The sequence below is a fragment of the Lithobates pipiens genome, unplaced genomic scaffold, assembly GCF_037356315.1.
Source record: "Lithobates pipiens isolate NorthernLeopardFrog02 unplaced genomic scaffold, aLitPip1_a1.2 Scaffold_16, whole genome shotgun sequence".
Classification (NCBI taxonomy): domain Eukaryota; kingdom Metazoa; phylum Chordata; class Amphibia; order Anura; family Ranidae; genus Lithobates; species Lithobates pipiens.
Genome location: NW_027507748.1, coordinates 293,587,825 through 293,659,913, shown reverse-complemented (window position 1 = coordinate 293,659,913; position 72,089 = coordinate 293,587,825).

Sequence of the window (72,089 nt, the reverse complement as noted above, 5' to 3'; positions counted from 1 at the left end):
ATATCATCAACAGCTGAGTAACTGTGAAGAGATAGGAGCTGGCAATTAGCCGACAGCTGAGTGGCCAGCTCTGAGAAGGAAGGGCTTGAGCCCAGCCCTGACAATTTTTTTTTAAGTGTAACTACGGGCACACATACACACCTCTGCTCCAACCATCCAACACCCGTGAAGTCTCTTTCTGGCATCAACATCTTCTCCTTGGCTGCCAGTCTTTGTCCACCTTGATTGGCCAGCTTAGGATGCGGTCACTTCCACACATGCACCTGATGATGTGTCCACATCATGCAGGTGTTCCGTCAGATATGATGACCCGTGAGAAATGGTAACGGAAGGTACGTTTCTGCCATTCTTCTACACCCCACACTCCTGCACAGTAAGGATACACCGAGAAGGGGGTAGGCGGACATCTTGTTACACCCACCGGAGTTTTGCATTTCACAGTTGTTTTTAACAGTAAACGGAGCATATATGCTGAACTACCGTATTTTAAAATCCATCAGGCTATTTGCATGTTGAATTATAAAAGCAGAGGTGTCCTGTCAGATTAAAAAATCTGTGAGATCAGCAGGTTTGCCGCTGCTTTTAAAATTCAACTCAAATCTAAACAGTCTATCGGTTTTCTAAATACTGTATTTCTCCCTATAAAGTATAAACTGTGTTCACTCCGGTGGGTGTAACAAGAGTCCGCTTGCCCCTTTCATACTGTATCCTTACTGTGGAGGAGTGTGTGGTATAGCAAGATGGCAGCGACGGAACATCACTTCCATTACCAATTCAGATGGGTCGCCTAATCTGACGGAACACAGGCACTAGAGTGAACACCCGAAGATGGTCCTTCCAGAAGGTAAACAGAAGAGTAGGAGGCTGGGGGCTGTAGCCTCACATGACCACCGCTTAAATTAAGTAAAAAGGGCTTTTGGATGGGTTTTTAATTTCTTTACATCAATCAGATAGACAGATCCCAGAGTGGAGCTTTAAAGAAGAACCCTTATCTTAAACATTACAACAGAAGCACCTCTAGAAATGTTTAACAATGGTAATTTACAAACAGATAATTACAGGTAACTGCAAGCTTTCTATCTTTTTTTTACATACCGTAGTTACATGGTTAATCTGGTTTTAAAAAGTCTATCTAGTTTAACCAATAAAAAGGGAAAACAAACAACAAAAACAAACAAACAACATTTTTTTTACAATCCTATATACACAATCCTATACTCACAGTTAATCCAGAGGAAGGCAAAAAAAAAAGCAAAGCATGATGCAATTTGTTCCAGCAGGGGAAAAAATTCCGGATTTTCCCTGGATCAACTTTACCTATTAATTTTAGTTATCCAGTTATATTATGTACATATAGGAAATAACCAAGGCCTTTTTTAAATCAGTCTACTGAGCTAGACAGTACCAGCTCTTGAGGGAGTCTTTTACTGCCTGGAACTCTGGGTCTGCTGGGTATGACAGTGCACATCATCCAAGGAAGAAAACATTTTTATTCCCCATATCTCATGAGATTTTGCAGGTTATACATGAGATTTCCATGGAAGGTACCGGTGATGTAGCCTTGTCAAGATGCAGGGCTACATCACCAGCGAGTCACTCAACCTGAAAGTTGAAATACAGTAATTGTAGGTAAAAGCAAACAATGTTTGTTCAGCTACTGAAGTAAGACAATTTAATATCAGCATGCAGAGCAAAGGGGGGGGATATCCACTTTAAATCTCACACTGCAGATAGACATATTAGAGTCTGAGATATAAGAGTCTGTAAGCACATACAGTAGGTTCCTAGGCACCCCCACATACCATATACCGTAGTACACTGCTATTTTTCAGAAATTCTTTTTCTAAATGTTCATATGATATTCTTAACTTTTTGAGATCAGGTCCACTTTAAAATGTATGTAAATGCTAACGATGAACTTCTTCTGGTTTGCTAAATATATTGATGAACGTGTTTTATGATATCTGTTTGACAAGTGCAGAAAATACCTGTTGATTTTGCCAGAAATCTTGAGAGCGGAAAACCTGATGTTCTCTCTGTTTGTGCACAAGGAGGGGTTATGGGGATGAGAAAGGAGAGGATATATGGAGAAGACGGTGTTCTTTGCAGTGCATTAGAAATTAAGTAGACAGGGCTGACAACACTTGCTATGGAATTCAGAGCTGAAAATACACTGTGTTGACATGTCAAAGAGAAAGATAGAAGCACACTATATTTCTAGTATATGAACAGTTATATCTCTGCATTTGCAGTTTGTGTTTAAAGAGATAAAACATACGTGTAATAGGTAAAATGCACATGCATTGCAGAGATGCACAAAATACGTTTTTTTTGTTTTTTTCAACCATCACATATGCATTAAAGTGGCTGTAAACCCTCTCATATACCCAGAGAAGTGAATAGGATCAGATGATACATAAGGATGAAACAAATCCTCCTACAAAAGTTGTACTTGTTTATCTGCAGTCTCCTTTCCTCTACATCCCTTCAAAAGCACAGTTGTGATAAAATCCTTCTTTATCTATAAGGAGTATAGAGGAGGAGGTGGAGAGCTACAGAAATCCCCCTGAGGAAGACATGTGACCCTTTGTCGATACGCATTGGAGAGGGGCATAGGACAGTGACAGCTCTGGGGATCATTGTGGAGCTGGAAACCCGTTGATTGCCCTAATGCCTTGTGTGTATGCAGTGAAGAAACCATATGGATTTTTGTGCCTGTAATAGTCTAGAAGCACCAGGAAAATGTGAGTACTCTAATAATCTGTGTTTTAATAAAGTGGATTTTAAAAGGGAATACGCATTATTAGTGTTTTTTCTTTGTATATATTACCTGGATGGTATCAGCCATTTCTGGAAGTCTTATAAGAGGAATTAGCAGCGAGGAGTTGGATTGCGCCCTCCATAGCCCAGGTGTAGCTAAAAAGCTTATGTTGACCATACTTCACGGTACAGGTTACATTGCAATAAGTGAGAATATTTGGGGGGGGGGGAGCACTTTTGGTGGGTACACATTTTTTGCTATACAAGCACAAGGGTGGAGAAGTGCAGCTTTTATACACTTTTATCTCATGTGTCGGGAAAACTTCTCAGAAGTGACTCATGCTGATAACAGAGGAGGTGCATTTTCGGACAACAGCTGTACTGATTAAATGAAAATCGTACCATCTGGTATCATACGAGAAACATTTCTGTGCTTGTCCCATTGGATAATATCGGATGAACTGTCGTGATCGGCTCTCGAAAGCTCTGTACTAATAATCCGATTATCTTTACGATCTTGTCAAAAGCTGTATTTTTCATCTGATTTTCATAGCGTGTGTGCGGGCCATTAGGCCAACTATATATGGAGCAAATTTCTTTTCATGGGTTGCAGGAAAGAAATTCACTTGATTCTCTCATCAACACAAACAATGCTGATAAAGGAATCCCTCCTATCGGTCCATTGTCTTCTTCCAGCGGGTGAGGGGGGAGGGTGGAGAATAAGACAGCGATTATTGTTAGTGGCTATAGCAGCCCCTAGCGATAATCACAGGTAAAACCCGGCATGCTGGTTGCATCCAAGCTGATTGATCAACTTGATACATTCAGCCTGCCCATACATGGTTCAAATACCAGCTGGTTTAGCAGAAAGAGATTTGAACCATGTATGGCCTGCCTTAGAGCTTTGGAGAGGGATAAGTAAACACCATAGATATACAGTATGTGCTTTGTTCAGATTTCATAACTGTGGTTTACAACCACTTTAAATCCTACAAGCAATTGCCACTTGCATGATACTGTAGGCCCCTCTAGGTACCTGCTCACTCAGTTACTAACCTGATCTTTTCATAGTTGTTCTGTGTAATGCTTCTTCCTCCTCTCCTTGTCTCCTTATTGGTCCCATTACACTCCAGAGCCAGGAAAGGAGGTAAGAAGTGGTACATAGTGATTAGAAAAAACGTGGTCACATTTTCCTCTATTGCAATGACTGTTTTCTAAGGTAACTAGGCAACATTTTATAAAACAAATTGTGGGTGTATAGCTTTCTACTCTATTATGGGACGGCAGTTGCCTGTTTGCAGAACAACCATTTGTTTCCCTAAATTTAGCATACCTGTCACTGGTAATGGTAACTTAATTACCTTCAGGGTCAATTCACACAAAATGAATGAGCTGAAAGGCACTTCAGTACTTGACAATCTAGGACTGCATTTTTTTTGCAGAGCAGTGCAATGTAGTGCATGTGCGTTTTGAAGTGCTCTTAAGCACACAAGCACATGTAAAAAAAAAAAATTTCTATGCAATATATAGATTTAGCACCCTAATATTTAGGCAGGGTTGCGATAAAATTAAAAAAATACCAAAAAATATAAAACTGCGCTAAAACTTATAGACTACAATAATAATATTGTGACATATTACATTCTAGTATCAAATACTAGACAGTGTGTACTATCAAAAATTGTGCAAAAAATCATCAAACTTAAAGCACATGAAAAGTCCAAGGGGAAGAGAAGCACAAAGGTATGAATTCAGTCCGTTGAAGTGACTCTTTACAAACACCCTTCAGATGTATAGCAGGTGCGCCCAGAGAGAAAGTTTTATCCACCACCTAATTCAGTGAGGCTTACCAGCTGCCAAGATCTCTTTTCAGGGAGATCATACAAGCATGAAACAAAGCGATCGTTCCTGGTCTCTCCAATGGGTTCTGCTGGCGTCTCCAACTCTTATGTCTCTTTCTTAAAGCGTCACCAGCTTGCAGTCAATCAAATTGACCTGTCTAACAGTATGCTTTAAAAACAAAGGTTTAGTCCGCACGCATTTGCAAACACATGCGTGAGCCACAGAGCCACGTCACGGGACCAGAAGGGGTTCTCCTCAAGGGCCACCAGCTTCCTCAGTACTCCATCTTCCACCTGACTCCATGCCAGCATGACTAAGGTCTTATCACCTCTTGATATGACCTCATATGAGAAATAATTCACTAGGCTAGTTGGGGAGGGCCACAAAGACAATGTGTTTCATCAACCCATGTGGTTTCAACAGAAGCCACCATAACACATCTTTCTAATGAAGACACATGGGTTGGTGAAACACGTAATATGCATGTTTTTTCTGCACTCATTCAGCATAATAATTAAATTAATAATGTCTTATTTACTCTTTCAAATTAACCCAGGCTATTGTGTCTATGCATGTTCATTTACAATGACTTTATGAAGAAATTTGTTATTTATATGTATATTATTGTAGGTTATACCTGGCTGGACACATGCATACACTGCATTTTGAAGGAATCTGCTCTATCTATCTAGATGAATGTTTGCTCTACCAAATCCACAAGGCTACCACTGATCCTGCATACATCAGCCCTAAGCACCTAATACCAACTTTACTGTTGCAGTTAGCTGGAAATTGATAGTGATGGATGAACATCTGATGTGACGGTGCATGGACGTACGCAAATGTTTGCGAACCACAGGTTCGGGCGGGTCCCATTCATTTTAATGGCAAGCGAACATGAAAAGCCTCCAGGTCATATTTGCAGCCACAAATGACTTACTAGCTGTGCACACATAGTCCCACAACATGGACACTGACATACCAGAAGTATTAAGTGAATCTGCGATCGACAAGCATTCTTTTTTTATCTGCAAAATGTCGTCAATTCAGGAGCGCATGAAGGCCATGGAGGAGAGGCAAGGCCAGGTTATGAAGGGGGTGCAGAGATGATCCTGCTATTGGAAAAGTTGCCATAATTTTTTTTTTATATTATATATAAATCGTTTATACAGTTATAATGTGTATTTTGTTTTTTGTAATATTGCTCAGTTTTAGTGTTAGGCCGCGTACACACGGGCGGACTGTTCGCCCAACTTTTCGACAGTTTCAGCGGACAGTCTGACGAACAAAGTTTTTCGGAATTTCCGTAAAACTGTCCGCTGAAACTTGGTTTGAGCGGACAGTCCGCCCGTGTGTAGGCTTGTTCGTCAAACTAAGTTCCGCGCATGCTCAGAAAGGATTTACACGGCGAAGGTTGCATTGCAGTGTATTGGACGTCGTATTTTTCGTCCCGTCGTACGTGCCGTTCACGTCATCGCGCAAGTTTCAGCGGACTGTTCGTTCGTCGTGTGTGGTCAAGTCCGTCCATGCTAATTTTGAGCGGACTGTCCGCTCAAACTGTTTGACGAACAAAGTTGGGCGAACAGTCCGCCCGTGTGTACGCGGCCTAATAGCTCGGCCTAAATCATCCAGAACTGACAATAGCCAGTAAATACATGGCAAATACATATAGGGTCCATTCACACGTCTGTAAAATGGGTCCGCATCCGTTCGACAATATAGCGGAAGGTTTACAGACCCATTGATTTTCAATTCCAGTCTGAAAAATTAGGCATTCACAGCCTGGAAAAAGAAGTAAGTGTCAGCCAGTACCAGCCCCAAAAATTAGCCAACAGGCGTTCACCTGACAGCAAAGAACTTTGTATTCTGTGGCTGGAGGTACATTAGGCATTCACAGGATAAATACGTTTCGGCCATTACAGGCCCCAAAAATTAGGCATTCAACAATAAAAGGCCTTTTATGCAGCTTTATTTACCTAAGACAGGGATCATGAATTGTTATGGGTGGTGGTGGATATTTGTGGCCTGTCATGAGGAATTTGAATCAAACATGGTCTACTGGTTCCTCCGAGATCCATGCCTCATTCATTTTTAGAAATGTGAGGTAGTCAACACTGTCGTGAGCTAGGTCACGATCCCCCCTGCTGCACTGAACGTCCTTTCGGACAGGACACTGGACTAGGGGCAAGCCAACAGTTCCATTGCAAATTGTGCAAGCTCTGGCCAGAGGTCAAGCTTGCCCACCCAGTAGTCCAGGGGTTCATCACTTCTCAGAGCGTCCACATCGGCCGTTAACCCAATGTAGTCGGACACCTGTCAGTCTAGGCGTTCACTGATGCTGGATCTGGATGACAGCTGTCGATGGGTCAGCTGAAAGAATGATCTCATATCAGAAGTGACCAACACATCTTCAAACCACCCTCTTCTTGCAGGCGCTGTTGAATTGGTACCCGCAACTGTGTCTCTGTGAATGGAAATCCCTCTGCCAGTGCACTTAAAAGCAGAATGCAGAATTTCTCTAAGCAAGGCCTGGAAGTGCTCCATTCTGACAGCCCTCTGTGATGGTGGTAACATTTCCAGCATTTTTTGTTTGTACCGGGGGTCTAAGTGCATTGCCACCCAGTACTGGTCCTTGCCCTTTATGCTTTTTATACGGGGGTCCCTCTTAAAACACTGCAGCATGAAGGCTGGAAGCAGTATGGTGGCCTGGCTCCTGCTCATCATCCAGGATAATGTCGTCCTCGTTCTCCTTCCCCCATCCATGGACAACAACAGGGATCCCAGAAAGGTTTAAAGCATGCTCTTCTTGCTCCTCCTCATCCGCCCCGGCACCATCCTCCTCAGACTCCTCTTCAGACTCCTGTTGTTGACTTGTCTCAGATGGAGTAGCCCCCCTGGGAATTCACTCAGCATTGCGACTTCCTCATCTTCCTGCTCCTGCTCCTCGACGGCTTGATCAATGACACAATGCAAAAAATTAAGAAGGTGTAAGGTACGATGGCACTGATGGCGTCATGGCTGCGACTGACCAGTTTGGTGATCTCATCAAATGGCCGCAGAAGTCTGCATGCGTCGCACATGAGCAGCCACTGGCGCGGTATAAAAAAACAAGCTCCCTAGAACCTGTCCTGCCACAGAGTTTGTACAGGTAGTCGTTAACTGCGCGTTTTTGCTGGAGCAGCCTATCAAGCATATACAAGGTTGAGTCCCATCGCGTCGGGCAGTCACAAATAAGACGTCTGACAGGCAGATTGTGTCGCAGCTGAATGTCATCAAGGGGAGTCATGGCCGTGTAAGATCTTCTGAAATGGGCCAAGATTTTCCTTGCCTGATGCAAGACATCCTGGACCCCAAGGTATTTGACAATGAATCGCTGCACAACCAAGTTCAAGACGTGTGCCATGCATGGCAAGTGTGTAATTTTGCCCTGTTTCAATGAGCTCAGCAGATTGGCACCATTGTCGCACACCACTTTACCAACTGTCAAATTGAGCGGTGTTAGCCACTGATCTGCCTGTGAACGCAAAGCTGAAAGGAGTGCAGGGCCAGTGTGGCTCTTGGCTTCCAGGCACAACAGACACAGCACAGCATGGCAACGTCTCACCTGACATGTCAAATAGGTTCTGGGATCTTGGGCGGTGCAGGAAGAGACGGTAGCAGCAGAAAAGGAAGAGTCAGCCGAGGAGGAGAGGGAGAATGGAGTAGGAGGAGGAGGAGAAGAGACAGGCCTGCATGCAATCCGTGGCGGTAAAACCAAATCTACATGGGTGCCATGGGTTACATGCTTGACGGCCCTCAGAAGGTTCACCCAGTGGGCAGTAAAAGTGATAAACCTTCCCTGCCCGTGTTTACTAGACCACGTGTCTGTGGTCAGATGTATCTTGGCACTGACACTGTGCCAGAGATACATTCAATTGCCACTGAACATGGCCATATAGCTCTGGGATGCCCTTCTGCAAGAAATATTTCCTTCCTGGGACCTTTGTGGTGTTCCAATGTCCACAAATTTTTGAAAGGCCTCTGAGTCCACCAGTTTATATGGCAGTAGTTGGCGGGCTATCAGTTCCGTCAAGCCAGCGGACAATTGTTGGCAAGAGGGTTATCGGGCGTCATCCTTTTTTTTACGCTCGAACATTTGGCCCACGGAAGCCTGCCCTTTTCCGGAAAATGTGAGGACAGCATGATGGAAGGTGGAGTGGAGGACAATTCTGAGGAGAGAGGAGACGGAGAAGTAGAGGCTGGACGGTGAGAGCCTGGAGTGTGGCTTTGTGGGTTCTGATGGCATTGCTCCCACTGGGCTTGATGATGGGAGTTCATGTGCCTTCTTAAGGCGGTCGTCCCTAGGTGAGTGTTGGGCTTACTGAGACTTATGTGTTGACTGCAAAAGCTGTAGATGGCAACACTATTGTCAGTAGCGGACACGTTAAAAAAAGCCAACACTGCAGAGCCATGTGCCAGCTTCCTGGGAACGCCAGATGTGACCGTACATGGTTGATGGCTCACTCCTGATACATTAGCAGTCTGGTTTGTCCCTCCTGTGTAATGTAAGTTCGGCCTGCTTCTCCTCCCTATCTGCTGGTCCATCTCTCCCTCTGAACTCCCCTCCTCTTCCTCTCTTGTGGGCACCCACGTGACGTCCATAGACACGTCATCATCGACGTCAGCAACAGCGGGGACCAACCTCCTTGGGCTGATCTGGGTACTGTCGTCAGACTGCTGAGTGGCGGTTGTTGCTACAGCCTCTCCCTGATCCAATGCCAAGAATGGCTGCACATCGGAAATGTCTTGTGATGGATTGGAAAATAATTCCTGTGACTTAAGCGGAGGGTATTTGGTGGTGGTGGTGTTGGTGGTAGTGTCTTTGGGGGTGCACACAGCAGAGAGTGAAGAGGGTGCAGATAGAGAGGATGAGGAGGGTGCAGAAGAGGAAGGCTGAGTGAGCCACTCAACTAAGTCTGGTGCGTCCTTTGACGTAATCGAACGCACCTTCTGCAACTTCCAACTTTGGCTCCGGTCTGGTTCTCCTGCCCTACCCCTACCACCCCTGCGGAAGGGCCTGCCTCTTCCTCTGCCTGTCATTTTTTTAATGACCCTGTGACAAAAGTCTCTAGAGAAGCGCAGTATAGTAATAGTACACCTATACCAGTCCTTAAAAGGACTTTTGTGGACCTATTAGTTAGCGATTTGTGTCACTACAGTCTGTCCCTGCTCCACACAGCAACCTCTCCCTACACTGACAAAAGATGGCTGAAGAACCCTTAGCAGTCACAATGCTGCATAATACAAATGCACTATAATATGCTTTCTATATTTGAAAGTATATTATAGTGTATTACACCCCTATATACTGCACACCAAACAATAGTACACCTATACTAGTCCTTAAAAGGACTTTTGTGGATCTAATAGCTAGCGATTTGTGTCACTACAGTCTGTCCCTGCTCCACACAGCAACCTCTCCCTGCACTGACAAAAGACAGACTATGAAATGGCACCCAGATCAGATCTGTTTATAAGGTAAGGGGTATGTCCATGTGCTGAAATCTCAATGCAAATCTCTGCAAGTCTCAATTGGCTGTCCTGTACCACATGATGGATGTGTCATGGGTGAAAGTTCTTCACAATTTAAAAGAATATGGCAGACGCAAATAGCGCCATATATTCGCCTGTTCGGCGAATAGCGAACGTGCTAAGTTCGCCGCAAACCAACGTGGGGCGAAACACAAGGCCATCTCTAGAAATTGATACAAAATATAAATAGTGAATGAGTGAAAATTTACACTTGGTGTAACAATACCAAAAACATACGTAGCGCTGTCCCCGTAAGGCTTGCTGAGTATTGACTTCATAGGCCTCTCTCTGGTTGCCTGCAGCTGGTTGCCAATGGTTCTCACTTGCTGAGGGTCCCCACTTTGTTGCTAAAGGTCCCCACCTTTGTTGCTCAGGGTTCCCACTTTGTTGCTCAGGGTTTCCCGCTTGGTTTCTGGGTTCTCCCTTGGTTGCTAGGGGTTCCTGCTTGGTTGCCTCTCATTTGGTTGTTACTCCAACTTGGTGGTTACTCAAAGATCAGTGCAGAGTATTTGGGTTTTTGGATGGGAGAAGGGATGAGTGGGATACTCAAACTGGAACTATTAACAATTAATAAGGACAACTCTCATTTGACCTCACTGGATTACTTGTGGAAGCAAACACACTGTTTTAACCCTACAGCCACATTTATGGAAGGGTTAAGTCTTCTTGCTCTCACTAGCAGCAGAGTTGATGCACTAAATTATCTTCAGGACACTCTCTAGCATCCCCTTTACTGACGCCCAGCCACTGACTCTTCTAACTGAAGGGGGCTGCCCTCACTCCTCAGTCCCCAAAGACACAGATCTGTACTCACAGTAGGCAGAATCAGACCCTTCCTGGTGTCTTTCCTCCAGTCAGCTCTGCAGGACCTCTGGGGTCAGCTTCTCTCTCTCTCTCTAGGCCCCTGTGTCAGCCATCCAGGGCCATACGAACTCCTTAACGGAGGAGAGGGCAGCCATCCTTCTCCCTCCTGGACTCAAATAACTTTGAGCACATGTATTCTGGCTTTATATAGAGTATCCCACAATGCAAGGTAGCACTTTCCTTCTGCCAATTGCCAGGGATGTAACAAAACCTGTGCACTCACTTGTCAGGTCCCCTCCCACTGTCAAATATGCCTCCCTATTGGACCAGTGGAGGACAGTCAGAACAAGCTGAGCTGCACCTACAGTAGGTACAATAAGAAGACCTAACCAATGGATCCTGCTCCCTGGTAGGCAGAGAGTTTTACCCGACTATCTTCCAAGTAAACAGAAAGATCAAAAACTATACTCTCTTCTAGCACCTACCTAGAAGGGTGCCACACATAATATGTTTAAAAATATTCAAAAAGTGCTAAAAAAAAGAAGCTTCACACATACCATTCTGATATTAGGTCCTTTGAAATAAAATTAAAAAGTGCTTTGAAAAACTATTTCCACCACAGTCGCAGTGAATAATGTCACAATAAATAAAATAGTTCTGAGGTGAGAGTTCTGGGAGCATAGAGTTTCCTGTGTTTAGATGAACATCTTTCTTTGCACCATTCCTTGTACGCATCTGATGCTATTGAACCAAGATTTTGGGACTGATTTTTGGGACTGTTCTTTGTGCCTATTTTTTATGCATTTATATATTTTTTTATGCACGTAGCACTTTTTAGTAACATTTGGGTTTTATAATAAATAAAATAGGTAGTCCTCCAATCTCTTGTACTGCGCTTCAGCACCATAAAACCACCCAAAACACCTTACCAGATAGTTGCACCTCAGGGTAAAGTAGGTCAAACCATGCTTACACTGGGCCCCTTGGCTTGAGTCACTTTTGGGCCCTACCTTCTATACATTACTGTATTTATCCGTGTATAACACGCACCCCAAGTATAGGAGGGAAGTTTAAGGAAATAACTTACATTTAAATGCCCATCAATGCAGCCTTATCAGTGTCCAGCTGCAGCTGTGTCCAGTGTCATTGCAGCCTTTTCAGTGTCATTTGCAGCCCTGTCATTTGAAGCCTTGTCATTGCAGTCTTGAAGTTTAAAAATGGAGCCACCAAGATACAGAGTCGTGTGTATCTCGGTGGCTCTCGGGTCCTCTCAGCAGTGTAATGACATATTCGGCGTCCCATCGCAGTTTGCTATGGAAGTGACATTCCGTTGCAGCCATCTTGGTCCACCCCACACTCATCCACAGTAAGGATACACTAGGAAGGGGTAAAGCGGACATGTTACACCCACCGGAGTTTTGCATTTTTCAAATTGCATCTTGAATTTTAATATGCAGTGGCAACCCTGGTCATCTCACAATCTGACAGAAGTTAGCTGATTTTAAAATTCAACATCTAAGTAGTCAGACGGAGTTGTAAGTACTGTATTTCACTATATACTAACTTTAATGTTATAAATATGTCTAAAATGCAAAACTCTGGTGGGTGTAACAACATTTCCACTTTACTCCTTCTTAGTGTATCCTTACTGTGGACGAGTGTGGGGTGTAGCAAGATAGTGGCGACGGAACGTCACTTCCGTAGCAAACTGCAATGGGTCACCGAATATTGAAAAAAAAAAAAAAGGAGAATGGTGGGACTTTGTATGAAGCATGTCACTATATTAAATGAACCACTCAATTTACATATTCTTCTATTTATTAATACAAGCCATACATACAATAGATAGATAGTACGTTATAAATTAATAAATAATTAAGCTAAAAAGTCATAATCATAATACATAATTGATTCAACAGAACACATAGTAATCTCATAAAAAATGATGTTGATTGTAAATTGGTAATTATAAATCCATTAAAAAACTGAATACATCATAGTATAGCATAAATAATTCATTATAATATGCATAGCACTCAACCTCAGTATGTAGACCTGAATTATAGTAGTAACAGCATGTAGACCTCAATGATAGATAGGTTCATAAAAAATGATAAATTCTAAATAATAAATAAAAACACTGTGACAACGCATCAAAGGTAAGCTCTACGCGTTTCGTGGTTATATACCACTCATCAGGAGCAGATGCAGAAAATGGGGGTATCTATAATGAGATAAAAAAGCCAAATAAATAAAAAGCAGATAAATGATATATAATATAATATGACTATATGAAAAGGGGGGAGCAAAAGGGACATATATGGTCCCAAGCATTCTCACCTATTTATAATATATAGGTACGTTTGTTTGTAGAGACTAAAACGAGGACCATTATAGAAACATGTTGTCCCCGGAAGCTGAGATGGAAAACCTTGAAATACACGGCAGATACCAGTAACCAGGAAAAAGAGAAACTATATATAGAGAATCCAGTGTACATCAGTGAGGTGTGTGATATTATATTGAGTGGTTCATTTAATATAGTGACATGCTTCATACAAAGTCCCACCATTCTCCTTTTTTTCTTTTTTTCAATATATCGGGGATGGAGGTGTATGTATATATTGTATACCACCTCATATAAAGTCCCAATGTCTGCTCCGGGTCACCAAATATGACGTTACAGCAGCTCTCGGCTCCTCTCGCAGTCCCGAGCGGAGCCGAGAGTAGCCAAGTGTACTTGGCTTGGCTCACAGTCACGCCCAGTCCCTATGTTATGTCCATCATACGGCGGGACTGGGCGTGACTGTGAGCAGAGCCGAGCCGAGTACACTCAGCTATGCATCTCGACGGGGCCTGCGGGGAATCCTATTGGGCGGGGCCTATGGGCTTGAGCTCAGTCAAGCCCAATAGTAAGTCCGGCCCTGGCACTGGCATTTGGGGGAATGGTGCGCTTTGTGAGCTGTATGCCTGGGGACCCTTGAGGTGGTGTTACCTTGGATTCGGGTCCTTGTCCCCCAGCACACACAGACTCTGGGAACCCTGTGTATGCCATATGGGAAATGGTGACTGGGATTGCTTAAAATGGGACAGTATTATTTATCCACAATATCTCCCAGGATATATGTAAAGACTATTCTTGGGAAGGATGGAAAGGACTAAATCAGGCAAGGAATAAATTTTGATCACTAGCTCTGGCTTTGTTCTCCTCTCATATCCTAGACCAATCTTCTTAAACCGCTCTATCAATAGCGTGACTGGCTTGACTCTGCAGCATCCTGCCACATAATGTCTCCTTGCTGATAGCTAGTCTAATATAGCAACAGCTGAGTCTGTTGCCTCCTTCTGTTTCATGGTAAGCAACTATTAATGACTTTTGTTAAACTTTTTTGAGCATTTTGGCAAGCAAAAGAAAAAAAATTTTTATTTTGCTTATCTTTAGGCATACTCCATTTATTATTTTGATATTACCCATTAGTTTAATTTGGATAAAAAACTCAAAGAACCCCCCTCCCTTTTTTTCTTTTTCTCATTTATTATAATTCAGGTTACCACACCAGTTTCAAAAATCTTTAAGGACTCCCTTTTTGCTAAACTTACAGCTATCTTTATGTGACACGTCTCATATCCAACCAATACAGGTATGACCTTTTGCCGTATATGGATCTCTCTTCTCTTAAAACAATAAACTCTTTGGAAGCCTCTTCAGGCTCCTTGTGAACTTTGCAACATATTGGACCTCTATGTTTGCTCAATTTATCTCCTGCAGTCACCTCTCGTTTTGGCGATTTTTGGGGACGGGCTCGCTTCCAACTCTGAGTGGGGTCTTCATTTCAGGGCATAGGTGAATTTGTTTAAGATTGACAGGTATTGTTTTATATTTATCATTGGTTGAACTTTTTGAGACAGGAGGGCTTTGGTGGGGATTTAGGAAGTGTTTTCTCAACATGACCAGCTCCATTAACTCTTGTTATATATTTTTTCTACAGCAAATTCTCTTACTTGTTTTTACAAATAAAATATTTCTCCTTCCATCAACCATTGGCTCCCCTGAAGAAGCCTAATAGTAGGCGAAACATGTCGGGAATTTAACATCTGAACCGCCAAGAATTTGGTTATTTAAATTAAACGATGGACGTTGTACATTGTCTGTATGAAAATTAATATCTGTTGTTTTCTAATTTTGTATTCATTGACCTTTCTTGGGCCATTTTTAGCATATTCAATAAAATATCCCTTTTAAATAAATTCCATGTTCCTTACTAATATCAGCACCGCAACAGTCCCATTTACCCTTTTCCGTTCCTTTTTAAAGACTATTCTTGGTTTGTTTGATTCTGAACTCAACATGTTAGTTGAGAGCTCATCACATTGGCCTCTAGGACTGGGTAGGAGTTTGTTGATGACTAGGCTGGGGGGGGGGGGGGAGGGGGATCAAACCGCTGCTTGTACATGTCCGCTGATGTAAGAGAAAGGAAAGGCTCCAAATCCAAGTGACTTAATATTTAAAAACAGGCAAAATATTACTTGACTAATGGATGTGCATAATTCTGAGGCTACCGTCCTAAAACCGTACACCCTTTTACTTCCTTACCAACCATTGACCAGACGACACAAATTTTTTGGAGTCGAATGGCCATAGCAGCCCTTTTTTATTACAACAAATAGAAACATACAAAATTCACATTAACAAATAACTTAATGCATATAATACATTCTTACATAACCATATAACCAAATACAAATCAGTTTATTAAACCTTTATTAAACCTTCCTGATCTAGAGGTCTTTGAAGGCAAATATATCCAACCAAATCGTTGTATCGGTACACACCATAAAGGCCCCATGCCGTGTATTACGCAAGCTCAGGGACAACCAGTTACTTCCTTCCAGATACAACCAACTACCACCATTGTTACCCTTTAAGGGGAAGGACACCCATAGCTCCATATAGGCCCGACCCCCCTAAAACCTCCATTATTTCCAGCACCGCCTTCAAAGACCCCATAGAGCTACCTCTGCTACGACAGTATAACAAACCCACAAAATACACCAAGAACCAAAAAACCACCTGTATCAACCACCCCAGGACCCCCATCTCAAACCAACACCACATCCATAAAATTAGGGAAAATGCCACCATAAACTCCTGCCATAGAGCACAAGATGTGGGGATGCCAGCATTGTATGCTCCTCCCTATACATTTCAACACAAAATGACACCACCAGGGGCCAAGCCAATATAAATACAATGGAGGGGCCTCCTTGTAACTTTACTTGTTCTGAGGTTTGTCTATGTCATGCACTTTTCAGTTTTACTTTTGGTAGTATAAGAGGAGTATATTATATATGTGTATATATATATATATATATATATATATATATATATATATATATATACATATACTCACTCCTCACTTGTCCCTTGTTATTTATGTACGGTAATTTATATGTGCCTACAGATAAGCTTTAATTAGGGCTGACTAGGGTTAACTAAAGGATTAACAATGTATCAAACAGGAATAAATAAATTATGGAATTAATAGGAACACTGTTAGCAAGCATAATTTTACACAGGGGCTGTTGCAGCTTCCTGAAGCCTAGAGTGAGACCCGGCTGTCAAAACAATAATGGCTAAATAACCATGGCAGTGTAGAGGAACTAGGGCATATGGTATATGCCCAAGACACTTCAAATAAGCTTTTTAACAAATTAAGTACATTGAGATGATAATCCTTAGGTGAAAATAGACATAAGATAATGCTTGCTAGTCATATGAATGGTCTTTCATACAATAAATAGTCTTTCATACAATAAATATATATACAGTAAAAATCGTTCTAGATACTAATGGCAGCTAGTAAGTAGTGAAATGATGAGTCCAGATACAGGTAATGTGCATTAATATTGAAATGATAGAGGAAATCTGTGCCTACAGAAATGTAGTCTTTTCTGACTAGCTTTTAAATAAAGTCAAAAGATTTGCAAAGCTGCAACATACCTATTACAAACAGGGTTGAAGTGCAGAACTTTTAGCATTCCCATGGGTTCCCCCAGAGTCCTGGGTCTCAGGCAGCTGCCCATTCTGCCCTTATTATAAACCTCAGCAAAAGCTTAGAATTTATTACTAGAATAGAGTCATTTTATCTCTTGGCATATCTATATATTTTACAAAGTAAACCAATGCATTGTGAAACAAAGAAAATGGTTGCTTGTTATGCAGGTTGCCTTGGGTGTTGAAAAATTTGTCTTGCAACCACATCTTGCATTTGTGAATTATTCATGGAAATTTCCACTCAGTCCCTTTTGAAAACAGATTGCCTATTCAATACAGCTTGAAAGTCTTTGGTGTTTGGGTTTTGATAAACAGGATAATAACGAATATGACTCTCAAAGTGACCACAAACTCACAGCTGTGTTTAGCTGCCTCTAAGCAAAAAATGGAGTAAAAAATTAGGTTTATAAGAGGAAAACATTTGTATTGACAACTTAGCCATATTAATTAAGACTTTATTTTTGGGGCACTTTAAATCCAGACTTTATTTTTGGTGCACTTCTTCATGCAATCGTTTTGTTATAATTCACCAGGAAATATTGACCACTAACTGTTGCAGCAGAAGTATTTCTTGTTGAGATGCGTCACCTGAGCCTGTTAGCTGTATGTTGGGTATTTGGTTTCTTTGATGCCCTCTTAGCTCTGCTGGATTCACTTTTATCTTGTAGGGTGCCCTGCAGACTCCTACTTCCTGTACCACCCAGACTTCAAAAGGAACTTCTATGGACAGAAGATATAATTAATATAAGGAAAAAAACAATGGAGGACTGCACAAGGCCGGGGGGCCCTCTTCCTGCATCATAGATATGGGTCCCTTCACAGGCAGGATAAGTGCACCCCCTAGGCATGGTATTTAAGGGATTTGGAGATTTTTATGGTTTTACTTTGAGCATATAAACAAAACAATCTGTGTTCCTGGTCGAATGGATTTAAAAAAAAAAAAACATATTTTTGCATTGGTACATGTCTCCCGGGGCAGTGCCCACCACCTCATGTTATTATTTTTTTTGCACCCCCTTTCGTATTAGCCCAGAAAATGTGCATAGATTTGAGAAATTCTGCACTCATTTATTTCAATGGGGTTCAAGTTTGCCAAACCCTGCCTCAAACAGAACCCAGGACAGTTCAGTTCATCCCTAGCTGCTGCTTTAGGGCTCTTTGGCAGCTGCAGGTTGCTTATGTGATGATAATGCGGACTGGCAACCCAAGCAGACAACCATGTTGTTCAGCACCCCAAAAAAATCAGCCATGACATTTTGTTTGTTATTTTCTTTGTCTCTTTAGGACAAGAGACTGAGCAGTTCTGACCCCCCTCCCAGAACATAGCTATAATTCCAAAATTAAATCTTCATGGGCATTCAGCTTGAGTAAACAAGGAGCTATGGGTCTGGCCACTGCAAAAGAACTTAAAGAGGGATTCCACCAAAAAAAAAAAAAATATTAAAAGCCAGCAGCTATAAATACTACAGCTGCTGACTTTTAATAAATGGACACTCACCTGTCCCGGGTTCCAGCGATGCCGGCAGCCGAGGCCGATCGATCGCTCGGCTCTCGGCTGCTGCCGCCACCATTCTAGGTGAGGGAATCAGGAAGTGAAGCGAATCTGCTTCACTTCCCGGTTCCCTATTGCGCATGCGCGAGCTGCGCCGCACAATAGGAAATCTCTGCGCTGTCACTGGGACCCGTGTGTGTCTATGCCCGGAAGTGGGTGAAAATACCTGTCTTTGACAGGTATCTCCACCCCCCTCCCCCCTGAAAGGTGTCAATTGTGACACCGGAGGGGGGAGGGATCCGATCAGCGGAGGTTCCACTTTAGGGTGGAATCCCGCTTTAACTTAGCCATAAACTGTTCTGCGGGCCATGACATAGCAAGTAAATAATAAACAAGAGATCTGGAAGTACATTGCACTTGGTCAGGTCTTGCTTAAGTGTCTGCTAACAATAACATCTGGCAAGGTTATGAGTTTCCTCTGAGGAACTGGGATTTACCCCCATCATAAAACTAGAACACAGTCTTTCAGTCTGTCACACATGGTATGCAGGGTAAATAAATCCATTAGAAATACATGGCTGCAATAACATTTCTTACCCAGGCTAATGGACATTATAAAAGCATGATTTCTGACTAATATGCATTCCTGTCTGGATGGTTATTAGCAAAGAACCCATAATTTCAGTGTATGCCATAACTTTTGAAATAATAACAGTACAGCCAGAATAAGAACATATTTACATCTACCACTTATTTAGCAGCATTAGGTAATAGGCTTTGATTATATTGCACAGAGCCACCCCAAACTTCCTTTTCTGGGGTCCCCCGCGGGTGCTCTTGGCTCCTCCTCTTCTGCGTGAACCACCATAACAGTGGCGTCTGTACCTGAGGAAATCGCTCAGATCTGTTAAGCTGTGTGCCTGTTCATTTGCTCCTTTGTGTGAGTAATTTTAGCTACTTTTAATAAACTATTTGTTTGAAATACTACACTATGGAGGATATCCTTTACCTGTTGTTTTGAGCATTGCTACATTGGCCATAACTACAAGGAAGAACGGCACCGTCAGAAGCCCCCATCCACAGCCCCGCTGACCCCCCCTGAGTTTTCCCTGCAACATCAGTTGTTTCGCTGCATACCTTGCAGCTGTGAGGTAATTGTTTAAGATAACCAGCACTGGCACGGAACACCGTTAGAGGGGAGTTGCCCTGGCACATTGCACTTTTTTTGCGGCTGTGAAATCACATCTGAAAGTTGCATGATTGAACTGTGTATGGGACACTTTATCGAAATCCACGTTTTTGCTGCTATTTTGTTCTATTTATGTTAAGGAATGCAATTGGGACATTCCTCTGTTTTCTCTGCACGTTTTAGATCACCGATTTTATGCATCTATAGATTTTTTATACGATTTTGATCACATAGATTATTATATATATTTTTTTATAATTTTGCTTGCAGTGATATCACAGATGTTTATTCATCCTTAATTTATTTATTCTATGCACTTTATGGTCTCAAGCACTGTTCTGCTTATTTTCTAGACACAGGAATAATGCATAAGAACACTATATATTAGACGTTCATTTTAATGCACTTCTTTAAGCTTTAAGTGCCGCTCACCAAACACTTTAAGAATTATTTACACCTTTTTTAAGTACTATTTGATTTATAGTTATTGTATTCGTTTTTGTTGGTATTTAGGAAGCGCAACACACCCCTCCCCCTTTTAACCACCATAACAAAACGCTTGCTATGGGGGCACACGTGCGTCCTCACTCCCAAACCAGGATGTATGCATCCACATACACACACACAGCGTAGCTCGGCCCTGCCCCCACTCCCTCCTCACAGGATTTGATTGACAATAGCAGGAGCCAATGGCTCCCGCTGCTATCTCTCTGTCCTGTGAATAGAGGGAGAGATAGTCACCACTGCAGATGGGGAAAGCACTTGCTCAAGGAAGGACTCAGATAAGTATTAGGGGGGTTTGAGGGTGATACAAATGCTGGGACATTTACCTTAATGCAGGGAATGCACTAAAGAAAACATTGTCTTAACTGTCGCAACTTTTAACGCTCATTGTAACACAAGTTACTACAGCAAATGGCAATGCACATACCATAGTGCTATTCTGAATAGCACCCCAGTTCCCTAAACTAGCAGACACCTGCCTCAATTGTGTTGCAGCATATCTCGATGCAGGTAATTCATTATGGTAAGTTATAGAGTGCTGTGTCTGCAGAATTCATGTTCAATTGCAGGTAAGTATTGCGAATTCTTATGAACTGACTGCCTTAACAGAGCAGACTAAGGCAGGCCATTCTTTCCTGCAACCACGGGCAGACAGTGCTGACAGTGGAACACCTCCTGACAATCAATTGCCTGCTCACATCGGGGGGGGGGGGGGGGGGGGGCAAGCAGAGGAAGCAGGCGACTATTGCTAGTGGCTGTAGCAGCTGCTAATGATAATCGCAAGTGAATCCGGCAGGCTGGTTATACCCAAGGTGATTGATCAATCAACTTGGTACATTCAGCCTGCCTACACACGGTTTGAATCATGGCCAGTTCCTGCTGAGCCAGCCGAGATTTGAACCATCTGTGGCTGGACTAACACAATGGAATACAATGGACTGTGTACAGGTTTGATTGGCCCCTGATATTCGAGTCAAAAACAGGGCATGGCGGTGGGAAGAAATTAGCAACAGTACAAGCAACTTCCTGGAGGGGCGTGATGTCATTCCTGTGTGCTGGCCACCGCTTCCGGGAACCAGATATGTGCCACGAGTACATACCTCCGAGCACACAGCAGTTGCACATCTCACATACACAGCACATCTAGCTGCAGGAACCCAATTTTTATGGAAATTAATACTAAAGCAGATGCAGATTTCCAGGAATGGACCAACAAATGTTTATAGTGAAAGGCAACTGGTGTTTTTTTTTATTAAACAAGGTCTAAATGGGCAATTGACATGCATCACAGTTGAACTTAGGAATGTGTCTTTGCAAAGTTAAACTAAATGAAATCCTTTCTTATTTTTGCTTGGGGAAAGAGTGCAGGGGGATTAGAAGTCTTGTCAGGTTTTTGGGGATGTCGGCACCCCTGATAGGGGGGTAAAGACAATTCCCAAATTTTGCCAGTTTCTCCTTCAAATTTATTCACTTCCTGTCATATAACCAAACAGGAAGTGAGGGTAAAATCCTACCAATCTCGTTCCTTGAGGATACACAGGTCTATCTAAATAGTTTCCCCATTAGGTAAATTGCACTCTAGCATTTTGCTGTGTACACCCCAAATTATTAGGTATCTTGGACTTTGGGGTTTATTTACTAATGGCAAATCAACTTTGCACTACAAGCGCACTTGGAAGTACAGTTGCTGGAGATCCAAGGGGGCATGCAAGGAAAATAAAAAAACAGCATCTTTGCTTCTACATGATTGGATGATAAAATCACCAGTGCTTCCCCTCAAATTTACAGCGTGCACACTTGTATTGCAGAGTGGATTTACCTTTAGTAAACCCCAAAATACCTAATAATTTGGGGTGTACACAACAAAGTGCTAGAGTGCAAATGGGGACTAGAGGTGGCCTTGCGGTTCGCCTGGTGGTTGGTTTGTGGCGAATTTTGCGTGTTGGTGATTCGCCAAACCGGCGAACTTCTGGCGCTGTTTGCCCGGCGGACATATGCGTTTACATTGTAAAAGAACTTTGACCCATGATGACACATCCATCATGGGGTACAGGACAGCCAATTGAGACATTTCAGCACATGGACAATTGGACATTTCCCCTACCTTATAAATAGACCTGATCTGGCGGCCATTTTACATTCTGTCTTTTGTCAGTGTAGGGAAAGGTTGCTAAGTGGAGCAGGGACAGACTGTAGTGCCAAATCGCTAGCTATTAGGTCCACAAAAGTCCTTTTAAGGACTGGTATAGGTGTACAGTATATAGGGTTTTGGTGCACTGCTGACTGATTCTGCAGCTGTTTTTTGTCAGTGTAGGGACAGGACGCTGTGTGGAGCAGGGACAGTCAGTTTAATCACTAGCTATTACTATTAGGTCCACAAAGGTCCTTTTAAGGACTGGTATAGGTGTACAGTATATAGGGTGCTGGTGATTGCTGAGTGCACTGCTTACCAATTCTGCAGCTGTCTTTTGTCAGTGTAGGGACTGAGGGACAGTCTGCAAATCACTAGCTACTAGGTCCACAAAGGTCCTTTTAAGGACTGGTATAGGTGTACAGTATATAGGGTTGTACACATATACTTTCTTCCAAATATAAAAAGAATATTATACTTGACTGCTGCCCGATTCTGCAGCTCTCTTTTATCAGTGTAGGGACTGAGGGACAGTCTGCAAATCACTAGCTACTAGGTCCACAAAGGTCCTTTTAAGGACAGGTATAGGTGTACAATATATAGGGTTGTGGTGCACTCCTGCTGACTGCTGTGCTGCTAATTGATGCCCGATTCTGCAGCTGTCTTTTATCAGTGTAGGGACTGAGGGACAGTCTGCAAATCACTAGCTACTAGGTCCACAAAGGTCCTTTTAAGGACTGGCATAGGTGTACAATATATAGGGTTGTGGTGCACTGCTGCTGACTGCTGTGCTGCTGATTGCTGCCCGATTCTGCAGCTGTCTTTTATCAGTGTAGGGACTGAGGGACAGTCTGCAAATTACTAGCTACTAGGTCCACAAAGGTCCTTTTAAGGACTGGCATAGGTGTACAGTATATAAGGTTGTACACGTATAATATACTTTCTTCCAAATATAGAAAGAATATTATACTTGACTGCTGCCCGATTTTGCAGCTGTCTTTTATCAGTGTAGGGACTGAGGGACAGTCTGCAGTGCTGGTGTGGTGTCAGTGCTCTCTATCTCGGTGCTGGTGTCAGTGCTCTCTATCACGGTGCTGGTGTGGTGTCAGTGCTCTCTAACTCAGTGCTGGTGTCAGTGCTCTCTATCACGGTGCTGGTGATCATCTCCTGCACCCTCTTCATAGCCTGGCCTGACCTTTCCTCTCCTCCATGGCCTTCATGCGCTCCTGAATTGTCAAAATTTCACAGATAAAAAAAGAATGCTTGTCATTGTCGATCCCAGATTCACTAAATACTTTTGTTATGGCAGTGTCCATGTGGTGGGACTATGTGTGCATAGCTAGTAAGTATTTTGTGGCTGAAAATATGATCTGTAGGTTTTTAAGGTTCGCCTGCCATTAAAGTCAATGTGGCCTGCCGCAAACTTTGCGGTTTGCAAACTTTTGGCCGAGTTTGCGGTTCACGTTTGTGAAACGTCCCGTTGGAAGTTCGTCCATCACTAATGGGGACACTAGTTAGACCTGTGTGTCCCCAAGGAAAGACATTGGTAGGGTTTTACCCTCAATTCTTGTTTGGCTATGTGACAGGAAGTGAAGACAATTTTCACAAAAGGGACACAAAGCCCAACCTAATAAAGACAAGCAGGGGTTCTAACACTCATTTGATTTCCCTCAAATGCCCCCAATTAGAATAGGATTTTATTGAGATAGATTTGATTGGCATGGCAAAACAAAAAAAGTGTGATTTATCTAAAAGCTACTTTCCTGGTGCCTTAATGGTAGCATATGGCAGGGCATCACAGTGGTGTAGTGGTTTCACCTAGCAGCAATAGGGTTGCTGGTTCAAATCCCGACCACGACACTATCTGCCTGCAGTTTGCATGTTCTCCCTGTGCCTGTGTGGGTTTCCTCCGGGTACTCCGGTTTCCTCCCACACTCCAAAGACATGCTGGTAGGTTAATTAGACCCCTTTCCAAAAAAAAAAAATTGGCCATAATATGTGTATGGTTATGTCAATGTTGTAAGTTTGTTGGGACTCTACAGGTTATAGGACCGCATAAATAGCTACAAATGGACACCGGTGGCAAGAAAAGTGCCCTGAGGTGATTCAGTTCGTATAGGTAGCGATATACAATTCATTCATATGCATGCTGCCATGGATAAGCACCAGGAAAGGAAAATTACAAGGAGGTGAGTGGTTCTCAGCCTCAGTCCTCAAGTACCCCCAACAGGTCATGTTTGCAGGTTTACCTTCATCTTGCACAGTTGCTTTAAAGAGGAAGTAAAGGCAAAAAAAACACACCCTGTAAGGCAAAGACATAATGAGCTAGTATGCATAGCATACTAGCTCATTATGAATAACTTACCTGAGAATGAAGCCCCCGAATCGGTCCTCCGTCTTCCTCTTCGGCGCTAAAATGTATCCCGGAGCGACTTCCGGGTCTCGCTTTTCCATCTCTGTGATTCGCCGGAGCCGCGATGACGTCACTCCCACGCATGCACATGGGAGCCGACACGAGCGGTATATCGCCATGATCTGTGGCCTGCCCAGTGCGCGCATGCGCCATAGACAGCGGTGGCTGTCTTCGGGTAAATATCTCCTAAACCGTGTAGGTTTAGGAGATATTTCTTGGACCTACAGGTAAGCCTTAATCTAGGCTTACCTGTAGGTCAAAGTGGTTTGTAAGGGTTTACAACCACTTTAAATCAGAGTCAATGGCTTGGTATTTTGGACAGCTATTTAGCTAAGATAAATTCCCAAAACCTGTCCTGTCAGGGGTACTTGAGGGCTGAGGCTGAGAACCACTTACCTCTCTGTAATTTTCCTTTCCTGGTGCTTATTCATGGCAGTATACGCATGCATATGCTACCATTAAAGCACCAGGAAAGTAGCTTTTAGATAAATCACACCTTTTTTTGTTTTGCCATGCCAATCAGCCTAGTTAAGCTGCAGCTGGGAAATCTGTTGTATGAAAATTGTTTGGGGGGGGGGGGGGGGGGGAGTGTAAAATACATTACTTGGATTGAGCATGCATCTGCAAAACCAATTATTAACAAAGCACATAAAAACTAAAAATTGCTACAAATTTTATTGGTCAGCAAACATAACTTGGAGAAGAGCAAGGGAAGCAAAAAACACATGTATGTTAATTTGAGACACTAACAGAATATGGTTTTGAGGTCTGACCATTTTGCAGAGGAAATTAACAGGAGTTAAAAGGACACAAATGGACAGTCTCTTAAGGATTTAAACATTTAGTAGTCACAATAGCTTGAGGAAGATTTTGAAAAATAATACAGCACAGACAATTAAATCAAAGTGAAACAACCTACAAACACAGATTGACTACATGAAAAATATTTCAGTCAGAAACATCCCCCCCCCCCCCCAAAAAAAAAAAAAAAAAAACCCACAAAAGTAAAGAATACTTGCTCTAAAACACATCTGTTTTACAAAGACATAACAAAATATGAGATAGCGATGACGCTCCAAGCGTGTTGGTGTCTCTAATACCTGCCCTCCCCACTCACAACTTCATATATATATATATATATATATATATATATATATATATATATATATATATATATATATATATATATATATATATATACAGTGCCTTGCGAAAGTATTCGGCCCCCTTGAACTTTTAAACCTTTTGCCACATTTTAGGCTTCAAACATAAAGATATAAAAACATTTTTTTTTGTGAAGAATCACCAACAAGTGGGACACAATTGTGAAGTGGAACGAAATCTATTGGATTTTTGAAACATTTTTAACTAATAAAAAAATGAAAAGTGGGGCGTGCAAAATTATTCGCCCCCTTGTGTTAATACTTTGTAGAGCCACCTTTTGCTGCGATTACAGCTGCAAGTCGCTTGGGGTATGTCTCTATCAGTTTTGCACATCAAGAGACTGAAATTCTTGCCGATTCTTCCTTGCAAAACAGCTCGAGCTCAGTGAGGTTGGATGGAGAGCGTTTGTGAACAGCAGTTTTCAGCTCTTTCCACAGATTCTCGATTGGATTCAGGTCTAGACTTTGACCTGGCCATTCTAACACCTGGATACGTTTATTTGTGAACCATTCCTTTGTAGATTTTGCTGTATGTTTGGGATCATTGTCTTGTTGGAAGATAAATCTCCGTCCCAGTTTCAGGTCTTTTGCAGACTCCAACAGGTTTTCATCCAGAATGGTCCTGTATTTGGCTGCATCCATCTTCCCCTCAATTTTAACCATCTTCCCTGTCCCTGCTGAAGAAAAGCAGGCCCACACCATGATGCTGCCACCACCATGTTTGACAGTGGGGATGGTGTGTTGAGGGTGATGAGCTGTGTTACTTTTACGCCAAGCATATCGTTTTGCATTGTGGGCAAAAAGTTTGATTTTGGTTTCATCTGACCAGAGCACCTTCTTCCACATGTTTGGTGTGTCTCCCAGGTGGCTTGTGGCAAACTTTAGACGAGACTTTTTATGGATATCTTTGAGAAATGGCTTTCTTCTTGCCACTCTTCCATAAAGGCCAGATTTGTGCAGTGTACAACTGATTGTTGTCCTATGGACAGACTCTCCCACCACAACTGTAGTTCTCTGCAGTTCATCCAGAGTGATCATGGGCCTTTTGGCTGCATCTCTGATCAGTCTTCTCCTTGTCTGAGCTGAAAGTTTAGAGGGACAGCCAGGTCTTGGTAGATTTGCAGCGGTCTGATACTCCTTCCATTTCAAAATGATCGCTTGCACAGTGCTCCTTGGGATGTTTAAAGCTTGGGAAATCTTTTTGTATCCAAATCCGGCTTTAAACTTCTCCGCAACAGTATTACGGACCTGCCTGGTGTGTTCCTTGGTCTTCATGATGCTCTCTGCGCTTTCAACAGAACCCTGAGACTATCACAGAGCAGGTGCATTTATACAGAGACTTGATTACACACAGGTGGATTCTATTTATCACCATCAGTCATTTAGGACAACATTGGATCATTCAGAGATCCTCGCTGAACTTCTGGAGTGAGTTTGCTGTACTGAAAGTAAAGGGGCCGAATAATTTTGCACGCACCACTTTTCAGTTTTTTATTTGCTAAAAAAGTTTAAAATATCCAATAGATTTCGTTCCACTTCACAATTGTGTCCCACTTGTTGGTGATTCTTCATAAAAAATTTAAATTTTATATCTTTATGCTTGAAGCCTGAAATGTGGCAAAAGGTTGAAAAGTTCAAGGGGGCCGAATACTTTCGCAAGGCACTGTATATACAAGGCACTGTTAAGAGCGTATGATGTGATGACCAGCTAACTTCTATGCAGACTGTCTCCAGAGACAATCCTGCCCGCGCCACCCAAGAAAACGGCATCGTTCCCTGGTTGAGTAAGTTCTAACAACCTCTGGAGGATCCTTCCTGGCCACTCTATATGCCCGGTGAATATTTTTTTTACTATCCAGGTTGAGAGGGTTCTGGCTTTTTTCCCTTTAAATTTTCATGATGACGAAAAAGTCTGTCAGAATGTCTGAATGTAGAAGTAGCCTGGAGATAGGCTTTGAGGACTTTTGGATTAGTAAAGCCGCGTACACACGTAGCGGTATGTCCGACGTACTTAGTCTGGCGGACTTCCCGCCAGACTGTCCGTCGGACTTTCCGAACGGGCTACTTGCCCACACACGGCACTTTTTCAGCGGACTAATACGGCGTACTAAGTCCGCCGTGCTATCCACCCTACTTTTGAAATGAACGGACTCGCCCACACACGCGGAGGAAAGTCCGCTCATTTCGAGCGCGTCTCCAGGTAGGCGGGCCCCGCGAAGGAGACGTCGCTGGCCCCGCGGCCTGGTATGGACTTAAAGGGGAACCCCAATGCCAAAAAAAATCGGCGTGGGGGTCCCCCCCAAGTCCACAACAGACCCTTGTTCGAGCACGCTACCCGGCCGGCCAGGAAAGGGGGGGGCGAGTGAGCGCCCCCCCTCCTGAGCCGTACCAGGCCGCGTGCCCTCAACATGGGGGGGTGCCTTGGGGAAGGGGGGCCGCGCGGCCCCCCCACCCCAAAGCACCTTGTCCCCATGTTGATGAGGACAAGGGCCTCTTCCCGACAACCCTGACCGCCTGTAAAAGAGCTATAAGAAGGCGCGGTGGCCCGGCAGAAGAACCGAAGAGGGGGACAAGACCCCCGAAGTCGGAAGAAGAGGCCGGCGGCGAGGAAGAAAGCCGGACTCCTCCGCTAGCAAAAGAGCTACAAGAAGATAGCGGAGGAGTCCGGCGAGAAGACCCCCGAAGACGGAAGACCCCCGGTCTTTTAAAGTATTTTATCTTGTGTGTTGTGTTTTTTTGTACTTTTATTTTACAGGTGAATGGGTAGGGGTACATTGTACCCCATACTCATTCACATAGGGTGGGGGGGCCGGTTTTCGGGGGCCCCCTTACTAAATGGGGCTCCCGGATTCCGATAAGCCCCCCGCCCGCAGGCCTTGTCCTCATCAACATGGGGACAAGGTGCTTTGGGGTGGGGGGGGCACGCGGCCTGGTACGGCTCAGGAGGGGGGGCGCTCGCTCGCCCCCCTTTCCTGGCCGGCCGGGTAGCGTGCTCGGACAAGGGTCTGTTGTGGACCTGGGGGAAACCCCCACGCCGATTTTTTTCGGCGTTGGGGTTCCCCTTTAAGTCCATACCAGGCGGCGGGGCCAGCGACGTCTCCTTCGTGGGCCCCGCCTACCTGGAGACCCGCTCGAAATGAGCGGACTTTTCTCTGGGCGGAAAGTACAGCGGACTGGCATACACACGGCCGGATTGTCCGCCGAAATGCGAGTCCGGCGGGAAGATTGGAGTGCAACACGGCATTCTAAGTCCGCCGTACTTTCGGGTCAAAAAAGTATGCCGGAGGCTACACACGGGGGGATTGTTTGGCGGACTTGAGTTTGCCGGACTTTTCCACCGGATTGTTTGATCGTGTGTACGCGGCATAATAGTTAGCAAGATGTCGTCCGCGAAGAGTGATAGCTTATACTCTCCCTGTCGCATCGTCACCCCGCAGATATCTGGATGAGAACATACGGCCTCGGCTAAGGGTTCTAGACATAAAATAAATAACAATGGTGATAAAGGACACCCCTGCCGAGTGCCATTCATCAAGGGGAAACGTGGCGACAAGAAGGACGACATCTGTACCTGGGCAGTAACCGTTGAGTACAAAGCCTCGATCGCATTTAAAAAGGGGCCACTAAAACCATAGACCTTGAGCGTGGCGAACATATAGGGCCAGCTAAGCCTATCAAAGGCCTTCTGGGCATCTAAACTGAGTAGTAGTGCTGATTAGGGATAAGCTTTGAGTTCGAGTCGAACATACGTTCGACTCGAACATCGGCTGTTCGCCCGTTCGGCGAATTCCGAACGTTATGGGCCGTTCACGCCAAATTCGTGTGGCGCTCACGGCCCACAATGCACTGCGTCATCGCAGTGCATTGCTGGCTCATGATTGGCCAAGCATGCACTGTGACCCCGCATGCTTGGCCAATCACAGCGCCAGCAGCGAGGAGAGCCATGATTGGCCACAGGCAGGATGCCTGTGGCCAATCATAGCTCAGGCTGTGTAGTACACACCCCACACTATATAAGACCGCCAGCGCGGCGGCCTTGTGTAGTGTGTTGGCGTCTGAAGCAGTTAGTGGGTGTTCTGTGTACCTTCAACACAGTACACACCGATCGTTATCGGCCGATTTTCGATCTTGCTCTACTGTAGTGGTTGTTGTCTGCTTGCCCTGACCGCAGTATACACCGCTATATTCACCTCACCTATATAGCTAGTGATCTATCTTTTATAATAGAGCTTGCAGTCAGTAGTGTTAGGAGCTTGTGCGTGCTGTCTGCGTGCTCTGTACCCAGTACACACCGCTATATCAACCTACATAGCTCTTCTCTATTTGAGCCCACTTGCCATCTGCAGGAGTTTTTGGAAGTTGTGTTTGCCTCCAGCACAGCACAGTATACATCTGTATATACCCCTTTATCTCTGGTGTTCTATAATAAAGGCATCTGCAGGAGTTAGTGGGTGTTGTGTGACTCCAACACAATATACACCTGTATCTACCGTTTATTGCTGTTCTCTAATAGAGCCATCTGCAGGGCTTAGTGGGTGTTGTGTGACTCCATTACAGTATACCCCTTTATCTCTGGTGTTCTATAATAAAGGCATCTGCAGGAGTTAGTGGGTGTTGTATGCCTCCAGCACAATATACACTACCCAACTGCTGTTTTACCCAACTCCCTTCAGGCCATTACCATGTCTGGAAGGCCAGCAAGGAGAGGCAGACAGGCGCGAGCCGATAAAAGAGGGCAAGCAGGCTCTGTGTCTAGAGACAACAGTGCTGGTCGTGGACGCGGTGCATTGTCATCAGCACGTGGCCATGGGACACGCTTGTCCTTCTTTTCCGCAGCTGGACATGTTGAACCGCAACATGCCAACGACTTGGTAGAGTGGATGACCAAGCCCTCTTCATCCTCCTCATCCTCTCTCACCCAATCTCAGGGTACTAGCAAAGCAGCTGCCAACGCATCGTCTTCCCTCGTCTCAATGTCATCATCAGTGACTCCTTCCCTAGACCCACCACGTCCTCCTGAGCAGTCTCCTGAACTCTTTGAGCACAGTGTTGGGTACATGCTCCAGGAGGATGCCCAGTGTTTTGTAGGCTCTGATGATGACACTCAGCTAGAGGAAGGCAGTAGCGTGAGCGCAGAGAGAGGGGATGCTCAAAAAGGACAGCAATCTGGCAGTCATGTTCCACAAGCTGCAGCATACTGCCAGGTTTGGGTTAAGGTATCCCCGCGCTGTCGTCAAGGGCCTAAGCTATTTAAAAGGATAGGTTGCAGCAAACTACCGACAGGGGTATGAACCCTAACCCCCAGATAATAAAAGTGAAAATCAAACAGATGGTGTTGCGCTACCTGAACTAGATATAAATATAAAGAGCCTAATACTGGAAGAAATAAAATCTAGCTATAAATCAACTAGCCTATCTTAAATAAAAATTAAAGTGCCTTGTGCTATGAAAAAATAGTAACCAGTGTATTAAAAACTTAAATTCCAGAAATCATGTGTTTATATATCAACATAAGTAACTCTAAGTAAAAGGGGAAAAATATTCCATAAAGTGCAAATGTCTTATATTAAAACGTGCAATTCATAGTGCATGATTACAAAAAGTTGGTAAAATACAGTCTTTAGTAGACATGTGCATTCGTTTTCGTCCGAATGCATTTTCGTCCGAATTTCAGCTATTTTCGTTTTCGTTTTGACAAACGATAACGAAAGCACAAAATCCGAAAAACGAAAGATCCGACATAAATAAATGCTTTATTTTCGTTTTCATTGTTACAACAGTTCGATATAGAATAGGAGATTCGACATGACTCTGACAACAATCTGTGTCTATAGAACCTGTGTTCGAATGTGCCTAACCTTACCTCTATTAGTCCAAGATTATATAGAGAAAATATTCGACAGAGAAAAAAGATTTGACAGAGAGAAAAGATTCTGCAAGATACTGTCCTAAAAAGTGTTTGGGGACCCAGGTCCTGCCCCAGGGGACATGTATCAATGCAAAAAAAAGTTTTAAAAACGGCCGTTTTTTCGGGAGCAGTGATTTTAATAATGATTAAAGTGAAACAATAAAAGTGTAATATTCCTTTAAATTTCGTAGGGGGGGGTTGTCTATAGTATGCCTGTGAAGGGGCGCATGTTTCCGTGCTTAGAACTGTCCCTGCACAAAGTGTCATTTATGCAGGAAAAAAAGTCCTTTAAAATCACTCGCAGCTATTATGAATTGTCGGCTCCGTAATACAGAGAACACTCATTGAAAGTCATTGATAAAAAAATAAAAAAATAAATAAAAAAAAAAAAGCGTGGGGGTCCCCCAAATTCAATTACCAGGCCCTTCAGGTCTGGTATGGATATTAAGGGGAACCCCGCGTCAAATTTAAAAAAAAATTGACGTGGGGTTCCCCCTAAAAATCCATACCAGACCCTTTATCCGAGCACGCAACCTGGCAGGCCGCAAGAAAAGAGGGGGGGACGAGAGAGCGGCCCCCCCTCCCTCCTGAACCGTACCAGGCCACATGCCCTCAACATTGGGAGGATGCTTTGGGGGTCTGTGACCCCTCAAAGCACCTTGTCCCCATGTTGATGAGGACAAGGGCCTCATCCCCACAACCCTGGCCGGTGGTTGTGGAGGTCTGCGGGCGGGGGGCTTATCAGAATCTGGAAGCCCCCTTTAATAAGGGGACCCCCAGATCCCGGCCCCCCCCCTGTTTGAAATGGTAAGGGGGTACAAAAGTACCCCTACCATTTCACAAAGAAAGTGTAAAAAATGTTTAAATAAAACAAACACACTTTTGAAAAATTCCTTTATTAAAAATAAAAAAATAAAAAAAAGATTCCAGCGGCGGTAATCCACTCTTGCTATCCATCGACGGACGGTCATATCTCCAGCGATGTCTAATATCATCCAGCGCAGCGCAGCATCCTTCTTCTGTCTCCGTGGAGGAGATACTACAGGCATTCCGGCGGCTGACGTTTGTTATATACGGAGGGCGGGGCCACCCGCACCTGACCCCGCCCCCCTCTGACGCAAGGGGAAACCCGGGGTTCCCTGTGACGTAGGGGTGACCCGCACCCCTCTGATGTAACACAGGCAGGTTTCCGTTACATCAGAGGGGGGCGGGGTCACCCCTACGTCACGGGGAACCCCGGGTTTCCCCTTGCGTCAGAGGGGGGCGGGGTCAGGTGACGGGTGGCCCCGCCCTCCGTATATAACAAACGTCAGCCGCCGGAATGTCTGTAGTGTCTTCTCCACGGAGACAGAAGAAGGATGCTGCGCTGCGCTGGATGACATGAGACATCGCTGGAGATATGACCGTCCGTCGATGGATAGCAAGAGTGGATTACCGCCGCTGGAATCTTTTTTTTATTTTTTTATTTTTAATAAAGGAATTTTTCAAAAGTGTGTTTGTTTTATTTAAACATTTTTTACACTTTCTTTGTGAAATGGTAGGGGTACTTTTGTACCCCCTTACCATTTCAAACAGGGGGGGGGCCGGGATCTGGGGGTCCCCTTGTTAAAGGGGGCTTCCAGATTCTGATAAGCCCCCCGCCCGCAGACCTCCACAACCACCGGCCAGGGTTGTGGGGATGAGGCCCTTGTCCTCATCAACATGGGGACAAGGTGCTTTGAGGGGTCACAGACCCCCAAAGCATCCTCCCAATGTTGAGGGCATGTGGCCTGGTACGGTTCAGGAGGGAGGGGGGGCCGCTCTCTCGTCCCCCCCTCTTTTCCTGCGGCCTGCCAGGTTGCGTGCTCGGATAAAGGGTCTGGTATGGATTTTTAGGGGGAACCCCACGTCAATTTTTTTTTAAATTTGACGCGGGGTTCCCCTTAATATCCATACCAGACCTGAAGGGTCTGGTTATGGATATTTAGGGGGAACCCCACGTCAAATTTTTTCTTAAATTTGAGGCAGGGTTCCCCTTAATATCCATACCAGACCTGAAGGGCCTGGTAATTGAATTTGGGGGACCCCCACGCTTTTTTTTTTTTTTTTTTTTTTTTTTTTTTATCAATGACTTTCAATGAGTGTTCTCTGTATTACGGGAGCCGACAATTCATAATAGCTGCGAGTGATTTTAAAGGACTTTTTTTCCTGCATAAATGACACTTTGTGCAGGGACAATTCTAAGCACCAGAAACATGCGCCCCTTCACAGGCATACTATAGACAACCCCCCCCTACGAAATTTAAAGGAATATTTTTCCCCTTTTACACTTTTGGCTTCAGTATAACTCCCAGAGGTCTCATAGGAAAGATAGAGGTACACTCGGATGGTGAAGTACGTTCGTAAAATTTATTATAACGATATATAAGAAGAGGTACTCACAGACATACGATAAAATACAGCTTTAAAAACGGACGAGCATTCCGCTCGTGTATGCGAACGTCACTTCCGGTATCCTCGTTCCGACGCGTATCGTCACTAGTCACGTGACTTCATCAGACCTCTGGGAGTTATACTGAAGCCAAAGATCTATATGGAAACTATCTGAGAGAAAAAATACCTACCTGAGGGGACCAATATCCACCTGCTAGGAATTGGGATAGAATCCCTGGACCCTTGTTTTTGCTGCTTGATTTGCTGTTTACCTTACAGCAGTAAGGTAAGGGGCCATTTCACCTAGTGTGCCGTGTATACTGGAGACACAGAAATTACAACACGATTGCTGGCACTTGTTTTTCTTTTTGAGAAGCACTGAACAAGTCACTGAGCACTTATTTCAGCTTATATATAGACTGTCTTATATACATATTTAATTTTTTCTTATTATTAAGAATATTTAATTTTTTTTATTATTAAGAAGATTACGGAACTACCGTACATACTCGAGTATAGGCCGACCCGAATATAAGCCGAGGCCCCCAATTTACCCCCAAAAAAACTGGCAAACTTATTGACTCGTGTATAAGCCGAGGGTGAGACATGCCTGTCCATCCCTGTGTGTGTGTCCGTCCATCCCTGTGTGTCCGTCCATCCCTGTGTGTCCGTCCATCCCTGTGTGTCCGTCCATCCATCCCTGTGTGTGTGTGTGTCCATCCATCCATCCATCCCTGTGTGTGTGTGTCTCCATCCATCCATCCATCCATCCCTGTGTGTGTGTGTCTCCATCCATCCATCCCTGTGTGTGTGTGTCTCCATCCATCCATCCATCCCTGTGTGTGTGTGTCTCCATCCGTGTGTGTGTGTGTGTGTGTGTGTGTGTGTGTGTGTGTGTGTGTCCAGCCTACCTGTGTCCCGAGCCTTTGTCCCGAGCCTCCGTCCCGTGCCTTGCCTCCTTGCCTCCGTCCCGTGCCGTGCCTTGCTGCCGTGCCTTGCCTCCGTCCCGTCCCGTCCCGTGCCGTGCCGTGCCTTGCCTTGCCTCCGTCCCGTGCCCTCTTCGTCGGCGCCTCGGCGGCCATTGTAAAATTCAAAAGCTGCGCCGCCGCCTTCGCCTGTGATAGGCGGAACACTGAATTTCCCAGCAGCCTGTGTTCCGCCTATCACGGACATCGTATCATCCTCGTCCGTAGTACGAGGATGATACGATGTCCGTGATAGGCGGAACACAGGCTGCTGGGAAATTCAGTGTTCCGCCTATCACAGGCGAAGGCGGAGCCGGAGGCGCGGCTTTTGAATCCTAGAATGGCCGCTGTCTGTCTGCTCGACACGCTGATCGAGCGGGCAGACAGCGATGACTCGAGTATAAGCCGAGGGGGGCACTTTCAGCCTCAAAAAAGAGGCTGAAAATCTCGGCTTATACTCGAGTATATACGGTAATAATCACTGGCACTTTATTTAATTTCACTAAAGACTGTATTTTACCAACTTTTTGTAATCATGCACTATGAATTGCACGTTTTAATATAAGACATTTGCACTTTATGGAATATTTTTCCCCTTTTACTTAGAGTTACTTATGTTGATATATAAACACATGATTTCTGGAATTTAAGTTTTTAATACACTGGTTACTATTTTTTCATAGCACAAGGCACTTTAATTTTTATTTAAGATAGGCTAGTTGATTTATAGCTAGATTTTATTTCTTCCAGTATTAGGCTCTTTATATTTATATCTAGTTCAGGTAGCGCAATACTGCCAGGTTTGCTACAGCGATGAAGAGGGAGGGGATGATGAGGGCACTGACTCCACGTGGGTGCCTGGTAGGAGAGAGGAGGAGGAGGAGGAGGAGGCACATGTCCAACGAGGCAGGATGCCCTCCGGGGGCCAGCTTAGGGGCAGCAAACCGACTGAATCACACCGCAGGGCTCCGCCTGTGCAGGGCGCTGCCTCTGCGCGTTATTCTAAAAGTTCTTTGGTGTGGGCCTTTTTTGAGACGAGTGCATCAGATCGCACTGCTGCTATTTGCAACATATGTCTCAAGCGTATCTCACGTGGCCAAAACATCAGCCGCTTGGGCACCACATGCTTGACCAGACATATATTGACCTGCCATGCAGCTCGTTGGCAAGCGTACCTCAAAGACCCACACCAAAGAACAAAGCGGACCTCTCCTTGCTCCTCATCAGCTGGCATCTCCAACCCCGCTAGAACTTCAGTCCTCTCTGAAACCTGCTCTGAGAGGAATTAAGGTGTAGAATTAGGTGTGTCACAGCCAAGTGCTTCCGGGCACTCTGCTAGCAGTACACCCACGTCCGATTATAGCAGGCAAATATCCCTGCCCCAGCTGCTGGACCGGCGAAAGAAGTTCACTCCCAGCCATCCACATGTCCAGCGGTTGAATACTAGCTTGGCTAAATTGCTAGCACTTCAACTGCTGCCTTTTCAGTTGGTAGACTCGGCCCCCTTCTGTGAGTTTGTACAATGTGCGGTTCCTCAGTGGCAGGTCCCCAAATGCCACTTTTTCTCACGGAAGGCGATTCCGGCTCTCTACCGGCATGTGGAAGGCAATGTCAGGGCGGTCAGCGGTAAGGTGCATATTACCGCTGACTCTTGGTCCAGCAGGCATGGACAGGGACGTTACCTGTCTTTCACGGCCCATTGGGTCACTCTTCTGGCAGCTGGGAAGGATGCAGGACAAGGTGCAGTAGTGTTGGAGGTTGTTCCGCCACCACGCCTCCAAAATGCTACTATTGGTTGTGACACACCTCTCTCCTCCACCCACTCCTCTTCTTCTTCCTCCATGGCCTCTTCCAGTGCTCTGTCCTCAGAACCAGCGGTGCTCTGTAGGCGTTCCAGGGGCTATGCAAGTACGCAGGCAAAACGATGCCATGCCGTGCTTGCGCTGGTTTGTTTGGGGGACAGGAGCCACACTGGGGCGGATGTTTTGTCAGCTCTGCAGGGGCAGGCCGAGAGGTGGTTGACGCCACGCCAGCTTAAGCCAGGAATGGTGGTTTGTGACAATGGCACCAACCTCCTCTCCGCCCTCCGACAGGGACAACTGACCCATGTGCCCTGTGTAGCTCACATCCTTAACCTTAACCTGGTGGTGCAGCAGTTCTTGGGCAGGTACCCCGGCTTACAGGATGTCCTGAAGCAGGCCAGGAAAGTCTGTGTGCATTTCCGCCGATCATTTAATGCCTGTGCTCGGCTGACTGAGCTCCAAAAGGAGTTAAACCTGCCCAAGAACCGCCTTATATGTGACATGCCCACCAGGTGGAACTCAACGTTGGCCATGCTGCAGCAGAGGGCCATCAATGAGTACCTGTGCGACTACGGCACCAGGTCAGGGTCAGGGGAGCTCGGTTTTTTCTCACCACGCCAGTGGGGCATGATCAGGGATGCATGCACTGTCCTGTCACCGTTTGAGGAGGCCACAAGGATGGTGAGCAGTGACAGTGCATGCATCAGTGACACTGTACCTCTTGTCCACCTCTTGGAGCATACGCTGCCTGGAATAATGGACAGGGCACTTGAGGCAGAACAGAGGCAGGAAGAGGAGGACTTCCTTGCCTCTCAAGGCCCCCTTTATCCAAACAGTGTTCCTGCTTTGCCACCCATCACACAGGAAGAGGATGAGGAGGAGGAAGAGGAGGAGGAGAATGATTGTGTCAGCATGGAGGTGGAGGCTGGCACTCAGCATCAGCATCAGCAGCAGCAGCAGCAGTCTTATAGGGATGATTTACAGTCCCAAGAAACACGTGGACTTGTACGTGGCTGGGAGGAGGTAGCTGCGGATCATGTTGTCCTTAGTGACCCAGAGGACTCTGGACCGAATGCCTCAGCTAACCTACGCTGCATGGCCTCCCTGATCCTGCAAAGCCTGCGGAAGGATCCTCGTATTCTTCGGATCAAGGAGAGGGACCATTACTGGCTGGCCACTCTCCTTGATCCACGGTACAAGGGTAAGGTTGCCGACCTTATCTTGCCATCGCAGAGGGAGCAGAGGATGAGACATCTCCGGGAGGCCTTGCAGAAAGGTCTGTGCAACGCGTTCCCAGAGACTGGGAGGTTACAAGCTCCTGGTCCTGGACAACGTGTTGCTGAGGCATCGGTCAGAAGGAGCAGTGGAGAAGGTGGCCGTCTGACTGAGGCTTTCAGACAATTTTTTAGTCCGCAGCCCCAAGGTATCGGTTCCAGCAACCATCGCCAGCGTCTGATTTATATGGTGCAGGAATACCTAGGGGCAAGGTCATACTTGGACACCTTTCCCACCGAAAATCCTCTGGCTTACTGAGTCTTGAGGATGGATCACTGGCCAGAGCTTGCACAGTATGCAATTGAGCTACTGGCCTGTCCTGCATCCAGCGTTCTTTCGGAACGCACCTTCAGTGCTGCTGGTGGCTTTGTTACCGATCACAGGGTGCGCCTGTCCACCGAATCAGTTGATCGACTGACCTTCATCAAGATGAATCAGTCTTGGATCACCCACAGCTACCAAGCACCTGAAGCTGATGTAACCGAATATTTTTTTTTGAAATATCACATCCCTTCAAGACTGCCTATGCTGATGCTGAGTGACTGTCCTGTTATGTTGATTGTCTATCCTCTTCCTCCTCCGCTGATATGTTGGAAGAACATCTGGCTCTGGGTGATGCCATCAGCCCAATTTTTCTGCCCCTGTTTAACAGGGGCGTTTAATTACAATTTTTGATGCAATGCTTTGCAGCAGGGCTAATTCCTGCAATAAAACAAGAGTATATGGGAGAGGTTGCAGTGTGGTGGCACCAGCACCAGTGCCTAAGGCCCAATTTTTCTGCCCCTGTTTAACAGGGGCGTTTAATTACAATTTTTGATGCAATGCTTTGCAGCAGGGCTAATTCCTGCAATAAAACTAGAGTATATGGGAGAGGTTGCAGTGTCGTGGCACCAGCACCAGTGCCTAAGGCCCAATTTTTCTGCCCCTGTTTAACAGGGACTAGTAATTACAATTCTTGATATAATATTTCACGGGAGGGCCCGTTCCTGTGCCCACCCAGAGTAACTGTGAGGACTTATAGTGTTGTGGCACCAGCACCACAACCACCAAAGGTCAATTTTTCTACCACTGTTCAACAATGGCATGTAATTACAATTCTTGATATAATCGTTCACAGCAGGGCGCTCCAGCGCCCACCAAGAGTCACTTTCAGGGCTTACAATGTTGTGGCAAAACCAACATCTTGTTCCGCCATTTCTGCAGAGCATATAGGGCAGGCCCCTACTTTCAAACATCCAACTTACAAACATCTCCTACTTGCAAACGGAAGGAGATAACAGCAAGTGAGATGAAAAAAGATGTACGACAAAACAAATTATACAGGGGTGATAACCCTTCCCTATGTTTTCCAAAAAGCTTAAAAATAGTTTTTTTGACTGGAGCTACACTTTAAAAATGTACCAGTTGAAAATTACAAACAGATTCAACTTAACACAACAAACCTACACAGTCCCTGTCTTGTTTGCACCGCCTGTATACTGCTGTTCTGAGTATATAGGGCCTGGGGGCCACACACATTTCCTTTTTTTAATATGGGTACTGGGTTCCCCTTAATATACAAGACCCAAAGGGGCTGGTAATGGGCAGGGAGGGCTACCCATGCCATTTTTCTCAATGATTTTCAACCATATTGCAGGAACCAGATATAACATTAAAACCGCAAGCAGTTTTAAATGGTGTTATTTCCGTTTAATGTCATTTTGTGCAGGGACTGTTCTAAACACGGGAAACACGTGGCACTTCACAGGCATACTACAGACACCCCCCAGGCACCATGTTTAAAGGAATATTTCACTTTTTTTTTTCACTTTAATCGTCATTAAAATCAGTGCTCCCGCCAAAACGGCCATTTTTAAAAACATTTTAGGCATTGACCCATGTCCCCTGGGGCAGGAGCCAGGTCCCCAAACCCTTTTTAGGACAGTATCTTGCATATTAGCCGTTAAAATTAGCACTTTTAATTTCGAACGTTCGAGTCCCATAGACTTCAATGGGGTTCTAACGTTCGTATGAATTTGGGGTCCGTTCGAAAGTTCTGGTGCGAACTGAACCGGGGGGTGTTCGGCTCATCCCTAGTGCTGATTTGTTGGTCCTGTCCAAAAGGTCAATCAGGTTGATTGTGCGTCGGGTGTTATCCCCGGCATGCCTGCCAGGGACAAAACCAACCTGATCTCTGTGAACAAGCTTGAGGGCAAAAACTGATAGTCTAGAAGCAAGGATTTTCGTAAATATCTTGTAATCCGAATTTAGAAGGGCTATAGATCTATAATTATCTGGAATGGAGGGATCCTTACCCGGCTTGGGGATCACTGAGATAAAGGATTGTGAGAAATGGGGGTGGGGAGGGGTGCCCTCTAGTAGAGAATCATATAAGGTAAGCATGTGCTTTCCCAAGATGTCCAAATAGGTTTTATAATAGAAATAAGGAAGGCCGTCAGGGCCAGGTGCTTTATGTGAAGGGAGCTCCCGTATAACAGCCGAGAGCTCATCTGCCGTTACTGCTTTGTTTGGGGCCTCTAAATCACTTGGCGAGAGCTTAGGAAGTTTCAGGTTGGAGAAAAATGACTTACATTTCTCTTGTGTAAAGTGAAAGTGATTTTCAGGGGATAGACAAGTATAGAGTTTGTGGTAAAAAGCGCCAAAAATGTTTGAGATTTCACGAGGCCAATGGGTCCTAGATCCGTCGGGCCTAGAGAGAAACTCGGGGAAGAAGTTTATGGGGGCTTATTAGAAAATTCGTAGAATTTCTGCTTCGTCCAGAGCAGCGATTTGGCTGCCCGATCGAGTTGCGCTGTTTTAATCTGTTCCCTAAGCAGAGTGACTCTCCGCAATCTTTCCACCGTGGGGGCGCCCAAGAGCCTCTGCTCCGCCGAGTGAATAGCAGAGGTTAGAGATCGAATATATTCAGTTCTGTCTCTCTTCAATCTAAAGCCCTCTGCAATGCAAGCGCCTCTAAAAACGGCCTTGTGGGCTTCCCACGGGGTGGAAATATCAGAGACCGACCCCTTGTTTAGTTGGAAAAATTTTGTTAGGCTCTGCGAAAGGACAGAACGGGAGCTTTCAGATTGTAAAAGGTGAGTATTAAGTCGCCAATGGCAAAATCTGGGATAGGCCTGTGTGAGCAAGAGACCTAGGGTAATGGGAGCATGGTCAGACCAGGTAATCTGCAGGACCTCAGAATCAACCACATGGGGAATGAGGGGGGAAGATATAAGGAAGTGGTCGAGTCGTGAGTAAATTTTATGAGCTGGGGAATAGAAGGTAAATTGTTGAGCTGTGGGGTGTTTAATCCTCCATGAATCGAAGAGTCGGTGGGATCTAATAAGCTGACGGAAGGAGGTAGCTTGAGAGGCAACCTTCTTAGAGGGTGTTGACGAGAACAATGTTTGCCTATCTCTAGAGGGGGACATAACCAAGTTAAAATCCCCACCAACTATCATAAAGGGTTGTGATGGGTAATGGGAGGAATCAAACAAGCCACTAAGAAATTCAATCTGACCAACATTAGGGGCGTACAGGTTCACGAGGGTCAGAGAGGTGTTAAAGTATTGACAATCTAAAATTAGGTATCTACCATGGGGTTCAGCATGGGATGTTTTAACCTTAAAGCGGGAGTCCACCGGGACTTCGCGTTTTTTTTTTTTTTAAAAGCCAGCAGCTAAAAATACTGCAGCTGCTGACTTTTAAAATAGTGACACTTACCTGTCCAGCGCGCCCGCGATGTCGGCACCCGAAGCCGATCTCTAGATCGTCTCTCGGGTCCTGCCGCCGCCATCTTGGGTATGGGAATCAGGAAATGGAGCCTTTCGGCTTCATTTCCCGGTTCCCTACTGCGCATGCGCGAGTCGCGCTGTGCAATAAGGACGGTCCCCGTTGCCTCTGGGATCTGTGTGTTTCCCAGCAGGCAGCGGGGCACTTGCGGAAAGGGGCGGGCACTTGCGGAAAGGGGCGTAATCTACGCCCCTTTCCGCAGAGAGCTATCCCGGAAGTGGGTGCAGATACCTGTACTGTACAGGTATCTGCACCCCCCTCACCCCTGAAAGGTGCCAATTGTGGCGCCGGAGGGGGGGAGGGTTCCGATGAGCGGAAGGTCCACTTTAGGGTGGACCTCCGCTTTAATGGGGCATGACTTTTTGATCAAAATCGCAACACCTGCCCTGCCTGTAGGATCGGAGGCTAGGAAGGAGGTGGGGAAGTGCTTAGAGGCAAACTTAAGGGAGCCATCCGCTTTAAATCACATCTGCACCAGAGGACCTGAATTCCTTCAGGGCCAACCAGCGCTTACGTATGGAACCTAGGCCCTTTACATTATATGAAAAAATCTTCAAAGCCATAAGGATGGGCTGAATGAGTGAGCATGTGTAAGTACCTGAAGGTTGCAGCACATCCAAAAATAAGTAACATTAGACCAGGACTCTAATTGACAAAACGTGTCAGTAGCGTCAGTTATATCCAGGTGGTGGGGAAGGAATAGGTACACCCAGAACCAGGATAACCTGAGGCCAAACCAGCCTATGCTGTGCACTAGTAAACAGTGTAACTGAGCTATAAGAATGGATACAATAGAACACAAAACGTTAAAAATAAACATTAACAAAATCGTTAAAAGAATAAAAAAGGGAACAAAAACAAAAAAGAATAGAACATCTGGAGAGCCTGAGGGAAAAACACACCTCAGGGGACCCAGGGTATCAACCCAGGCCAAGAGGGTCATGGCCGGACTATCACTGGAGGTGGTCGGACGTAAAGGTGGAAGGGCCATCCACTCTCCTTATGAAAGCGGAAATTAGCAAATAGCATTAACAACATACAGTCTTTAGTATGAACTGAACCCCATGGGATGGGGAAAAATAGTCCCAGTTTGAACATACAAAACAAGGGACAAACCTGATATACTCATAGCAACAGGATCCTCTCCTTTCAAATCACAGAGTGAAAAGAGAGGGTGATAGAGTATAAACAGCATACAAAAATGAACCAAGTGGGATCTGGCGAGGGAGTTCAGGTGGGTTGCTTGGAGAACTGTGGACGTTGAGGAGTGGAGAGGTGCCTCCTGGATTTGCTCCTCACAGGTGTCCAGATGCGACTTGGGGTGTTGGGAAGTTGGCAAATTTGGGCTTCAGCAGGATGCATGTCCTCCTCAGGAAGGGGGGAGCCCAAGGCTCTTTAAAAAGGATTCGCTCTCCGGAAGGTCCCGCAAGGTATGTTGATCACCATTTTTTGACACCAGTAAACGAAAGGGGAACCCCCAATAGTATGGGATCTTGTGATGTTGCAAATAAGAGGTGATCGGCCGGAGGTTCCTGCGTTTAGCCAGGGTGATGGGGGAGAGATCACAAAAAATCTGCAGTTTCACCCCATTGTAGACAATTTGGGGTTTGTTGCGTGTGGATTGGATCAGTGCTTCCTTACTTTCGAAGAAGTGAAACCGGACAATAACGTCTCTGGGTCTAGCTCCGGCAGGAGGTTTGGGGGCCAGAGAGCGGTGGGCTCTGTCAAGGTGCCAGTCTATGTCCACGACCGAGGGAGCCAGAGTATTGAAGAGGCCCAGGAGGTAGGTGCGTAAATCAGAGTCTCCCACAGTTTCCGGGATACCTCGAAAACGTAAGTTCTGGCGTCTCTCTCTATTTTCCAGGTCCTCCTGTTGCAGCTGTAATTGAGAAACTGAGAGGCGCAGGTTGTGGTTGTCTTCCTCGACAGCCTGGACATAGCTGACCATCTCGTCAAATTTATTTTCGAGTGTGTCTGTGCGCTCACCGAGTTGGTTAATTTCCTTTCTCAGTTCCACCGCAAGTTTATTTACCTCGGCCGAGACATTAGTTGTAATTTGTTGGAGCAAAAGATGTAATTTGGCATCCAATTTGGCATCCAAGATAGCAGGTGTAAGGATCCCCTGCTCTGGAGGCGGGCCTGGGTTAGGGGCTTGGGAGTCAGCAGCTAGGGGAATACCAGAGCCCTCCAAAGGCATGTCCATGGTGGAAAAAGGATCCGGGGGGAATGGTAGGGAGCAGGTTGAGATCTGGTAACAAAATGGTCCATAATAGGCCCTGTCTGCTGTTCAGGGATATGTTTGTAATGTTCCTGTTGCTGGCCAATTTTTCCCATGGGGTGCTTTGGTACTGTAAGGAAGAAAAAAGCTTACCCCCGGGGTTGTTAGTAGCAAGTGTTGTTTTGCGGGGGTCACAGAGAGCAGATTGGCCCTTTAACTCATTTAAAAGTCACGGTGGTTGAGGATGATGAACATCATAAAGATAACTGATGGTAGGTGCAGTTAAATTCAGGAGAATCCACTCCCCTGCACACTTTGAAGCTGTGGTGGCAGTAACTATAAGGTGCTGGATGTAGCAAGATGGCCGCCTACACCCAGAATAGGCCAGAGCCAGGGCCTTGCTTGAGGGACTCACCGGACTTGGGAGAGACAAGCTGATGGGGTCCCAGGAGATGTCCGACTGTGTGGTTCCACAATCGAGCGCCACCTCCCGGAATTTTGTTACTCCGCCGCCGGAATGACTCCCGGCGGGTTCGTAGGAAAGAGCGGTGCTTCCGGATGCCTAGTAGGCCGCAAGATGGTGGCCGGCAGGGCGGACAATAGAGAGTGCAGCGGGCCTAATCCCGCGGTCCACAGAGGTCTGATCTCGGCCAAAAAGGTATGGGCGAGTAGCAGAGGTCCCGGCGGGCAAGATGAGCTGTTTTGTGGACAATCCGCGGTAGTGGATGGCCGCGGATTGCCTTCTAGCCAATGGAGCTCTGATGGCTTGCGTCCGTCCTCAGATCCGGCCGGCCACGCCCCCCGAGGACTTTTGGAATGTCCAACTTGTGCAGATCAGCATCTGATTCCGCTGGGAAGTATCAATGGCACTTTTGGGACAAAATTATCCAATGATCTCAGCACAACCCTGTCTGGGAAGAACATAGAATAAGGTTCTGCTACCCCCAATTCTTGGAGTTCCGACACCTTTCCCCCTGAAGTTATGACTAATAGCAAAGCCATTTTTAAGGTGATATCCCACAATGAACAGTCTTTTCGGAGTACGAGGAGGGTTTGTTAGAAAATTAAGGACTAATTCTCTTGGGAGGGCGTAGGCTAAGTACTGCTCTCATTAAGGACTCCACCAGCAGGTTAGCTGCCCATTTCTTTTGGGTAAAATCCGAGATGGTAGAAAATTTCCTCCTTATGCCGCGTACACACGCCCAGACTTTTCAACATCAAAAGTCCGACGGAACAATTCCGGCAGACTATTCGATCGTGTGTGGGCTGCAGCGGACTTTTGATTCGCAAAAGTCTGACAGACTTTAGAAATGGAACATGTTTCAAATTTTTCCGCCAGAACTCCGCCGGACCCAGTTCCTACCGAGAAATCCACTCGTGTGTATGCTAGTCCGACAGACAAAAACTGACGCTAGGGCAGCTATTGGCTATTGGCTATGAACTTCCTTATTCTAGTCCAGTCATACGTCATCACGTTCGAATCCGTCGGACTTTGGTGTGATTGTGTGTGGCCAAGTCCGTTCATTCGAAAATTCCATCAGAACTCTTTTAGAACTCCGTCAGAACTCCATCGAAAGTCTGTCGGTCGTGTGTATGCGGCATTAGGCGAACTGAGCCCCAAATCCAATCCGGATTGCAGGAAAGACAAGTTTTGAGATACATTTGGGACACTAGAGTCAAACTGACGTCCAGCTGCAAAGCTTGTGAACTTATTCCATATTCTGAAGTAGATAGCATTGGTTGACCCCTTTATGGAACTCTGTAAAGTTCTAATACCCTCTGGTATTAGAAGGTAGTACACGCTGAGATCCATTGCCAGAGAAACCAGAGAAAGAAATTGGAGGGAAGGCATAGGCCAGTTGCCCAACCCAAGGATGGGTGTAGGCATCCATCCCCTCCGCTAATAGATGAGGGTAGCTTTAGAGGAACCTGCTCACCTTGCAGATGATTGATGAGGCAAAAATATCCATCTTGCAGACACCCCCACTCGTGGATGATCTGTTTGAACACTTTGGGGTGAAGGGACCATTCGTTGAGGTCCATGAATTCTCTGAATAGGCAATCTGCTTCCAATTTCCGACAGCCTGGAAGATATATGGCCCTCAAATCTGGGAGATATTATTGTGCCAATGTCATGATTGGTTCATCCTCTCTCAAGAGGGATTGGCTGTGCATCCTGGCCTTGTTGCTGTATGTAGGACACTGCTGCCGTGTTGTCCAGATGGAGCTGGACTAGGTGACCCTGTATGTGAGGCAGCAAGGTGGCCAATGCCATGAATGCTGCTTGAAGTTCAAGAATATTGGAAACTAGGCCCGGAGTGGGAAATTCCCCTCTGCCCTGGATCTTGAGTTGTTCGCAGGTGGCACCCCACCCTTTTGCGCTGGCATTTGTGGTAACAATGGTCCATAGCTGCAGCCCTAATGGACTATGCCGCTTAGCATTTGTTTTGTCTACCACCAGAGACTCTGGTGCCTCTGGCTGGTGATCCTAATTGGCTAGGCTAGACAAACTGTTCCACTGCATCAGATAGCTTTGTTGGAAAACTCTGAGTTTCCAGTGAGCACAGGGAATAATAGGAATACATGAAGCCATTGGCCCGAGAGGACTCATGCACTGAGATGCTGACATCACTGGTGTAGCCAATGCCTGTTGGAACTTCTCCCTGATTTTGGGGAGTTTCTGAGGTGACAAAGAAACGGTGGCCACTTGAGTATTGAATTAGGCCCCTAGGTAGACCATATTCTGTGTAGGCTCCAGCTGGCTCTGGTAGTGCCTGTCCCTCACCACAAATCCGAGGAACTGCTGGAATGACTGAGGGATCGGGACATGCTGGTAGGCATATTGCAAGGCCACTGAAATCCTCCAGTGTTCTGGTTAAATAACCTGGATTATGGTTTGGAGAGTCTCCATCTTAAATCTATCCGGAAAAATTGATTCAGCCTCTTGAAGTAGTTATGGAGGCTGTCGTTTGAACAGCTAATAATAGCCTTGCACCACTGTGGAGTAAATCCGCAGTTTTGTGGCAGTGGTCTTGCCGGAACTGAGCAGACCTGGCTTCAAAAGGGCTTCTGGGTATCTTGAGGAGCCGCAGGGGTCTTAGCTCTCTGCAATCTTATGAAGGTTGACTGTATACCCCTCCAATGCTTTCTGAAGTCCTTGGAATGGCGAAAATCCACGAAATCCCAGAACCTGTTTGGCGCTCCTCCGATGGTTGTCCCCTCTGGCATCTGGACCTTTGATCTTGGGGCAGAAGACCTGATTTTCCTCCTTTAACCCTGTGAATGACAGTCTCCAGTTTTTTGGCCAAACAGCGCCTTCTCATCAAATGGCAGTTTATGTCAATTCTGCATTGAGGATGGGTCAGCCGCCCAGGGTTTTAGCCACAGCACTCTTTTGGCTGTGACTGAGCTGAGCATGGCTCTGAAGGACCATCGAATGATGTCTATAGCTGCCTCACCTGTGAAGTCCACTGAGAGTTGTATCTCATCAAGAGCCTTGATGATTATTTTCTTTTGCCAGCTGGTTTTTGATTGCATATTCCAAGTTCTGCTCCCACACTCTCATAGCACTTACTACGGATGTTAAAGCAACGGCGGGTTTACAAGCACCACCTTTTGCAAGGTAAAACTTTCTTAAGTCCATATCAATGTGTCAATCAAGGATATCATGAAAAGAGGAAGAGTCTTCCGTCGGGAGTGTCACATTCTTGGCCAGTGTGGGGACTGCAATATCATATGTATGCTGCCATGTTTTGCTTTAGGGAATGCAATTTCACTCAATATAGAGGCAAAACTTCAAAGTAGGTACACCTGTTTTTCTTTAAATTACTAACCCCAAAAACGCACATAAAATCCAAATGCTGTTCACACACAAAAAGCACCAAAAAAAAAAGTCCCTGAGCATGCCCAGACCAACACAAATGCATTTCACACACCAAAAGCCACAGCAAAAAAACAAAGTCCCTGAGCATGCCCAGAACAACCCAAATGCAGCTAGCACAAAATAAGCCACCCCGTCCAAAATTATCCACATCATCCAGCATTCTACAAAATTACAGATGGGACAAACACCCCCCGGTCCAAGGGGCAAACAAAGAGCCTAGCATGGGCAAAAGTTATACAACAAATACCATTGCAGTCTATGAGAACTGACTAAATTTTGCAAATCCCCACTTGGCTGGCTTATTATAGTTATATAATATATATATTATAGTTATTGGCCTTAAAATGAATATGAGGGCCCGGGTCCCACCCCGAGGGACATATATCAATGTCACCAATTTGGAAAACCCCAAAAATAAAACAAGGAGAAGTGTCTTTAAAAATGCTAAATTGCTTAAAAGCTAGTAACTTGGGGGGTGGGGGCTTACTCTGCCTGTAAAATGGTGCATCTGTAGCATGTATCCAAAATGCTGCTTCAAAGATGTACAGCTTTATAGAAAACTTACAAATCTACATTGCAGCTGGAAGACTTTAACCTAAAAAAAAAATAGCCTGCCCCCCCCCCCCCCCCAATACATACAAGGCCATTTGGGTCTGTTAAAGCTTAAAATGAGAACCCCCACATGAAAAATACCACCCAAAACTAAAAAAACAAACCCCTGGCCAAACACACAGCAAGCCAGCCAATGAAAGGGGGGTGGATGCTTGGGGGCAGGAGGAGCTTGGGCACCCCAAAAGTCAACCACCTTGTTTCCATATTCCGGGGACAAGGGCCTCTTCCACACAACCCTAGGCTGGGGTTGTGTGGGCTGCAGACAGGGGGCTTTATGGAATGTGGGGAAACACTTTTAAACTAGTGGGTACAAGGTGCTTTGTGGTTGAGCCCAACATGACCCAAAGGCAGCCAGCTATGTTGAGTGCATGTGGCCTTGTATGGGTCAGGAGGGGGTTGGGCGATCGCTGTTCTCGGGCCTTTCCTAGCTGGCCCTGTTGTATGCACTGAAAAGGATGTGGTTTGGATTGGTGAAGGCAACTCACAGCCTTTGAAGAATAGAGTGGAGTGTGGAGTTCCCCTTTAAAAGCAAAAGCTAGCCCATGGAAATCATATGCATTCAAGGGGGAAGGTTAAATGCCCTTTTAGGAGGAGCTAGAGGAGCAAGAGTCTTTTTACATAATTTTAACAAGGTGCATGTTACATGTTGGCAATGTAACATGCTAACATGACCTGTGTGCAAATCTCCTTAAAAAAAATACATAAAGGTGAACAAGCGTACAAAAAAAATGTGTCAAGTTTATGAGTGCACCTGATCAAACCATGCAATTGCATGTACATTGCTTAACATTTACTAAGGTTTTGGCCACTCAGTGAATAAGTGCATGTGAACGAGCGCAACAGCTACTTGTGCATGCACACGGCTTACGTTGATCTCACGCAGTTCTAAACGTACTTGCGGGCAGAGCAGGCTTTCTCTGAAAAAGTTACTTTCTCATTCTATTTTGGGCATATTTGTTACTTGGACAGTTGTTACTAAGCTTCCTCACATCACCCCATAATATTGGCACCTCGATCTTCTGTCAATATTGATTTGGAGATGCCGTGCGCCATGTCTATAGTGGTGCACAGATTGCATTCTCCTGTGTGCCGAGTTTCCTATAGTAAATGGAGGATTCTCACTCTGCTATCAGCGCACCATTTCATAAATATGGAAATGTGCGTTGCGCCTCGCAGTGCGCCTCTACTGATGGTAGAGTACATGACTTTCGTAAATCCCCCCCATAGTTTGTTATCTAGGCATCCTCATGTAATTTTCATATCCTTGCTTCTCTACAAAATGAGTTGCGGACGCAAATCCAGGATGCCAAAGGGAGGTTAGAACACACATGCTGTTTCAAGTCAGTGACTTATTTTGTAGTGAATAAAGGATAAGGATGACAAAGAGATGGCCAGGTAATGAATGAAATTTCTAATTCATGTTTCTGTTTCAATCCTGTCATGTTTTCTTAAAATAATACATTGAGTTTTTACTACGGTTATGCTTTAAATGCTTTTCTCTCCAGAACACCCCCCCCCAAATATTAAACATACCTGTCCCCACACATCTAAGATATTCATTCTAAATGTGGATGCCATTTTGTCTCTATTCATGCCTATGGAACGAACATCCATTATTAGGACAAACAATTGATGACTCTTCCAAAGGAACAAGGGAGTATTTGGCATGGAAGTATCCTTGTAATTGTATGGATAGTTTTATGCACTACAGAACCATAGGAATTAGTGGCCATAATGACAGGTGAGTGTTATCTTAATAAATATGGTCTATTGCACCACAGGTTTTTTCACACTAATAAGGGATTTGTTGCAAATGAAGAAATACTTTATAAGCTGAACAGGGAGACACATTTTGAAAATGAGATGGACTCCTCTAAATAAAAAACTTAATGAAATACCATGCCATTATCACAACAATCGTTATCATTTGCTTCAATTTACAAATAAGCACAGCAAAGTTTTTACTTTGTCCAGCATTGACTACCTTTGCAGCTCTCCGCATTTGGTCAAATAACATCTCAGAGCTGCACAGATAGTCACAGCTGTAAGATATCTCTCTTAGGCCTTGTTGGGTTGCAGTTCTGAAGTGAGAAATTTTTTGTTAGCTCAGTCTTTTTGCTGGCAGTGCACAAGGAGCACTCCCAGCACATAAATTCTGGCCGCCCAGTGACAAATATGTGCGGCATGTAGGCGGGAAAACCCAGATTCTTTCTGCCACACATACAGGTTACTGGAGAGTAAAGGGGTGAACTTCCATTCAAAGGTGGATCCAGGGGGGCAACGGGTCAATTGCCCCCCCAGAAATTAGTTGCGGGCGGGCGGCTGGGTGGGTGAGAGAGCGGGCGTCTCCGCGGGCTGGCCGGGCTGCCAGGTGGCTCGGTGTGTGAGTGGGCAGGCAAGTGAGGGAGTGGGCGGACCGGGCTGCTGGGTGGCTCGTGTGTGAAAGGGTGGGCAGCTCGTGTTGGCTGAGAGAGCGGGCAGTCAGCTTAGCAGCTCGGTGTGTGAGCGGGTGACTGACCAATCAGCAAGCTGGCGGGTGGGAGAGCAGAGAGGTGACATCTCTAACCGCCCTGTGCCCCCCTTATATCCTAGCAGGAACTTCCGCCCTCACTGTGCAGGCAGCATGGGCAGCAGAAAGATTACATCATCTCTCTGTTGCCTGACTCTGGGTGGGACAAAGCAAGAGACAAGCAAACACCACCTTAGCAGGCAAGTGACAATCCGCAAGGTGTGGCAGGTGACGTGGCAAGTGACAATCCGCAACATGTGCCAGGTGACGTGGCAAGTGACAATCCGCAATGTGTGGCAGGCGACGTGGCAAGTGACAATCTGCATCTGGTGGCAGTCAAGTGAAAATCTGCAACATGTGGCAGGTGACGTGGCAGGTGACGTGGCAAGTGACAATTCGCAACATTTGGCAGGTGATGTGGCAAGTGACAATCTGCATCTGGTGGCAGGTGACATGGCAAGTGACAATCCACAACTTGTGGCAGGTGACGTGGCAAGTGACAATCCACATCTTGCCACGGTGGCAAGTGACACACTCAGGCTCCCACTGATTCTGCATTATGGTAAGTTGAACTATTTCATTTTATATTACAATAAAATAATATAAATAATGTGCTTCAATCATCCTGACACCATAACAACCATGGTGCCAGGATGATTGAAGCACCAACACCAGCCATTTACCCGATAAATTGCCCGCAATTGGCAGTGCCCTTCCCCAGACTAGACTCTGGATCAGCCCCTGCTTCCAATAGACTGATCCTATTTTTCTGAATTTCACATTGTCTTTACACAATATACCTCACAGGGATGTATAACATGTTTTAATAGAACCTAAGCTAACCACAGAATCATTGCCATGAAAAGATTCCTCGTGACCTTGACCTAACTTTTTTGAGGTCTATTCATAGCATTGCTTTAGACAAATTAAACTGCTTGTGTTTTTTACATTAACATTCTTTTTATTGTGTCATTTTATAAACTTTTTTTCTGAAATAAGAATTGCAATTCTGGAGTCAATATAACATGTAAATTGAGAATAAGAGAATCAATAGGCTTTTCACCACACCGAAAGCTTTCTTTCCGCAACATTTTAATGTGCTTTTCACCATTTGTTAACAACAGGCAATCAGCTGTGTCTCTATAATTCCAAATGAATCCAATTAGTGATCACTCTGTCATCAGATCTAATTTTTGTACGCAATCTTCTCTAAGTCAATGTTTGCTTATTTCTTCCATTTGCTTCTTTATCTCCTCCTGCAGCAGAAATTTTCCCAGGCATGTAATTGCATCTTATCTGCTGACTTAAGCCTAATAATTGTTGTATTTTACTTTACCTCTTTCAAAAAGCCAGCTGGAACGTCATCTTGCACATCCCTGGCTTTGCATTCAAATTCCAAAGTGCATCAGTTTTATGAGTTTTTAAAGAATAACTATATTTTCCTGCCCCAACCTCCCCATTCTTCCACCTTTATCAGCCCCCTCCCCAACTCCTTTGTCAGGACCCAAGATTTTAGATGCAGACACAGTTAGTGTGTTAGTAATCTACTTTTTCCTGCAGGTGCTATTATTGTGTAGCAATATCTACAGTATGGTGAAGTCACACGTATTACAAAGCTTCCAGGGCCCCTAGCACCCCCTCATGTCATCAAGGAGGCCACAGATCCGCATGGTAAAATATTTTAAGCTGGGTCTGTGTATGTGCTGTGCAATCTCACCACATAATTGAGTTCACCCAGCTGAGAAAAGTTTGACAAACCCTATCTGGATTGGGGGCGTGTGAGCACAAGACTGGCAGGGACTGGAGGTACTTTAGGACACTGTTTAATTTCCTAAAATACCATCATCAGATGGCTAGCAGACAGTATGCAGACACCATGTGCCAGTGTTCCTTGATCCCAGTCATATACATGTTCATATTCTGCCTTCCATCAACAACAGTAAATATCTGCTGAATATTCTTCCTGGTGCATTGTGATTTGTTTGACCAGTTATCTATTGCATTAACATGCATTCATTTCTGATATTTAACTGTCTCCATTATTTTCTGGTTCCAGTTCAATGGTTTAGCGATCACTACTGTGGCTTTATGTACCTTTATCATATCAGATGCCCTTAGATTTCTAAGCACTTTAGTATAAAACCTCAAAGGGGTGTTCCTTCCCAGATGATCAAAATAAGCCAGACTGAAAACACCCAGCAACAGTTTCTAAAGCCGCGTACACAAGATCGGATTTTCTGATGGGAAATGTATGATGACAGGCTGTTGGCAGAAAATCCGACCGTTTGTACACTCCATCGGACAATTGTTGTCCGATTTTCCACAGAAAAATGTTGGATGGCAGGGTTTAAAATTTTCCACGGACAAATGCCTTTTGTCCCATTTTCTGAGTGTGTGTACACAAGTCCGTCGGACAAAAGTCCAAAGTACAAACACGCATGCTCAGAAGCAAGGACGAGCTGGAAGCAGTCAGTCTTGTAAACTAGCGTTCGTAATGGAGAATTAACCTTCGTGATATGGCAAATTTTGAAATATCAAAATGCATATTCTCTTCTTTTTTATGGGATAATAACGAAGCTGCTCTACTGGTAATACTGATGGAGTTATTGCAAACATATTTTAAAAGAATTTTATTTTCTAGTCATATCAAGAATAATATTGTTATGCTTTTTTCTTTTTTCTTGTTTTGGGCAAGTTACCACAACACCATTTTCCATAGTTTTTAAGATCAAAGGTACAGCTATGTTGGTGTTCCTTGTTAATTTTACATTGTATTTTTTTTAAATGTAACTGCATACTCCCAAACTGTCATTTGAAGTAAAACAAATAGCCAAGTATTATTCGCCACAATTTTTTTTATTGTGCATTAAAAAAAGAAAACAAAAATTAGACATGCTATCTGCCAATAGAACTTAACCAAAAAGTGCAGTCTGTGCATCTAAAAATTTAGAAAATATACCAAATCAAATCATTATTCAACCAAGAAATAAAATAAAAGCCTCATGCATGTCCGGCTTCTTAATATAGGGGGTGACCAATGCCAAGAGTTGGTGAAAGGAGGGGTCCTTCATCCGGAGATAATTCCGAAAATCATCCAGATTATTCTCCTGAAGCTCCTGCAGCAAAGGCATATGACATAATTGGTCACATTAATAAAGCAAACAATTTTTGGTCCAAGAAATCCTCCACCTGCTCCTGTACTGGACTTGGGTCAATGCAATAACTCCAAGACCAATAATAAATAACACGTTATCTCCTCTGATTTCGCAACATGTCTGGTTGACGAACTGAAAAGTGCTAAATGAAAGATGTGAAATGAAAAGCACAAATGAACACCCACCAAATTTCTACTAACATGAAATTAGCAGAAGGAGCCCAAAAGGTGGTGCTAAAGAGCTAAAAAAACACGTAGTATGTCACTATGTTTGTGTTTGTTGGCCGACAATTCCTTGTCAATTGTATGCAAGACAAAATCCAGGCACACGCTCTTGGACAAAAAGCCTGAGGTTTTATCTGCTGAAAATCCGATCATGTGTACGAGGCTTAAGAGTTTGGCTGTGCTAGAGGAATATTTTATGGATGATCAGGCCAAAAGACAAAGCCAGCTGGTAAGAAGAATGTCAAGTGGTAGAGCAGAACCATAACAGGGGTCAAGCAAAAAGTTAATTGCAGGAAGGCTATTAGTCTGGCATCAAGGAACAGGAATTAGAGGGAAGGGTCATAGCAAAGGTCAGATCAGATGGAGTACTGTTAGGGAAGGCATATGGCCACAATCAAAATGGAAAATCACCAATTTATACATTGGCAAAGCCAACCAGAAGTTTGGTGCCTTTTTGGAGTACAACTTGACCTGAGAGAAAAAATAGAGGCTGTCATCACTGACCACCTTTTCAAAATGCTGTCGGACTAGCTGTCATCCTACAACTTTAATACTTTCTGCCTGACTGACCCAAACAAGTATGGGAATTAGAAGTTTGGACTTCAACATGACTTAAGTGGCTGGTTCAGTAACTCAGAAATTACTGAAGCCAAAGAATCAGCATGGCAGCATAGGTAGAGAGAAGCCAGCAACAGAAGTCTCTATATTTCAATCAACACAGGTTGCTTCAACACATGCTGATGTAGATGGACAAGCCATAGGGAACAAAAAGGGTGCACTTGCACATGGTAGGGTGCATGGGAAGTGGCAGATCAATAGGAGAGGTAGGAGACCAATGATTGGACAGCTTACAATGTGGCTAGAGGTGCTTAAGCTGGATGAGAAAAAGCAGCTAAAAGCCAGTAGACAGATAATCAACGCATAGCAGACAGAAAGCCACTTTTATTCAACTAAACAGTACTGTGAAAACCACTTAATTTTAGCCCTTGGTATAGATTCACCTTAAATTAAATTGTTCCATTTTTAGTCTGAAAGTAGTAAATTAAGACTGCATATGAGCAGGCCAGATGGTGAAATTGTACATGAAAGGGATCTTATAAAGAATAAAATGTTCTCACTGTAAAATATTAATTTTTGCATACTTTTGTGAAGTAATGTTGCTGACCACAGTAATTGAAACACATTCTTACTGTTTTACTTTCTGTATTTCCAAGACAAGTTGTACTTTTTATTTTTTTAATAAATCTCATTATATTATTCCTTGCAGTGCTTAGATTTTTATTAGAAGGGTTCCAATGATATCTGCACATGCATAGCCATAAGAGTAAATTATGGACATGTACACGTTTATTAATCACTTCAGCTCTCACATCTGTATAATCCTGATGGACCAGAGCGGTTTTTATATGTATACTATTGCCATGTTTATTACATAGTTAGTAAGGTAAGGTTGAATAAAGACAACAGTCCATCCAGTTCAGCCTAAAGTGTGTGTCTGTTTATGTCACTAGCATTTTCATATCCCTGTACATTGCGTTCACTAACAAACACATCTAAGCCCCTATACACACGGTCGGAGATTTCGACAACCAAATCCGTCGGATTTTGTCCGTCGGATCTTGTCCGAAACTATTGCATACACACGGTCGGACTAAGTTGTCGAAAAATCCGATCATTCAGAACGTGATGACGTAATTTCGTTACGATGGGACTACGTTCAGGCTAGTAGCCAATAGCTTTGATGTAGGAATTTGATCTGAGCATGCGTGGCACTTGGTCCGATCAAAATTCTCTACACATGATCAGAGTATGTCCGATCGAACCAGTTGGTCGGAAAATATTTCCAACAAGTTGGAAAATTGGGTCCGACGGATATTCCGATGGAATCAGTCCGATGCATACCACACACACGGTCGGATTATCCGACAACACGGTCCAATAGGACACATTCTGAAGCATTCTCCGACCGTGTGTACAAGGGCTAAACGTTTTTTTTTTTTAAGCTTTTTACCATCCCTGCTGACACCATCAATGGTGGAAGGGAGTTCCTCATACAGTACTTATCGCTCCAATAGTAAACAGCCCCTTACGCAGGTTAAGTTTGAACCGCCTCTTGTGAAACTTCATCTGCATATCTTCTTTAGAGACCTTAGGTTAAATAGTTTCCTTCCAAAGCAAAAATCACCATTCAGAGATGTGAACATTGCAATCATATCCCCTCTTAAGCACCTCTTTTCCAGAGAGAATACGATTATTGTTTGGTGTTGTTCTTTATAATGAAGATCCACCAGCCTCCTTATTAGTTTTGCTGCCCTCCTCTATGTGGACTATCTTCAGTTCAAGCACATCCTTCCTCAGATTTGGTGACCAAAACTGGATGGCATACCCATGATGTGACTGAAGAAGGGGTTTGTGAAGTGACAGAGTTATAGTTTTACCTCTTGAGTAAATACCCTTTTTATTGCATGCTAATATTATTCTAACCTTGCTTACTGCTGCTTGGGATTGCTTGCTATTGCTAAGTCTATGATCTACTTGGACCCCCTGATCCTTTTCCATCCTCTATTCCTCCAGAGGAGCTCCCCTAGCGAGTAACTTAAATTCATATTGTTAGCTCCCAAGTGCATACAATTACATAAACCTCATCTGCCATGTAGCTGCCCACCCCTCTATTTAGGTAGGTCTTGTTGTAAAGTTGCTATATCCTGTTGTGATGTCATTGTCCTTCTTAGCTTTGTATCATCATCAAAAAACGGATTTTGAACTACTTAATCTAACTTCTATATCGTTTATAAACATGTTAACCAGAATTTTTCCCAGGACAGAGCCCTGGGGTACCTCACTTACTATTCTAGACCATTCAAAAAATATGCTTATGATTATCACCCTCTGGACCTGCTCCTGAAACCAGTTTTCTAACCTTGTACATACAAAATCATCAATGCCAGAAGACCTTACATTTAAATTAAGCTTTTATGGGGTACTGTATCAAATGCCTTAGCAAAATCTAGATACAGTATGTCTATCTAATCCTGTATTTGTAATTCTAATCGAATTTGTACAATATTTCTGCCTATGGTTTCTGAAATAATAGGTTCTACTTTTTATCTCATGATAGGATACCTGGTCTTTCCCTCGTAAATTGTGGCATACTAAAGCTGCTTATATGGTGTTCATCAGGTCTGTACTGGCTATTGTCTCTGAAATAATATACTCTAGTTTTATTGTTATGGCAGCCATTCACTCTTAAACTTCGGTCTACTAAAGCAGCTTATATGGTGCACGTCCAGTCTGTACAAAGTTTTTAGCTATTGTTTCAGAAATTATACACGCTCATTTTTATTTCACAATACAATCTGCCTCATCTTGCCATCCTACTTTGCAGCCTAATTAAGCTGCTTACATAATGTGCATGAACAGTGCATTTATTGTTAAAATTATTAGAAATTTAATTTTAAAATAATTTACTCTGACTATACTGGCTCCATATAAACCACTATCTCCATGTCACTTAGTGCTTCAAGAGCCTATTGGGTTTTACCCTAGCATCTCCATATATTTTTTGCAGTGTATTTTTTTTGGTACTCCATGAGTTATCTAAATAACCTGTACTCTCTGATAAAGGTAAAGTGGCAATTGCTAGTGAAGTGCCAACAAATGTATAATGGCAGTCTCCTACTTAATGCCCCCTATTTAAATAGAAAGCATTTAAGAGGGGCAGCCATTATACAAGTCTTATTGCAGTTTTCACAATGTTAGCAGACCACTACCATGATGAAGACTTTTTGAGGGAAAAATATGTTTGGTTTTGGGTCATTTCACTAGCACTTGCAATTTCACTTTTTATCAGTGAATATAAGTTATTTAGAAAACGTATTGCGTACCAAGAAAGTTAGAAAATGTTGGATATATTAGGCTGAGATTGAGACACTCTTGAAGCATCAATAGGAGGGATGGGTGCCATTTTGCTTATTTATAACCTGGAGTGAGCCAAGATCAGTGTATTTCTGTTCTTTTGGGATGAGGATGTAATGCTATAGGCTGGACATTGAGGTATGTACAGGGTTATTAATCTAGTATTTTTTTATACATGGCTTACTGAGTGTGTATTGAATAGTTTGATGTTAATATTTTTTGCCTTTTTGGCTGTCCAATTTAGGAATGCCTGGCTGCTTGAACGAGTACCACTGTTTTCCATCTGAAGCTGTTATCTACAGTTGTGCTCATAAGTTTACATACCCTGGCAAAATTTATGATTTCTTGGTCATTTTTCAGAGAATATAAATGATAACAGAAAAACATTTCTTTCACTAATGATTAGTGTTTGGCTGAAGCCATGTATTATCAATCAACTGTGTTTACTCTTTTTAAATCATAATGACAACAAAAGCTACCCAAATGACCCTGATCAAACGTTTACATATCCTGGTGATTTAGGCCTGACAATATGCACACAAGTTGACACAAAGGGGTTTGAATGACTATTAAAGGTAATCATCCTAAGAAGGACTTCCGATTTCCGGCGCCCATGTAGAAGGAGAATGACACAACGACTCTGGAGGGAACAGCCCATATACCTACAGGTTGGGGCGGATTGTCTCTTCTCCTGCCCCCTCACACTCCAGATTCAATGCAGATGGACCTCTGTCTCAGCCATAGTGGCCCTAGCTCTAATCCAGGCACCATCCCCGCTCGGCCAACATCAGTCACACAGCCACCCAAGATGGCTGATGGAGCGACTCTCCCTGCTGCAGGCATCACAGCCCTGCACAGCATCTGGGCACCTGTATTGTCAGAGGAGGAATATGGTAAGAAAGCCCATAAGTAGCCACCCTGCTATCACCCACCATCACCTCAGTAGTAGACAGAGCAGTCACAGCGGGCATAAATCAGATCCACAGAGAGCTGAGAGACCATGTTGACAGGCTCTCAGTGGCTGAGCACTGCATCACAGATCTGGAGGAAAAACTCCAGAGCTCACATGCTGTACTCCACCAAGCTTCTCAGCCACATCAATATGTCCTAGACAAACTGGACAGTTTAGAGAATTGTTCCTGCAGGAACAACCTGCGTGTTATTGGCCTCCCTGAAACGTACAACTCCAGCTCCCTAGTGGATCTCTGCTCCAGGCATCTCCTTGAAGCCCTGGGGATTACAACACCATGTACAGTGGAAAGGATCCACCAAAAAGGAGACATTACTCTGATGACTCTAGGTCACGCAAACCCCACTAAAGTGTTCACTTCTGGGTCTGGCGTCCTCTTCCATGGGACTTTCCCTGAGTTCTATGGAACTGTCATACCAGGTTCCTTAAAATTGTGCCTTGCTTTGCCTTGTTAAAATGTGTCTGTTTACCTGCTGTAATTCTAACTGTTCTATACTTTCAGCCTTACTGGAGAAGTGGCATCTTCTCAATCCAGCAGGACTGAGGGACTACTTGTGCTCCCTAGTGTACATGACCTTTTGCTTTGCTATCTATAGGACGCGACCTTCTGGTCAACGACCCCCCCCACCTCCGGTTACGCTGTAATGTAGAAGGAGTTTTTATGTGTTGTGAAGTCCAGGCTTCCATTTGCTGAAAAAAGTTGTTTAAATTCTATTTTTATCTTGTGTTCTGCTACCTTAGAGAGGTATACCCTCCTTTCTCCCCCATCCTCTGTACACACCGCTTGCCCTTGCCGGGCTCTCTCCACTCACCCTTCTACCCTCCCTTCCTTCACCCCCCTCCAGGTAACCAAAATAATTTTCAGTACCCCCCTTCAAAGCAAGCCTCCCATCTGTAGAAAGCAGCTCCCACACTGCGCCAACCAGCATGCTCGAGATCCTACCCACACCATGCAGATCATATCTTGGAATACCAAAGGCCTACGCTCCCCCCATAAAAAGAATGGTGGTTCTTCGCCACCTCAAAAGACTAAAAATGGATATTGCCCACCTCCAGGAGATGCATCTCCCCCAAGAAGATTTACATTGGATGCGAAAACTTTGGGTAGGCCAAGTGTACGGGTCATGTTAATAAAAATAAGGTAGGTGTACTGATCCTTATTCATAAAAATCTACCTACACATGCGCATCTCCAATAGAGATTTAGCCATCACTAATGTATATGCCCCCAATGCTCCCACCAAAATCTTCTTTCAAACAGTATCCACTCATCTATCACGTTACCTACCCATCCCCCTCATATTGGGAGGCGTTTTTAATTCACTCATGGATGCCTCGGAAGCCAAATCACGGGGTAAATTCACCTTCCATGTCATCCCCTCCCCTCGTGTACCACTCGTGTAACCTTTGTGGAGGCCCTCCAGCTCATCGATGTATGGAGAATGGCCCATCCGGAAGACAGGGATTACATCTTCTACTCCCCACCATATCACGCCTTCACCAGGATTGATTACACATTTTGCAAAGCCACACTTCTCCCACTCACGTCTGAAACCTACATTGATGAAATTGAAATCTCAAATCATAGCCCCATCTCAGTCAGTCTCCAAAATTTTTCAATTTTCCATCCACTACAACGAAGACATGGCGCTTTCCTACATACCTTGATACCTTGCCCATAATCAGGGTCTCTCCAGGGCACTACATAAGACCTGGAAAAAATATACAGCTACAAACTCGACCCATAGCAATGATTCCAATCTTTTCTGGGAAACAGCTAAGGCCGTACTATGGGGTAGGATTATCGCCTATGCGGCCACACACAGGAATGTCCTTAAAAATTACAGTGAAGCAAGAAATCGAATATGTTCGGCCCAGACACAGTTGTTGCTCACTAACTCCCTCATGACCCAAAACCTTTGGTGTGATGCCAAACACAACTTCGACCTGTGGGCTGACACACAAGACCGTATTTACAAATCCCACCTTCAATTAAAGTATCACAAGTGTGGTAATAAACCTGGAAACTACTAACCAAGCTCTGCAAGGGAGCCCATTCCCCCACCCACATACCTGCCCCCAAAGATGCCAAAGGAAATCTCAACTCATCTTCCAAAGAAAACATCACAATCTTGGAACAGTATTATGCCTATCTATATGGGAACACCCAACAGACGTGGCTACTGCCCAAGCTTTCCTGTACTAAACTTCCCTTCCTCTGATAGAAGCCTATCTTTTGTCCCAGCTAAATGCCCCAATTACAGATGATGAGGTTTTCAAAGCTATATTGTCCCTTGCCAATAGTAAAGCCAGAGGCTCGGACGGTTATACCCCGGAATGCTGTAAAATGACAGAGGAAATGGTGGCTCCCTCACTTACCAAAGTCTACCATAAAATCCTAACAGGGGAAAATATTCACCCTCTGGTTATCAGGAGTATATTAAAATTATTGCAAAAGAAGGCAAAGACCCTACAGAACCAAGCTCCTATAGGCCTATATTGCTACTTAACCTAGGCTCCAAAATATTCTAAAAAATTATAGCCAACAGACTAGCTAAACTAATGCCCTCCCTCATCCACCCCTCATAGGCAGGATTTACCTAAGGCCGTTCGGCCTCTCCCAACATCCGTAAAGTTATCATGGCCCTTGACAACGCTAAACTCTGATGGAGATTATGCCATTATTTCACTCGACGAGGAAAAGGCCTTTGACTACGTCCATTTTACCTGGCTGCCCCTAGTACTCCAACTGTTCAGATTTTCAGGTCCCTTTTTACATCTGATTTTCACAATGTATCTAGCCCCCATGGCAAACATTGTTGCAGCAGATCACATCTCAAAAGGTATCAAACTACAAAGGGAAACAGGCAGGGCTGCCCTCTCCTGCCGGTTTTGTTCAATCCGGCCTTGGAACCTCTATCCCGATTCCTGCTCTCCCAATCCGACTTGCATGGTATAACCATAGGATACCACAATCTTTGTTTAGCACTATTCGCTGACGACATCCTGATAATAAATAAAAAAGAGCAGACTGTAAAACGCAGGGTGTAGTCTATTTAATGACCTGCACCTGCGGAGTCTTTTATGTTGGAAAGATTATGAGATGTTTGTGGCAACGCATCAAAGACCACATATATGTATCCTCAAATGGAAAAATGCTAACAACGATCAGTAGACATATTGATCTATGCCATGCGTTTGATGCAACTTGTGTCGTGTTTTGTGTCCTGGAGACTATACCAAAGAATCCACGTGGGGGAAACTGGGACAAGTGTATCTTACAAAGAGAGACTATTTGGATTGAGAGACTCAATGCCACTCAAGCTCCAGGCCTAAACGTGACCCAATCATACAAACCATTTCTTTAAAATTTCCCTGACCCCCCAAACCCCCCCCCCCCCCCTTCCTTTCCCTCTTTTTTTTTTTTCGTTTGCCAAAATCCCGAATGCTAAACGTAGAACTTTGGAACTTGGACAGTATCCTTAAATACTATTGAACTACATATAGCATCGGAATTTATGATTTTTCATTAAAAAAATTTGTTTATATTTCAAAAATTATAACTATTGTATGTGTTTATGCTTATGTTTTTGATTTATGTCTTAATATTCTTATTTTGATGTTATATCTTCTGTTTAAATGTTTTATCCTCTTGTATGGAAAGGATGTGTTTTTTTTGTGTGTGTGTCTTTTTAGACTGATTTGATCGCAATATGCGGCCACATAAGCGCCGTCCGTGGTGACCTTGTTGCTCTATGCTCAGGGTCTACGGGTTGGCGCTGTCCCATGGGGGAGTTTGATATCATCAACTCTCCGTTGGGGTTCCCTTTTTTTTCGCCTCACTCTATCCACCGGCCGGGGGATGGTTTTGTGGGGTCCCCCTATTGTCCCCCTATTGTTCGGCGTGTTTGGCTGGTTAGGGGGCGGGACGATCGTTACGCCCACTTCCACTATATCTGCCGACCTTGGGGACGCCGCACTTCCGGTCCGTGGTTTTCTGGATGACTGGGTCCACCCGAGGGGGCGTGGTCGGGTTGTTGAACGCCACTTCCGCTAATCGCGGAGTGATGTCACTACCGGGACGGCTGTGCATAAGTCGGACACATGGGGCCGGCATCTATGCACAGCGGTCCCACCTCTGCACCAGGTGAAATAATACAGGGGCTAACAAGGATCCCCCTGTCCAACTTGGATCATTTTGGGAAAATCTGTTCCCGCCTTAGTTGCACCCTGAATTACCCTTTACTATCTATCCTGCTTTTCACTGCACTGTCATTATCACATGCTGAGCACAATCTTTATGCATCACCTCTCTCTCCCCCCTCCTTTCTCTTATAATTATTATTATGGTTGTTTTACATTCTTCCTAGATGTACCCATCTTATATTACTTGATATTTATCAACACTCAAGTTTTTTTCTTAAATGAAAAACAATCGGCCAAATTAGTTAGATTAAAATTCTTTCATACTTGCTGCACTATCTCTTAATATAGTAGACTCTTCCACAATAATCTCTTATATTAAAGTTGAATACACTTGCATATACTTTTACATAAATTTCTCTACTATCTTGTTTTTCAAACACTCTAAAAAGTATTTTATCCTATTTCTCTCACACAGAATACGGGGTACCAGAACCCCTTCCTATGCCTTCTATGGCTACTTCATACTTCATAATATCTGAAGCCTCTATGTTAAACTGCAGGCACATACATAGATTGAAGTGCCTTCCTGAATTGAAAACTGATTATTTTATTTTATTTATTTGGAAAAACATTCTCTGGTTATCTTCCCTCATTCTTTTCGGCACATTTCTCTTGGGATAAGCCCATGAAGAAACGTAAGTAAATTCATTATAATATTGACACTATATGTACGAAATCGAAATGTCACATCCGTTCCCATATTGTTTCAAATCATTAGAGTCCTCACAACACACAATCCCGTTCCAACACCCCCCTTCCCCCCCTTTCTCTTTTCTTTTTTTCTTTTCTTTTTTCTTCCCTCGCCCCCCCCCCCCCCCCCCCTCCCCCCTACAAGGTTTTTTTTTTTTTGTTTTTTTTTTTTTTTTTTTTGTTTGTGTCTCTTTCCAACATTTCAATATATTGATAGACTGTATAAATAAATAAATATATGTGTAATGCCTTATGTTATGATTGATATATATTTTAGAAAATTGTTAAAGCTCCTGAAGAAGCGTTCAAAAACGCGAAACATGTAGAGCGCCACAACATATCTAAGTTTTAGTTTTATACCTGATATCCTGTCTCATTTACTTTTTGTATGATTGAAAATGCTCTCAAAATTTGGAAATTAATATAAACTTTGTGTAGATTGTACAAATCTTGACAGGATATTAAGTAAGACTTGATGTGTTTTTATAAATTCCTCCCTTTTTCTGTTTTCGTTCTAAATTAAAAAAAAAAAAAATATTTAAAATAAATAACAGTTTTGAATATATTGTTTTTTACTTTTCATTTTTGCCTAAAAAGTCCAAACCAACACTTTTCTTTGAGGTCTCTTGTGTGAAGGTTTTTCTTTTTTTCCCCCCTCCCCCTTTCCCTAAAAATATTTTTTCGAAATCCTGATAATTCACTTCTAACCCCAGAGCTGACATATCCCACATCCAAGGCAAGGAGGTGATCCTATCGTACTTGCTCTGGCCTACATATAAACTTCTCTAAAAACAAAATGTTTCCCCTATACCACCCTAGATCCCCTTTGTGGGCAAAGTACTCAATCTTCAATATCGCCAAACACCACATTACCTATCAATGCTTTATCACCTAAATTTCTCCCCGGTTATTACCAAGATTATAGGTGAACTGGAGACGTGGATGGATCTCCCACTCTCGCTCCTTGACAGATGCCACCACTTTAAAATGATAAGTTTTGCCAGACTTCTCTACCTCTTGCAGACTATCCCTGTACTTTTACGGCATACCGATGTTCAGAAATTACATAAGGCTATGTAAATTTTCCTCGGGCACAGATGTCGCCCCTGCATTCTTTGCTCAAACTTTGCCTGCCCAGGAGTGAGGGGGGAGTTAACCTCCCTAATATACAGTGCCTTGCGAAAGTATTTGGCCATCCCCTTGAACTTTTCAACCTTTTGCCACATTTCAGGCTTCAAACATAAAGATATAACATTTTTATTTTTTATGAAGAATCACCAACAAGTGGGACACAATTGTAAAGTGGAACGAAATCTATTGGATATTTTAAACTTTTTTAACTAATAAAAAAAATGAAAAGTGGGGCGTGCAAAATTATTCGGCCCCCTTGCGTTAATACTTTGTAGAGCCACCTTTTGCTGCGATTACAGCTGCAAGTCGCTTGGGGTATGTCTCTATCAGTTTTGCACATCGAGAGACTGAAATTCTTGCCCATTCTTCCTTGCAAAACAGCTCGAGCTCAGTGAGGTTGGATGGAGAACGTTTGTGAACAGCAGTTTTCAGCTCTTTCCACAGATTCTCGATTGGATTCAGGTCTGGACTTTGACTTGGCCATTCTAACACCTGGATACGTTTATTTGTGAACCATTCCTTTGTAGATTTTGCTTTATGTTTGGGATCATTGTCTTGTTGGAAGATAAATCTCCGTCCCAGTTTCAGGTCTTTTGCAGACTCCAACAGGTTTTCATCCAGAATGGTCCTGTATTTGGCTGCATCCATCTTCCCCTCAATTTTAACCATCTTCTCTGTCCCTGCTGAAGAAAAGCAGGCCCAAACCATGATGCTGCCACCACCATGTTTGACAGTGGGGATGGTGTGTTGAGGGTGATGAGCTGTGTTGCTTTTACGTCAAACATATCGTTTTGCATTGTGGGCAAAAAGTTGGATTTTGGTTTCATCTGACCAGAGCACCTTCTTCCACATGTTTGGTGTGTCTCCCAGGTGGCTTGTGGCAAACTTTAGACGAGACTTTTTATGGATATCTTTGAGAAATGGCTTTCTCCTTGCCACTCTTCCATAAAGGCCAGATTTGTGCAGTGTACGACTGATCGTTGTCCTATGGACAGACTCCCCCATCTCAGCTGTAGTTCTCTGCAGTTCATCCAGAGTGGGCCTCTTGGCTGCATCTCTGGTCAGTCTTCTCCTTGTCTGAGCTGAAAGTTTAGAGGGACGGCCAGGTCTTGGTAAATTTGCAGTGGTCTGATACTCCTTCCATTTTAAAATGATTGCTTGCACAGTGCTCCTTGGGATGTTTAAAGCTTGGGAAATCTTTTTGTATCCAAATCCGGCTTTAAACTTCTCCACAACAGTATTATGGACCTGCCTGGTGTGTTCCTTGGTCTTCATGATGCTCTCTGCGCTTTCAACAGAACCCTGAGATTATCACAGAGCAGGTGCATTTATACAGAGACTTGATTACACACAGGTGGATTCTATTTATCACCATCAGTCATTTAGGACAACATTGGATCATTCAGAGATCCTCGCTGAACTTCTGGAGTGAGTTTGCTGCACTGAAAGTAAAGGGGCCGAATAATTTTGCACGCACCACTTTTCAGTTTTTTATTTGCTAAAAAAGTTTAAAATATCCAATAAATTTCGTTCCACTTCACAATTGTGTCCCACTTGTTGGTGATTCTTCACAAAAAATTAAAATTCTATATCTTTATGTTTGAAGCCTGAAATGTGGCAAAAGGTTGAAAAGTTCAAGGGGGCTGAATACTTTCGCAAGACACTGTAAGACTATAAACCTATCTTGTCTATTGAGGGTATGCTTAGACTGGGTCTCACAATGCTCAAAGTACTCCAACTATGATTTGGAATCCCAAATGGCAGGCCCATTCAACTTACCAGCTCTATTACACTGTAACCTAAAAGCGCTCCCTTTGGGGCTCAAACAAATGTACTAATCTGTGACACGTTAGTGGCATGGCAGGAAACGAGACAGAAATGTAATCTCTCACCTTGGATTTCCAACTACCTTCCAATTCATGGAAACCCAACATTCCCCTAACCACAACAATACTCTGGATACGCTGAGTGGGCTTCTCATGGGTTACTCAGATTTGCTCAACTTTTTGATGCTCCCACAGGATCACCCCTGCACTTTCCCCAAATACTGACTCGTTTTGATCTTCTCTCCGTACATCAGGCAATCCACCACGTCATGGGACTTAGCCAAAACAAACCTCAAAGGTTTCCCTCATCTATCATGGACACTCTTCTGGAAACTCAACAATTCAAAATTTCATCCATCTACAGGCCCCTGCACACTCGCCTAAGCACTCCGCTGCACCTCACCTCAGCTGCTGCCTGGTGTAAAGACCTACAATCCCCTGAAGCCATAGACCGGATCCTAATGGGCTACAATTCTACTTGTGCCAACATCAAAAACACATTTTGGCGAGAAAAACTCCTCAAAATTATGCATAGTGCATACAAACTAAACCACCACACCTCCTACCCTTTTGGAAGTGAAACAGGAACTCTTCAGTCTACTACGAAAGGAAACACTAGATGCAGACTTGTCACATTATGGCTCTACACTCCGTTTTCAAAACAAATGGACCAAATTTGTCACAAAAATCCTCCCTGTAAAAGACCATGACAGCTTCCTAAACACTCAAGGTTTCAGTAGGCTCCTCTAGCTTTACTACTACCTCTCCAGAGCCTTCCCAGCTGAAAACCTAAAACTCACCACCAATCAGAAGATCAGCCTGATGGGAAACTTAGCCCAATACTTTACAGACTTCAAGCTTTCACACTCATCCACTAGCCAATCCTATGGATCACAGCACCTTCCTTGAGTCCTCCGCCTTGTCCTCGCTATGGCCCTCACTTCAAAACATGCTTAAATACTATTTTACCATTTAAGCTGTTTTCTATGGTGTGTATTGAAATGATATCTAGTCTGGTTACTTGCTACACTGGCACCTAGGGGAGAAAACCCTACCCCCGAGGTTGGGGTCTCGGAGACTCCCCCTCCTGGATACCTCCTTTCCAAATGTAAGATACCTTTCTCATCTCCATTAGGACTATTAGATATCATACACTTTATATACGGGCACCTTTTGATTACCAAACCCACACCCTCCCTACCCTCACACCTCTCTTAACTTGGGTAATGACTCTCCCACCCTTATCTGGGGGCTTATCGGAATCTGTAAGCCCCCTTTAACAAAGGGACCCCCAGATCCTGCCCCCCCCATTTGAAATGGTAACGGGTATATTGTACCCTTACCATTTCACAAAAAATGTGTCACAATGTTAAAAAAAACACAAGACACACTTTGGGACAAGTCCTTTATTAAAAAAATTAAAATGTCCCACAAAGTCCATTTATTTCTTCTCTCACTCTGCCGATGAATCGAAAAAGGAAAAAAACAAAACAAAACCGTGACTGACCCGCTTTCATGGGAGGTTCCCGCTGTATGACGCGTCTTTGCTTTGACAGTTCTTATTTAACTGAGGGCGGAGCGAGAGAAGAAGATGAATAGACTTTGTGGGACATTTTTATTTTTTTATTTTTTAATAAAGGACTTGTCCCAAAGTGTGTCTTTTGTTTTGTTTTTTAACATTTTGGCACTTTTTTGTGAAATGGTACCCATTACCATTTAAAACAGTGGGGGGCAGGATCTGGGGGTTATGGGGATGAGGCCCTTATCCCATCAACATGGGGGCAAGGTGCTTTGGGGGTCTGCGACCTGGTATGTGACCTGGTACAGTTCAGGAGGGAGGCACTCTCTTGTCCTCCCTTTTATTCCTGCGGCTTGCTAGGTTGCATGCTCGGATAAGGGTCTGGTATGGATTTTTGAGGGGACCCCATGCCATTTTTTTTTATTTTGTCGCGGGGTTCCCCTTAAAATCCATACCAGACCTGAAGGGCCTGGTATGGAATTTGGGGGAACCCCCAAGCAATTTTTTTTTAAATTTTGGTTCGGGGTTCCCCTTAATATTCATACCAGACCCAAAGGGCCTGGTAATGGACTGGGGGGATCCCATGCCGTTTTTTTCAATGACTTTTATTTTGTATTGTCGGGGCCGACAATTCATTATAGCCGCTTTTCAATTACTTTTTTTCCTTTAGAAATGTCATTTTGCGCAGGGACTGTTCTTAACATGGGAAAAATGTGCCACTTTACAGGCATACTATAGACAGGTACGGAATTTAAAGGAATATTTTACTTTTATTGTTTCACTTTAAGCATTATTAAAATCGCTGCTCCCGAAAAAACTTCCTTTTTTTAAAACTTCTTTTTGCATTGATACTTGTCCCCTGGGGCAGGACCCAGGTCCCCAAACACTTTTTATGACAATAAATTGCATATAAGCCTTTAGAATTAGCACTTTTGATTATTCATGTTTGTGTCCCAAAGGCTTTAATGGTGTTCGTGTATTCTGCCAAATTTTTTGCCTGTTCGGTATGTGCTGTGCGAACTGAACCGGGGTATGTTCGGCCAATACCTAATAAAGAGCCTCATCCACAAAAGACTTCAAGCTGTCATTGATGTTAAAGGGGGCGATACATGGTATTAAGAACTGGGGAATGTAAACTTTTGATCAGGGTCATTTGGGTAGTTTCTGTACTCATTATGATTTAAAAAGAGTAAACACATTTTGAAAGAATCTTTTCGGCCGGACGGATACAAGGAAGGACACACTGTGGCTGTGCTCCGCCGGCCGGATTACAATCCACAACCATCCTCCGCTGTGGATCGCTGGCACTGCCCTATAACTCACCCATCCGCTCTGCTGGGCTCTTCCCTACGGCCCTGGACGCCTTTGGCCGCTCGCCATAGCCCGCAGACTGAGCGATCCGGCCCGCCACGGATCCCAGCGGCAGGCTGCCGGCCGCCATCTTGCAGCCTACTTGGCCTCCTGAATCACCGCGCTTGCCTGCCGGGACGGCCGGGAACCACCGCATCGGCGGCGGACAGCCATCAGGAGAGGTCCCTCTACTCGCTGAGCCTCCCAGACCGGAGCCGCCTCTCGGCCACCAAAAACGGACATCCCTCGGTCTGGTGAGTACCCTGAGGGGTTACTCTTAGACTCCCCTCCTACTCTCTCCTCATCGGGCGGGTGCTGTCTCCCTGGGCAGTGAGGAGGCCGAAGATAGAGGTAGCCCCGATAACTGCCCCTGATTTTAAGCCAACTACTAGCCTGCTGCAGCCCTTTTTCCCAGGAAAGGCCCTGGCTCCGGCCTACCCTGGATGACGGCGGCCATCTTGCTACACCCAGCACCCAAAAAGCTCTTCTTACTACAGCCGGGAGAATGTAATTAACTGGCATTATCGGAAATCAGTACATACCAGGGGTGCTCGTGAGCTAAGAACCAGGATGGCCGCAAGCTAATGGCGCTTCTCCACCACCGACCACACCAGCTGTGATATGACTGCTCCTGCACATTAATCTGGGCTTGCTATATCCCGGCATCGAGACTGACAATATGGGGCGCAAATCAGGCACAGCGCAAAGCACTACGAAGAGACAGGCTGTGCGTGCGAGCCTTGAGGCCTTTCCACCGGACGGCCTGCTGGACTCGCAGGCCTTAGACATGGACTTCACCCCTCTGTTGCTCACTGGTGAGCCCGAAGCCTGATCAGATGCAAAAAGCATACCAGGAGTCCAGCAACCCTATGAAGCGCCTTCATTGCGGGATGCAGACCTGCTATCTCGCTTTAAAACCATGCTGCAGGGGGAACTGTCAGCGGCCACCTCCAAACTGGCCACGCATCTCATGAAGGAAATCCGTGAGTTGGGTAACCGTACGAATGCGCTGGAAGATAGAATGGAGGCGGCAGCAACAGTCATTGATCACCATGAGCAGCACTTGCAGGACATCCGCAGGGAGCTGGATGCAGCCCTCCTAAAATTAGAGGACTATGAGAACAGGTCTAGGCGCAGGAACCTCCGGCTTAGGGGACTCCCTGAAACTATTGAGGACTTAACCTCCACTGCCACGGCTCTATTCCAGGAATTGGTCCCAGGCATCCCCATTGATCGCATGGAATTTGACCGGATCCACCGGGCCCTGGGGCCGAGGAAGGAGGGGGGCCCCCTTTGGGACATTATCATCAAGTTCACGTACTACCGCTCCTTAAGGCAGCACGGGACAAGCCTGATCTCCGTTTCCAAGGCCATAAGTACCAGCTCTTTACTGATTTGGCCCCCTCCACAGTGCAAAAGAGGCAACAACTGAAACCATATACTTCAGCTCTGGTGGAACGCCACATCAAATACACATGGGGCTTTCCTTTTCGCCTTGCTTTCACCTACCAAGGCCGGGGCTACACCTACCAAGGCCCCGGAGGAAGCCCAGGCGACTTTTGAAGCACTACATTTGCTCCCTTCTTCGGAGGACCCCAGCCTCCGGGAGAAGACTTCAGGTCCTGGGCCCTCTTCTAGGCGCTTGGGCCGTGTGTGGGAACCAGTCAGCAACCGGAAACGCCTCCCCCCTGATACCCAGTCACATGCTTGATCCCACTATTCAGATCCGGGATGACGACCGCACGGGTGAGCCCGTCCATGATACCTTGCTTTTGGCTCGGTTTCCTTCCCCGGACCTTTGAAGCACTGTTTGTTTCTGCCTGGT